Here is a 72,089-nt window from a genome sequence, read left to right on the forward strand (position 1 = left end):
AAAATTATAAATATTGCATTAGGATAAAAGATTATAATCTTCTCCGATAATTTTATAATATATTTATTCAAATGAAGAGAGAGAGAGAGAGAGAACTAGTTAATGCATGCTTTTAAAATTTAAAATATTAAATTGTTATATAATATTACATATAATATATATTTTATGTATATTTATAGTATATTAGTTCAGTTCGGTTAATTTGATTATTGAATGACCTGAATTGCCTGATAAATGAAAAAATTAAATATTTCAAGTCAAAATTGAATCAAAAAAACAATTACCTAATTTTTCAATTTGATTTAATTTTGCAATTTGATTCAATTTAATCCACTAATATTGAAAAAAAATTTAAATTACCAATATGTAAATTATTGTGAATCGGTATCACATTTTATCACCATGCAAAACTGGTTGGATGGCCCCACGCATGAAAATGAAAAATAAAGTTTCCACCCAATTATTATTTAATATTTTAATATAAAAATACAAAAAATGAAAAAACAATCTCAGTAGTATTATAAGAATTTGATACCTTGAAAATGAATACTTATTTTTATCATGAAAAAAATGACAATTTAAAAAAATATTACGTTCATAACATAAAACCGAAAAGAAATAATTGTTCTCAGAATTTTGCCATGAGAATCTCTATCCCTATCCTATTACGTGTTTAAGACGACAAAAATTTTTCATGTGACATTTTTTTTTTTAAAAAATCATTCTCCATTTAGGACAACACACAATTTTTAATTTAAATTATCCAATATCATACATTATGTACTTGTAGATATTTATAATATATTAATTCTATTTGATTAACTGTGTTTATTAAATGAATTGAACCCAAACTAAACCATTAACGGAAAAAATAAAACTCCAGACTAAAAACAAACCAAAAAATAATTGACCAATTTTTCAATTTAGTTTTACAATTTGATATGATTTTTTAAGGACTTCCATTCCTTTGCTTTTCTTTTTCCAGCCAACATGAGATGCAGAAACTAAACAAATCTTTAAGATCACAATTATTTCACAAAATAACTATTTATTTTTTATTATTAGTATATTGCTATCAAATTCTATTGTAACCAATCCATTCCTAAGAATACAAAATTCTAGTAGCCAGAATACAAAATTCTAGTAGCCAAACAAAGCAAAAGTTCATGCCTGCATGCCTTTTTTATCACAAAGCTTCATTTAAAATCCTCCAATGTGAGGACCAATCAGATGGATGTGAGGGGCTGAATTAAAATGCAAGAGTTCATTTCACTCTCCATGGTTTTCAAAACTCAGCCCCACTTACCTAGAGGATGTTCTAAATTTTTATAATGAATAAGAGTGCATACATATTTATATTGTATAAACAGTTCATACAACAGAGTAAATGCTAAAGCTAAAATAAGTAGATGCTTGCCAGTGGCCCAGCAGCTTGCAGCTTCTGCCCGAGTCAACCGCAAAAGACCTCGTAGCTCCTAAACCCAGTGCCAGGAATCTGCAGTTTTTCTGTGAGAAACAAAAATGTTTCTGCTCCACAACAGTTCCAAAACAGTATCGCAGCATGCTCATATGCATCAAAACCAGTTCCAGGAACAGAAACAATTGGACGGTGTTCTTCACAAGTTATCCTCGTGCAAGAAAAGAAACTTGCGATTGCAACCTACAATCCTTCCCCCAAAGTCCTAACAAAAAGAAAGGAAGCACAAGAGCGAACATATTGGAACAGATCTCACGAGGATTGACCTGAAGGCGGGGAAGAATACACCATTTCTACGTCGTTGCTAACTTGAAAGCATGAACTACAAGGGTTTTTCCCACTCCTGAGGACCAAATTGTAATTCTACAACCCACAGCAAAACACGCGGTAGGAGGATAATTTACAACACTAACAAGGATTTTAACATGGAGGGCCCTCTTAAAGGAGAAAGCTGAACTGGGTGAGAATAATTGGATAGGATGAGGAACGGCCACCTCTGAAAAGCCAAATAAAGTCATAATGCCTTGCCAATCACTATAAATAAAAACTAGTGAAGCCAAGGCATTTTAAGCAAAGAATGGGATTTCAATCTGATATCTAGGTTATGAAAATAAGGAATCCAATGAAGACTAGATTGTGAATGAGAAAAGCCTCGGTGTTCTTTGGTATCCACTCATGGTGCATATTTCTTGATGAGCTGCTCACACTCAGCTGCCCAGCATTGATAAATTCATCCTTGCCAGATGTTACAGAGACATTTACAGACGACGAACCTTAACAAGAGAAATTCAAGTAACTAAGATGTAATAGATGCCAGTCTATCCATGAAAAAGCAGAAGCCACATTTGTAGATTCAACTTACAGTCATAGTTGGCCCATCCAATTCGTTGACGAGCTAGATCATAAACAAAAATCTTATCTTTTAGAACAAGATCTGCAAACAGAAGAAACAATGAGTTGGTAAATCAAGGCCTTCTCAAATGTGAAGGCATGAGGTGAGGCAATGGAACCTTCATATCCTTGAATTATACACTTTCAGGAACAATAAGCACAAGGGGAGCATGACAGTCTTTCATATTTATCCACATCCAGAATGCAAATACTATTTGAAAGTTCAAGAAGAGACAATTCACAATCTTATGCATATGTGAAGACAAGTTTCTCTATCTGCCTTCATAAAGAAACCCTATTACCCAATAATCAAGGCAACGTCATGAAACCAAAATGCTGGTTTGAACCCAAAAGTCCAAAAAAGTGGAAGAATTTGGCTCTACTAAAGATATCCTAGTTCAAATTTACATCGAAGATATTATATTGGACTCTACTAACAAACTGTCGTGTAAAAACTTTTCTTTGCTTATGCAAGCAGAATTTGAGATGAGCCTCATAGGAGAACTCAATTATTTTCTTCAATTACAAATTTAAAAGTGTAAAAACGATACTTTCATATGCCAAAAAACTTGATATTCAGTATAGTATCTGTTTATGTGCCCGCTTTCATTTGAATCCCATCATATAATTGTAGCCAGAATTTTTAGATATTTACTGGGAACATCACATCCTAAATCTACACAATTTAATATTTTTTATTATTCCAACAGCAACTCCATAGGCTGCAAATTAGACAAAAAGAGTACCAGTGGTACTTGTCAATTTCTTGGACTATATTTAATCTCTTGGATTAGTAGAAAGCAAAATTCTATTGCCCTGTACACAAAGCAGAATTTGTGGTTGCGGGCAGTTGTTAAGCCCAAATAGTATTGTATAATAAATCAGTTGCATATAATAGTTTGAAATTTTACTCCTATTTTATGTGATAATAAAAGTGTTATTTGCTTGTCTAAAAACCTAGCAATAACTCATGCACTAAACACATTGAAATTAGATATTACTTTTTGTGTTAACATGTGGCTAATATACTTGACTATATGCATACCAAAAAACAAACTTGCTGTTATTTTTCCAAAACCTCTTCAAGAAAAGTTTTAATACATTAGGAGGTGAACTTGGTATGATAAAGTGTTGTTTCCTTCTAATATATAAAAATTTCTCTCACGATGTGGATGATTGAGATGATTTCTATATTGTGAAGAAAATTAGAAATTCCTGAAATTCCCCTAAACATTGGTAAGCATGCTCTACATTTTCAAAAATCATTTTTCTAAATTTCCCAAAATAAATTGTTTTTAATACTCTTAATTTTGGGAATGAAAAATCATTATTCAGTTAAATTTGATTTTCTAAATTTTTATCTCAAAATAAAATCCGGACCTGAATGTTGCTTACTTTTGAAATATGTTGAAATGTTAATTATGTATGCTTATTTAATTTTAATATATTTCATTTAGCTTGAGTTTTTATGATTTCCAAGACAGCATAGATATGTATCTTGGACTATCTTTTGTCAAATTTGCATGTTGTGTAGTTGCAGTAACATGATTTAGATTCAGTAAGATGAGTTATCTCATGCAGGGCTATAAGTACCAAATATTTTCTATATAAACTTATCTTATGACTCATCTACTGCATAAATATCTTACACTGAATATTTGATTTTTATTTCAATTCCAAGTGTAAACTTTATTAATTACTCAAATTTCAGCTTGCAAGATTAACTTAACATTTGAACATTTTCTAAATTCAACAAGATCTTGAAATAAATTTGATTTTTGGAAAATATCTCACATATATTTCTTAAGGGCTATTTACGACTAGCCGATTAAGAATTTTCTGTACTTTGGCTGATTTTTAAATTTGAATATGGCATCTTTTTAGATCTCTTTGATTTAAGATTGTCCTTTGCCACAATATTTCAAACTTGAGCTATGCTTAAATGGCAATCTTGTTCAATTTATTTCAGATGTTAATTGATTCTCAAAATTATACTTAAATCTTTGACCTTGGAATTGTCTTACATAAGAAGAAACAAAGACAAGAATGAACAACACAGCAAAGAGCAGTTGAAATTTTTGTTAGGAAACATCTTAAATGCTGAGTTTCTATTAGATTGTTCTTTTTTAGAGGCCTTTCGTGCTTAAGAAGTATGCAACTTGTGTGTTATTAAGAAGATATTTGGGCTTTAATATTATCTTCTCTCTTCATAGCTGAAAGTATATTACTCTCACTAGTCTACCAAGCTCATCTAAGAGCTCATCTTTTGGTTTTACTTAGTAAGTAAGCCCGAAATTTATATTTATTGATATTTATATTATTGTTATTTCTTACATCTAATAGAACGATTGGATCAAATGATCCGTGGACATTGTTGTCTGATTTGTACTTGACTTGCTTAAGCCATAGGTGGCTAGGATAGCCTGATTGGATTGTGCACAAAAAGGTATTTGTTGGCTTGCAGCCAAACGCTGATTCTGGACGAAGTTTGTATTTATGTAATTCGCATTATTTGTTGTAATAACATTTTAGTATACTGAAAATCAAGAATAGATTACTTAGTGGACGTAGGTCAGGTTGACCAAACTATAAGTCTTGGTCTTGTAATTGTGGTATCGCTTGAGTGATTATTTTTTTGCTTCTACACTTCACATTTCCTTAATAATTGTTTTGATTTAATTATAGAGAAATTTTTACACCCAATTCATCCCCCTCTTGGGTACCAATAACCAGACCAACATTTACAACTCTGAATAAGAATTTTTTTTAAATATATATAACATTATAACTACAGTTTTTGCATTTGTAGGTTTGATCCTTGCTTTTTCACCTTGCACCTGTTTTTTGCCGCGTGCCCTCAACTTTTTGTTTTCCCTTTGTGTATATTTCTCCTCTCCTCCTACCCTTGATGTCCGTGTCTCCTTCTTTGTCTCACGAAACCTTAACCTTAAACTAACCTCATTGTGGCATCGATCCAGCTTCAGTTCTTGAGACACTCGCATCTTCTCTGTTTCTCTGGTTCCCAGGAGATGGATCCAAAGTTCTGCAGAGACAAGCAAAAAATCGTAGGGATTGAGGCCATAAGGTGACCAACAACTCATCCAAAAGACAGTGACCCGCCTACAACATACATGAAGAAACCTCAAAGGCAACCTCAGGAAATCGAGCATCAAACTTCAAAGAACAGAGTCTCAGTACACTAGACGAGAATCACACGACTCTAGAGCCATCTGATGAACAGAACCCTGCTGCTCTCAAACCCCACCCTTCAGGTTCTCTGTCCACTTCTGCTTTATTTTCTAGTGATTCTGCAAGGCACCATTTCAATACTCAATTTTCTCACAGAGAGGTCTTGCATTCTCCAAATGTAGATTTTAGTTTCTTTGAATCCAAGGGATTTATTCTTAAGTCTGTTTTTTATCACCAAGGCTGAGCAAACCTGCATTTTTAGCCCAACATACTGTAATCTAGTTAAGCTCTTTTATGCAAATTTGATGGCTACTGGTTCTCATTCTAGCCCCTCCCTAAAAAGTGGTGCTGAAATTACTTCCCTAAATGCTTTAAGTGCACCCAAGAGAGAGAGGGAGAGAAAAAAAAAAGGCTTTGATGATTCCCATGCAAAACCCAAGAGGATCAATGACCATGCTCACTGATCTGTTGTTTGTTATATCTCTCCACCAATTTCGATTGAACAGTATTCCATACTTCATTTTATCTCACATGATTGGCATAACCAAGAGCTCCCTACAACTGCATTCTTTCTTCCTCATTTGTAACAGCCAGTGTTGACCAATCTGATGAGGACTCCTTTCCAACCCTAAAATCCTACACATATGATGCTTATTCCCTAGCAAATGAGATTCATCCAGACTGAAAAGGGTGGACAAAAAAAGAAAGATGAACTCACTCAGTGGGAGCCTTCTGCTTCTTTTCCCTCTATACCTCCCACTTCCAATCCTTCTAATCCAGGCTCATCCTTATTCCTCTTTGGCTATCCAACCCCATGTCTTCACATATATCGAACAATCAAAAAGACTGAATCTTTGCTCTTGATAAGATGCAAGATTTATTTTCCACTAGACTCAAAAGTGTTGAGTCCAAGCTTACAAACATCCAAAGAAATAGTTTGAGGATCATGCAGCAGCAAGAGTTTATCATTCAGCTTTTGAACACTTTTTTTTTTTTTTTTGTAGTAAACAACTTTGTGTTAACTTTTGACGCAGCTTTTGAACACTTTTTTTTTTTTTTTTTTGTATTATACAACTTTGTGTTTACTTTTATCACACTTTTTTGGTACCTCCCTCCTATACTTTTGCATGATGAGTGATGACAAAAGTGGGGAGAGGTTGCTTGTCAAGTTATTTGATGCTGCTCTTTAGTTGGTTGGTTGTGATGCTGTTTATAATGTTGTGACATTGGTTTAGGCTGGTTGTGAAATTTCATGATATATGTAGTAGTTTGTACTGTGGTTATAATGTTTGATTGTATATAATGTTTTATTGCTGGCTGTATGTACTGCCTTACTGCAGTATCTTTCGAGAAGTCCGATTAATTGCATCTCAGGTATCATCTCATGAAACAAGAGAATACTTTTTATTGATGGTATAAACTTAAGGGAGCTTTTCAATTTGTTAACTCTTTCCTAAAAAGTTTGTAGAACGTTTTGTCATCTCAAAAAGGAGTAGATTGTTGAAATCTAAGTTAATGGGTTCTTGGCCATTTAATTTCAACATATTTCATTTCACTTTGTTTTGATGTCCTCCAAAAACTTAATTCATATATCATCAGATTATCAATTAACAATTGTAAGAGTCGACTTTTCATACTGTTAACATTAGATGACTAGTCATATTCATCATAGGGCGATTTGTTCAAAACCTTATGCATAGCAGCATATTTACATACTATTATGAACTTACTATTGAATATTCTATTATGTGTCTTACAACTCCCCAATTGCAGGACTATCTTATACTCCCATGGATTATTTGTTCTTAGCTCCATTCCACGTTTGTAATTACTCAAATATTTTCTTGCAAATCATAATATTCAAATTTTCTTCATTTATTCTCTAAAATCCAGCACATCTTGATATTTAGTTATCTTATGGGCTGATTAGATTACTACTTAGAATATATCTTGTAAAATTATTCTAGTTGACCGAAATTTGAATTTGAGCTTTAGACCCTTCATCACAATTTTGAATCAAAGATAATATCTTACATGCTCTTTGTAAAAGTATTTGAAAACTCATAAGATTTTGGAAAGATAGTTTATTCACACCTATTAAGGCATGATCTTGTAAATCATTTTGATTTACAATTTTTACTCAAAATTCAAATACCTCACACACTCTCAGCTCACTCACCTAATGTTCACATTTGCTAATTTGCAACCTTATTGGAATGATAGCATTTATTGCTAATTGATCTTGAAATTTTGATGTGCCTATAATCTTTGACATTGTAGGGTGATTTGCGAGCAAAATAGCTGTGGAATCTGGAATCTCATCTATATAAATGATGAAAATTCTTTTTAAAGTGTACGGTGAAATAAAGAAAGAACACACAAGCCTACAAACTGAGAAATCCATCCACAAAAGAATGCCTGAACCATCATTAGACATAATATTAGATGCAAAGAGTATCTATTAGTGTGAAGATTCTTCTTTATTAGCTTATTGTATTTTTTCTCAATAGGTTTGAAAGCATTACACTTTTACTAACTAACTGAGTTCTTCTAGAATACATCTTTTGGATTAACTAAGTAACAAGCCTGAGACATGTTTTAATCTTTATAATATTATTCTTTCCTGGATCTTGTCGTAGGATTGGATAAAGAGATCAATGTACAGCTTTTCCAATTTCTTTTTGGCTTGTTAAGACGTGAGAGACCGTGAATTGTGATAGCCCCCATTCGGGTCATTTACTCGAAAGTTGAAGTGGCTTTGTGGCTGGATTTTGGCTTGTGTACCCGTGTGATTTGACAGGTTTGTTCATGTGCACCACGATTTGTTGTAAGTTTATGATATAGTGAAAGTACCCAAGAAGATTACTTAGGGAATGAACATAAGTCGGAATGAATTACTATGGTGTTCTCATGCCTATGTAATTGATTAATTATTCGGGTGATTTTATTTTAATTCTGCACTTAGTATTCATTTTTTAATTCCTCATTGTATATAATTTTTTGAACACCCAATTCACCCCCTCTTGGATGCAATACCTGGAACAACACATAAGATGCCAAATATGGTCAAGATGAACTGCATCAGAAGCAAATACTAAAAAGAAAAAACAAGAAAGTTTTTGAGGATTATATTGCTGGATAAGAACTTTCAAATCTTAACAAGAAAATTTCTAATAGATTCTTCTAGCTTGTGTACCTGTGTGATTTCACAAGTTTGTTCATGTGCGTCACGACTTACTGTAAGTTTATGATATAGTGCAAATTCCTGAGAAGGTTACTAAGGGAATGAACATAGGTCAGACTGAATTACTATGGTGTTCTTGTGCCTATGCAATTTATTAATTATTCGGGTGATTATTTTGCTTCTGCACTTTGTATTCATTTTTCAATTCCACGTAGTATAAAATTTTTTGAACGCTCATTCACCCTCTCTTGGGTGCAATACCCAGACCAACATCAAGGATACCAAATATGGTCAAGATTAACTTCATAAGAAGCAAATGCTAAAAAGTAAAAATGAGAATTTTTTTAAGGATCATATTGCTAGATAAAAATTTTCAAATCTTTACAAGAAAATTTGTAATATATTCTTCAGCTTGCCCTAACCTAAACTCCATCAATGCAAGATTTTCAAATAAGTAACAATAGTAAGCTCAGCATTAGGTGAAATTTTAATTGCTAATTTCAATTAAAATTAAAATGAAAACTCAAGTGAACCCATGCATAAAAGACCTGTATCTAGTGTTCTAAATTCATACATCAGATGCATAGCAACAAATGTACACAAGTATAAGAAAACATTGAATGAAGATCTATACACAAACTGAGGAAAAGCATACAGAATCCCAGATAGGCAGGCAGAGCATTTCAAATTTGCTCCAGACAAGAAATACAATTGAATTGATAAAGAAAGGAAACTAGCTGCATAATTCATGAAGAACAACTTGCTGCAATCCCCCTTCAAAACCATCATGTCACTATAGAAGCCTACATGCATGTATATATTATTATCCTTAAAATTCCATAAAAAGTTTAGACACCCAAGAATGCGGCTGGTACAGCTTGGTAAGACAGGGGATTGGAGCAAATTACTTCTATCTCCAAGTTTAAAGCAACTATTGCCTATTAAACAAAGACAATAGTATAGTGCCTGACCTCCAAGAATTGTTATTCCCTGATCCTGAGCTTTTTGAAATCCAATGCACCACATTGGAGCACCATCCTGTAACAAATATTCTTGCTTAGCTACTCTAGACTTCATAATTGTTTCTAGTTTATAACAATTCTGAGATCTGTGAAGTGATGTTGAGAGTTGATGGAATATAAGAATTTGATATGAAAGGCAAGTTAACTCACAACAAAACCCAGATGTGTAAGATACTCTTCTGGTTTTAGAACCATGGATGCACCACCCTCAAAGTTTAAACTAACTGGAGGAAATATCTCGGCTATGCTGAATACAGAACAGACATAAATCTCATTCAGATGTTAAAAACAAGCAAATACTAGTAGAGTTTTTTTTTCATTATAAATGACTACATAATAATAACTGGACGTGTGTGCATCTGTGTGTACATGTATTGAAAGGACCTCATAGAGACAAGATAACACTGGTTTCCCTTTGAATCGACAGGAGTCACAGATTGTGAAACAGCAGAAGTTATCTGCACATCCAGAAGCAAATCGACTTCAGAATACATTGATAGATATTTATGATATTTGATGAGAAAACCTCCATCTTCTTTAACTAGAGGAAGTTTTGACCATCAAATGATTCTGTCAATGCTCAATAACCACACAGCATTAAATAATAAAACAGGATAGATAAGTGTTGGATGAATTCCTCAAATTATGACAGCTCTGTCAAACAATAAATCAATTGTACAACAGCAAGTAGGAACCAAGCTAATCTTCCAATGTTTCCAATGGCAAAGTAGGGAGAGCCATAAGTAGCTTCCCTCACTCCCACCATTACCAGTAAATGCATGAAATTACTGTTTTACCCTAATGATTTTGGCCCACACTGAACTTGCATGCACACAATTATGATTTTTTCAAATAACAATTACGAATTGATTGTTAACAATTACCATTGCAATATCTTAGGCTGTGGTGGATAGTATTGGTTTGATGAGCTCGAATTGGGATCCATTAAGGGGAGTCCTGACCCCTTAGCCTCTTCCTAGGCTTCTCAAGCAACCAATTCTTAAGTCCCACTAGATGGGGTCAGCTTCATGAATCCTCTCCCACCATCCTGCATAGTCTAGGGCGATGGTAGTGCAACCAAAACCTTACTACCTCAGTCCATGTTATTCTAAGTCTACCCCTTCCCTTGTACAAATAGCATACACCTTGGAACCATCCATCACTAAAGGAAACAAAAAACAAAAAAAAACAAAACAAAACAAAACAAAACAAAAAAAATCTCAAACCAAAATCTTTATGCATACCTATTCTTCAACAAGAAGTTCTAAAACTAGTCATTATCCCATCGTATATATCCTCAATGGCATCTATATTCCCACTACAAACTCCCTTTATTTAGAACCCACCATAGAACTTCCAAAGTACCCTATCATAAGCATTCTCTAGGATAAAAATCATGTGCAAGTATCTCTTCTTTTTCCTACTTTTTTATTAATCCTTTTAATTTTTTTATAGAAAAAAAAATCATTAATAGGAAAAGAATTTACACGAGGGAGAATGAGACATCTCCCGAAAAAAGCCTGGAACAATCCAGGGGAAAAAAAACAGCTTATAAATAACAAAAAAGAAAAGATCAACAAGCCAATAGGTTCCTCCAATCTCTTTATAACTCCTGGAAACAAATTCCCCTAAAAAATCCCAAACCAATGTGCCACAATGAAGCCAGATACTGAGTTTTATCGCAAACCAGTGCTCACTTAAATTTCTTTCCAGTGAATATTCATGCATTACGCTCCAATCATAACCCCCATAAAACAGCAAGTAACCCACATTTCCATAGAACTGTCCTTTCCTTCCTACTTCCAAAGCCTGCAAAAGATATAACTAACAATTCTCCCACAGAAGAAGGGCAAACCCATCTTTCTCTTGAAATACCAAAAAGCTTATTCCAAATCCTCCAAGAAAATTCAGTGCAAAAGAAGATGAGAAGCTGTATCGGAATTTTTGCAACAGAACACACATACATCAAGAGAGAGAGAGAGCCTTCGAAGGTCTCAATTTTACTAAATAAACAAATAAATTTATATATATATATATATATAGATTCTAGAATTTTCATTCCTCTCACCCAATTCAATTTGGGTAATGGAAACAAGTTTCTGTTTTGGGAGAATGTTTGGGTGGGTGAGAGCACATTGGAGTTGATGCTGCCTCATTTGTTCAAGCTCCGCTTCTCTTCATAGTTCAAAATGCACCCATCAACTCTTTCTTTTCTTCTGTGAGGAATTATCTTTGTTGGGATTTCACTTTTTAGGAATCCCAATGAAAAAAGAGATTGATGAGAGCTCACCACCTTGTTTATAACACTAGATCCCTTTTGTCCTTTTCAATTTTTTTTTCTTTGTTTTTTTGGGGGCGGGGAGGGGGGGGGGTGAGAAGGTTAGGGAGAGTGATTCCTCAGATCTCTTCCAAATATTTTTCCCTTCACCCCTTAAAAACTCATTCACCTTTTTCTTTCACCACATCATTTGGCAGTCTAAGACTCCTTTTAAGATTCAGAATTTCATCTCAGATGGGACTCTCAACAAGATTAACACGCACACTCTGTTACAAGTTAGAGATCTGTCGAATATCTAGCAATCTTTGAAACACTCTTTTCACTTTTTTGGTTAAGCTTGGGCCAGCACCATGCAACCAAAATTGTAGATGATTTCTTACTTGTAAGGTTTTGGGGATTTTGGAAAGAGCAGGAATGGAGGCGCTTTATGGCGTTGCGCGATTTCGCTATTTTTTGGACCCTTTGCTATTTTCTTCTCAATACTTGGTCCATAATCCTTTGCCAAAGTTCCATTTTATGATCCATAAGTTTAATTCCACAATAATCATTATAATTGTGGTATCTCTTTTATTTTTATATGTCGGTATTGAAGTGCCTTCCCCCATTCATGTAGCATTTTCTTAGCTCTATTGTTCATCTTCTTTAATGCATACTTAACTTCATTGACTCTAAGTTTGAGAAAAAATCTCAAATTTTTAAGCCTTCTCTCTTACCTTGATGCCACTTCATTAGACCAACAATTTCTCTCATTGTAGGGGTGTACAATACCAAAAACCAGACCGAAACCGAACCGTTTTTCATTTTGGATCTAGTATGCAGTTTTTGGTTTCAGTTTCGGTTTAGAATTTTATAAAAATCAGTTTTCAGTTTTGGTTTCGGTTTTATTGTGAAACAGAACCAGAAAACGAACTTATATATATGCATGTTTTCTTTTAATATTTATGTTAAATTCATGTATTTGTAATTATTTTTCATTAATTAATTTTTCATTAAAACAAACAATGAAAATAGATTAAGTATTTATAAAGCAAGAAGGCTCTCCCCGTTTATCTTTTTTCCAATGTGGGACACTCAACTAGGAACAGGCTACAACCATTTGTAAGGCTGGGCTGGCATTGACAGTGGGTAATGGGTAGCTTGTCCCACATCGTATAGATGAGGAAATCTGAGTCCTCCCCACTCCTATAAAAAACCTTCCCAACTTCACATTCTCCATTGTTATGAGTTGGAGCCCAAACATACTGTGCAGAGAATGGGCTGGGTCTAGGTTTTATTGCCTTGGGCCTTGGGCCTTGGGCCGGCTTAGTTGCTTAGCTCAAGTTTAAAAATAATTTGTTTTTTGTTAACCATTAATTTTATTTAAAAAAATCAAAGGGAACCGAACTGAAATGGTTTAACCGTGGTTTAGACTTTTGTTGAACTATTGATTGTCCATTCAGTGTCAGTTTGAAGATTTAGAAAACCGATGATATCAGTTCGGTTTTTGGTTTTGGTCAAAACCGAACTAAATAAAACCGATTACACCCCAATCTCATTGAAAATGACAACACAAACATGTTAGCCTCTCCTTTATAAACACCCCCAATCATGCTTTAGTCGGGGCCTCTTGACACACACAAAATCCCCTCAAACATTGGAAACCCTCCCGCTCAAGGATTCCCTCAAGCCATCGAATGCTTTCACCTACCAACCCTCGTACTTGAGCCTCCTAAGGATTGTCTAGTACACCTTACAACCCTCCTAGAGCAACAATTACTGGTGTACAAAACAGGTTCTTCTCCCTTCAAGGACCACACCACCCACCCCACCCCCCCCCCCCCCCCCCCCCCCCCGGTAATACCAAATAAAGACTTTTGGATTAAATACAATAATAAATTTCTTATCAAGCATAAAGTTAATAAGGAAAGAGAACAATGCCACAAATGCATCTTCCTATACAAGGAATCTTTAATTAAGAATACAAAAAACCATGTCACAAAAGTTATTAAGCTTATTAAGGGCATTAAGGAAGCCATTAACCATTTATCACTAGGGACAAATGTGTATGTTGTAATGACCTATGTCATGGGTGTTTTGGTAAACAATTGTATGCTTTTGAATCTCATCATGGCTCATAAGCCCCAAGTCCAACACAACCATGCCTTTGGTGGAATCAAGGTCAAGCTATGGCCCAAGAAGCAAAACAATCATTGCAGCAGCCAACAAATCACATAAGGCCATTGATAGGATTGTCTATTTGGGGTACCTCCTCACACACACAGAGTTTTAAGGGTTGATATACATTCTTGACCCACAACCTAACAACTTAAGCTTTTTGGTTAAGTGGTAAATCTAACATCGTATCAAAACCATGGCAACCAAGGGGTCATGGATTCTAGTTTTGTACTCTTGTTCCTCATGTCTGTAGTTTGGTTGTTAAAAAAAAAAAATTATTCTATTACATGCATTGGTCTTATTTATCTTTTGTTCATCTCTCCACGTGCGCCTGGGTGAGGTCCAGGAAGCTTGATATGCGTTGCTAGGTGAAGTCATAATTTGATTAGGAGCATCACCATATTGGTTGCCCTGCCCTTTTTTACCCAATCAAAAACAAAAAAAAAAGGAATTATGAAAATTTTCCCTTTTATCCCAAGTCAAATCCAAATTATTTTATTTTACACTTTTTGGCTAGTACAAAAGCTAGTTATGGAGAAAATAGAAGAAAGAAGGCCAACCCTAGCTTACCGAACGCACCTTTGACACTAATGTTACATTCGATTTGCGGATGTGTAGGAATGGAATAGCCATTGTAAGACGATATTGGTGGAACTAAATGAGGATCCTTTTGCATAGAGTAAGCGGAGATTGGCAAAGGAGTTAGTTATTAGAGTTAGTTCTAACATTTTATTTTCACAAGGGCGTAAGTTAGGGGTCGTGGTGCTTTTTTAGTTTAGTTTAAATATTAGGCATCTTTACCTTCCTTAACTGTGTTGGATGGTCAATTTAGGACATGAGGGTTGCCTCGCTTGGAGAGTGTGTAGTAGGATCCTTTTGATTGTCAATCCTTTATGGTCCCACTCAATCCTCTAGTCGAACTTCATTTTTTGAATAGTCTATCCTTTTTGGTCTTTACAATCCTCATTGGGAAATAAGGTAGATTTCAATGTAATCAGGAATTCTAGGGATAAACTGGGGGTTTTAGGGTGACTAGTAGTAAGGATTTTGATTTTTCATTCAAGATAGTGGGTTAAGGGATATTCCCTTGACCAATACACATTTCACCTAGGTGGCTTCAAGATATAGGCAGGCTTCTTCTCATATTGACACATTTTTGTTTAGTGATGTTTGGGAAGATGCTTTTTTGGATGTAGTGCAGGAAGCTTTAGTTAGGCCTATTTTTTATCATTGCCTAGTGCTTTTAGTTTCTAATCATGTTTACTGGGGCCAAACCCCATTCAAATTTGAGAACATGTGAACAATACATCCTTCTTTTAGAGTGTATCAAGAAGGCTGTAGTGAAAGCTTTATTTAAGGCTAGGAAGGCTTCAAATTTATGAAAAATAGGAAGGTAATGAAAAGCAATCTAAAAGTGTGGAACAAAGCAGTTTTTGGTAACATTCAAGAGCGAAAAACTAAAACTCTAGCTGAGATGGAAAGTTTGGAAAGATTGGATGAGTGTGGACTGTTTGATGAAGAGGATAGGGATAGAAGGGCCATTTTCTTAGCAAAGATTTGGAGGTGACTATTTTGAGGGAGGATACTAGTTTGCATAAAAAAATGAGGATTAATTGGGTTAGGAAGGGGGATTTTAATTCTGGGTTGTTTCATAAGGTGGCAAATGGGAGACGTAGGAAAAGATTTATTAAAAGTTGGAGTTTGAATGGGTAGATTTGTCCCATTGGGTGGTCGGTGGGTGGGTGGGGAAGGAGGTGGATACAGCTCCGTGATGAGAGGCCTTTTTGACATCGAGGAAGCGAAGGGTGTTTGAGATGGAAAAGAATAAAATTCCAGTACCTGAAGGTTTTACAATTGCTTTTTTTCTAGAGTAGTTGGGAGGTGTTCAAGAGGATATAACAAGGTTTTTTTAATGAGTTCCATTGCAATGGGGTGTAGGCAGCAGCGTGAACTCTACTTTTATCCACGGTCTTAAATCTCCATGAAATTGTTGAAATTTCCATCAAAATTTCCGCTTTTTGTCACCCTCAAAATCGAAATCACAATCAATTTCCATCTTGCATAATTTCCATTGAAATTTCAATGAATCATCCAAAATTTATTGAAATCTTGAAATTTTAGCATTGAAATTTTTGAAATAGAATGAAATTTACTTAGAATTCAAATGTGAAGTTTAGAGGCAAAGTGAAATTTTTCTCTTAATTTTTTTCTTATTTAAAAAAAAAAGAAAGAAAGAAAGATAGATAGAGTCTTAGTGTTAGATATATGTAATGGACAAAAAAGGATAAAATAAACCAGTGTAAGTGAACAAGATGGTGGAACTTAAAAGCAAAAAATATAATAAAATTTAAAGATAAAAGGATCAAAGATGGGGATTGGACCATAGAGGATGGGATGGATACAAATAATCTTTGGAATAGATTAGCTAACTCTATTAAAAAGATAGCAAAAGAGATGTTAGGTGAATCAAGAGGAAGATTCTCGAATAGCAAAGAGAGTTGGTGGTGGGATAAAGATGTACAAAAAATCATAAAGACAAAAAGAATTTGATATAAAACATGGCAAAACTGTAGAAACAGAGATAACTTTGAAAAATATAAGGAGGCAAGAAAAGATGCAAAAAAGGTCGTTAGTGAAGCTAAATATAGATAATTTAATAGTTTGTATAATAGATTAGGTACAAAAGATGGGATAAGAGATATATTCAAACCTGCTAGAGCTAGAGAAAGGAAGAGCAAGGACTTAGGAAATGTAAAATGTATAAAAAGTGAGGATGATATTGTCTTGGTTAAGGACGAAGACATTAAAGAAAGATGGCGAAGTTACTTTGGTAAGTTGTTTAATGAAAACCAAATAGAAAGCTTAAACTTAGAATTGTCAAACAAGGAAAAGACTAAAAATATAAGATTTATTCGCAAAATTAGAGTTAACGAAGTCAAGTTTGCACTAAAAAAGATGAAAAATGGGAAAGTTATGGGATCAGATAACATCCCAATTGAAGTTTGGAAGTGCTTAGGTGATAATGGAATTATTTGATTAACTAATTTATTTTATACAATTGTAAAAACTAAGAAAATGTCAGATGAATAGAGGAAAAGCACTTTAATACCTATATACAAAAATAAAGGAGATGATCAAAATTGTAATAACTATCGTGGAATTAAACTTATGAGTCATATGATAAAACTATGGGAAAGGATAGTTGAACAAAGATTAAGGTTAGAAACGAAGATCTCAGAAAATCAATTTGGTTTTATGCCTGGGAGATCTACCACAAAAGCTATTTTATCTTTTAAGAAGATTAATGGAAAAGTTTAGGGAAAAGAAGAGGGACTTGCATATGATAATTATTGACCTTGAGAAAGCATATGATAGGATACCTAGGGAAGTTCTATGGTGGGTTTTAGAAAAAAAGGGTGTATGTAGTAAGTATACCGATGTCATTAAGAATATGTACGATGGAGTAATGACTAGTGTAAGGACTACAGATGAAGAAACTAGAGAATTTCCAATCACCATAGGTGTACACCAAGGATCTGCTTTGAGTCCTTATCTTTTTGCTTTAGTGATGGACCAATTGACTAAGAGTATTCAAAAGGAGGTTCTATGGTGTATGTTGTTTGTAGATGATATTATTTTAATTGACGAAACTAGGGACGGAGTAGAGGCTGAGTTAGAATTATGGAGAGAAGTTTTAGAATCTAGAGGCTTTAGGATAAGTAGAAATAAAACAGAATATATGAAATGTAATTTTAGTAAAGATAGGAGGAATATTGGAAACAAAGTTAAACTTGATGATGAAGAAATAAATAGCACTTGTAGATTTCGATACCTTAGATCTATTATGCAAGCTGAAGGTTAAATTGAAGATGATGTAATGCATAGAGTTAAAGCAAATTGGGTAAAATGGAGAAGTGCTTCAAGTGTGCTATGTGATCACAGAATACCCTTAAAATTGAAAAGGAAGTTTTATAGGACAACTATAAGACCAGCTATGCTATATGGATCAAAATGTTGGGCGACGAAGAAACATAATATCCAAAAAGTAAAAGTTTCCGAGAAGAGAATGCTTAGATGGATGAGTGGTATAACAGTGAAAGATAAATTAAGGAATGAATATATTCATGGTAAGTTAGGTGTAGCTCCTATAAAAGATAAGATAAGGGAGGGACGACTCAGATGATATAGACACTTGCAACGTAGGCCACATAATGCACCTGTGAGGAAGAGTGACTTAGTTACTGTGGAGGGTAGTAGAAGGGGTAGGGGTAGACCTAAAATAACTTGGTAGGAGATAGTGAGTAAGGATTTAATATCTTTGAATCTATCAAAAGAAATGGTCCATGATTGCATAAATTGGCGGAAAAGAATTCACATAGCCAACCCCACTTAATGGGACTAAGGCTTGGTTTTGTTGTTGTTGTGTTGTTTTTTAATTGAAACAAAAAATTATAACAAGGGCCTTTGAATTACATGAAAAGTTAAAACTTTCAACATTTTATGCCAACCATCATGTCTAAATTATACTTATTTTTTATAATAAATAATATTTAATTGATTTATGAATTTCATCTATATTAATCGAATAAATTTAATACACATATTATATTACAACTATTGCATCTCATACACAACATAGACGTATTTAGTTTGTAATATATTAGTCCAAAAATTTTACTATATTTATTAACCATTTCTAAAGTTTCATTAAAGAATTTCATGCTTTACTACTAATGTCCATCATTTTTTCAAATCGAATATGAAATTGACATCAAAATCAAAATTTCTATCAAAGTTTCCATACTTTTGGAGGTTCAAAATTTTAGTCGAAATCGAAATTAAAGACATTGCTTTTATCACCCTCATTGCGGAGAAATATTAGACCAATTAGTTTGCTCACTAGTCCCTATAAGATGTTAACAAAGGTTTTGAAACTTTGTCAAAGGTAATTAAGATAGGTTTTGGCCTTTTGGGGATACAATGACTTTGGCTCAGTGTGCTATTGTTAACGGATAGACAGAATTTAGATGCAGTATTGATAACCAATGAGGTGTTTGAAAATGTGATGAGGAGGGCAGGGGTTTTATTTGAGTTTCAAAAAAACTTTCAATATCTACATTGGGGGTTTTTTTGGAGAAGGGGTTGGTTAAGATGGGTTTTGGGATAGTTTTGAGTAAATGGATTAAAGGATATTTATCCTCAACCAAAATGGCCGTAATTATGAATGGACAGTCTAGGGAATGGTTTAGAACTTCCAGGGGGTTGAGGCAATGGGATCCCCTTTCTCCTTTCTTTGTTTGCCTTGGTGATTGATGGGTTAACTAGAATAATCACTCATGTTCAGGATTTGGGAATGATTAGAGGTCTTAACGTAAGAAGGGAGGAAATGGAGGTGTCTCACCTTCAGTTTGCAGATGATACCATTTTTTTTTTCCATAAGGGTACTGCTGCGAAATTTCAAGAAGTCCTTGGTCCAAGAATTTTCGAAAAGATTTTGCATTGAATGTCAACATGGCAAAGAGAGGGGTGGCTGGTAATAATATGGATCATGATATTTGGATGGTTTCAAAGCTCTAGCTGATTGTGAGACTGGCTTGGCCTTTGTTGTACTTAGTTCTTCCTATAGAGGGTAACCTTACCTCAATTGCTTTTTGGGATCCGTGGTCAAGAGTGGGGAGGAGATTGGAGGGGTGGAAGAGGCTAATTTTGTTCATAGGGGTTGATGTTACTCTAGTTAGAGCTACCTTTTTTAATATCCCCATTTATTTATTTATTTATTTATTTTTCTCTCTTTTTAGATATCTTTTGAGCGTGTCTGTTTTGGAAAGGTTGATGAGAAAATTCTTATGGTCTGGCACTCGAGATAATAAGGGCATCACCTTGTTAGTGGGATGTGGTTAGGAGATCTAATTCTAAAGGCGATTGGGCCATGGTAATGTGGCTTCTAAGAAAATTTCTTTAGTCAGGAAATGGCTATGGGGATTCCCCTTAGAGACAAATTTCCCTTGGCACAAGGTCATTAGAAATAAAAACATTGGAATGGCTGGGGATACCAGAGGGAGGCAAGTGTTTCTTATGTAAGTCCTTGGAGGTTCCAACCCTAAGCTGTCCAATTGTTCTTTCCTCTCACTTGCTTCAAAAATGGGTAATGATAATTGAGCCACTTTTGTGAGAATCTTTGGGTGAGGTAGGTTACTTGGAGGCATAGTTTTAAAACTCAGTGCATGACCATACATTATATAACAGAATGGATGGCTTTCGAGACTGTTATAGGGCGATATCTCAGAGGGCAACCAATTCACAACCATAACACCCCATTACAGTATCATAATGGCCATTATAATGTGAGTGACTAAAATAGGTTTTTGAGCATGGTTTCAAATAGTGTGACAGTTAACGGCATTATGTGGCAGTTTTATGGGTTCACAATACTGTTATACACCAATAAATTCGTGGGAAGGAGGAAATTCACAGTTGTAGTGGCCATAACAAGCGCTATAACCAATAGATATCCACTACAGGACTGTTATAGCAGAAAAATATAATTACTAGTAACTTTTACTTTTCTTCTCATTTTTTTTTTTTTTTTTCCCTTTCACAAGTAATTCTCAATAAGCTCTATGAAGAGAGTGGGAGAAGATCATAATGAGGGTAATAATGACACAAAAATTATTTCTCTTATATTAATGTTGACAAGAGATGCATCAATTAACAATTTGATATGAACACCGTTTAGGACAACATTAGTCATTTCATATTTGTTTTCTATATTTTTAAACTTCAACCTTCTTTTCTTTCTAGTGTTTGAATTAATTAATTTATTTAATGATATTTTATCATTATACATTATTATTTTAAAGCTTAGGTTCTATCTATACAATATAAATTGTTTGTCTAAAATTTATTATATTTTTAACAAATAAATAATAGAACTTGTTTAATTCACTGTAATAGATCAACGGAGTTTATAATTACTTTGTTTTATTACTACTTTGTTTTATTACTTAGTTAATCACACATATGATTGATGAAAAAAGTGAAAATTCTATATATATTTTGTGAATAGAGGTTTAATACGGATATAAAATTTATTGTCCTTACTAAACAACGTTGGTAAGTTGAACTAAAGGATCCATCTCTTTGAGAAGGGCTAAGAGCTTAAAACATGCAATTCAACCAATATAAACAAATTGTGTGGGCTTGAAAAAATTTCACAGCCATTACACCCGCTTCTCATTATGTAACATCCCTCCCGCTACCCACTACACTAGTTACTCGTTAGCATTACGCTACGCTACTCACTTCCACTATTTAAAGACATGTTTTTGAGACCCTTTTTTTTTGGCATTTTCTTCTCCTTTCCCTTTATCGAAGCTTAGTTTAAGATGGTTTACTTTAGTTAATAATTTAAAATTTTAAAATTAAAAAAAAATATATATTTTTGGGTTTATTTTCTTCGGCATTTAGTATGCATTCACTTAACAACTAGCATTCAAATGCACCCAACTTTTTCTCATTAAATTACATATGTTCATATTCTTACTTCTTTTAATTTTATTTTTGTTTTGTGTTTTTTCATACACCTAAGTTGGAGAGAAATATACATCATATTGCTATGCATTTTTGTCCTTCTTTAACATATGAACATTCTATATCTTATGTTTGGATAATTAAAAATTCCATTAAAGATTAACAAAGCACAGAAGATGGTATTCTATATTTTATTTTCTTTATATTTATGACTTCTTAGTTTAAACTTCCCTAATAATCAATAAAGTAGTGAGAAGTAGCAAATGCATGAAGTAGCAAATGCATGCTTCTTCTCACCAATTGCAACTCAAGCAACCAAGATGACATCCAATACTTCTAGTATATGTTACATTTAAATTGATTAAAATTTACAAAAAAATTCATTTAAAAACACTAGTTTATAGTATTTTGGGATCAAACCATGTGAATCTATATGTTTTTAACTAGTTTACTAGTACGAAAAATGAAATCAGGGATGCAGGATGCCATGTCCATTACCCGTACTGTAACATCCGGATAGCTGCATCTGTTACACCGCAATCATTACTGTTACGCAGACTGTTACCCCTATTTAAAATAATGCTTGTAGACCTTGGATCCTTTCTTTTTCAAATTATCCTTCTTACATAATGCCCCAATCTCTTCTTTTATTCTTTGCAAGGGGCACCCTCACTTCGGCTTTCCACTTTCTTTGGAGTCTTACGCATGGAGAAATTGATGAGCTAATCATTTTGCTAAATGTTTTGAATATTTTGTTCCTCAGGGTGATTCTCTGGTCTAGTTAGGGTATTCTTCAGATCCTTTTTTTTACTAAATCCTTCTTTCTTTATTTATTAAATCCTTCAAACCCATCTTTTTTTTCCTTGGAATAAAGTCATTGGAAGCCTAATGTTCCTTTTAAGATCATGGCATTTCTATGGACTTTGACTCTTACTAGGCTTAAAACAAATGACTTGTTGCAGGTAAGGAGGCCCTATAAGGCTCTTAGTTCACATATTGGTGTGCAGTGAAACCAATGCGCCTCACTTTATAAATTGTCGATGACATGACAGCTATGTTCTACCATGTTCTCTACTTCTGGGGAAACATGGTAGCCTTGCTAAGTGTGGGTGAGTTCTTGTTGGTGCAGTATGGGGGTAATGAAAAGAGTGAAAAGGGGTGATCTTAAGGAAATGCACAGTATGCTATTCCTTGGACTTTTTTGGCCAAGAGAAAGGCGAGAATTTTCAACCCTAAAACTACTTTATTTGTATCTTTGGAATAGAGTAGTTTTTCATCACTTTTTTTTGGGTCTGACCTATAACGATACAGGATGGCAGCAATTTTGTATTGTTTACAGCTGAGTACTGGAGGATGGCTTGTCCTCGAAAGCTTGAATAATTGCTTATTTTTTAAATGAATGAATCTTTCTTATGAAAAAGTTTGTACAGGGGTATGATAGTTTATAAAGAAGCAGTGACCTTTAAGGCAAATGGCCATACAAGAGTAACCGTAATTCCAACCGACGTGAAATAGGCAAGGAATTGGAACTACAATATCTCACCACGGGGATGTCTATTTCTCATCTACATTATGCTAGTCGGAATCACACCAACTTTCGTATGGCCATTTTCCTTAAAATGACAATACTTCTTTACCCTATATAAGGGCTATTCCATTCTCTAAACCAAACATAGCATAAATTTCCTCCCAAAAAATTGAAAATCGATAAAAACTTTTGAACAAAAAAAATTGTAATAAGAAAGAAAAACAGACATAATAACAACAACAATGACAACAACTGACTTACAGAAGTAACAAATGGATCATAAGCTTCTTCCGCAAGGTACGCCAAAGTTGTCCCAGAATCAACAATGGTTCCACGATTGCTTGAGGTTGCAAACACTGCCGGATCAATTGGCAATGATTGCCCATTGACAGCAATGCTCTGCAGATTCAAATTGTAATGAGGCCTGAAAATTTTGAGAGAAAAAGCAGAAAAAGTTGCAGCAAAATCAGCACTCACATTCTTCAAATAGTTACATCCGTCCAAGCATAAAACCAACAAGAGTTAGCCAGAGAACAATATGAATCCTGAACTAGAAAAACTGTAGAAGATATCAGACTATGGAAGTATGCATGTGCATGACAAATACTTCCACAAAACAATGACTCAGCTCGCATAGCAGACAGAAGTCTTGTAATGAGTAACTTGAGCAAGAATAAAAGTAGAAAGCGAAGTGCAAAGAGATGGTTAACAGAGAAATATGGAACTGCGAGCATAAATTAAATGGGAATATTAACCTGGTTCAAGTTTAAAAATGTTTCTAGGAAAGTTCCTAATGACCTCATTGGCTAGCCAAGACCATCAGTTACAAATTAGGACAATTTTCAGATCTTGGAAGGAAACTGTCTCAACAATAAGGATGACAAATTCTGTTCAACAATATAGACTGCTTAGTAAATTTCAACCACATTTATACACTACAATCCACCCATGGCCTTTGAATGTAGCAAGTGATAACTAAGCCATTTGATTGATCTGATTAACCCCTTAATGCACCAGTTCAATGAAAGGATTTCCAAATCAAGAGACTGGAGCTCTTTTTTGCATGTCTAAAAATCCTCTCAACCCCTCTTATTCAGTCATTGACCAATCCATTGTCAAATGAATTTCAAAGACGATCAACAAACCTCCACAACCTCATCTTCCCTCATATACTCCCTACAGACCTTCTCTTCTGACCATGATTCGAAATCGCGGTCACGGGTAACGTCGCGAAACGGTCGCGGGTTGCGGGAGACGCGGGTGTTACGTAACGGGAAGCGGGCGTAACGGTCATGAATTTTTTTCACGCATGCACAACCATGCGAAAATTAAAAAATAAGCATGAAATCCATTAATACATGATTTTTAATGAATTTTGAAGGCTTTCATTCAACCTACAAATGCTTTTTAATAGGCATTATGATTTTTATATTAATTTTAGTGCGCTGTTTACAAAAAAAAGCATATTTTTTTATAGTTTACATTACTTTAATGAGTAAAAAGATGTAGAAATGTAAGAATCAATTAATTTAAGTCATAAAGTTACTAAAAATGAATCAATACTCAATAGACTTAATACTCAATATACACATTACACATACATGAATTTAAAAAGTGATTAATATCAAATATCAATAAATAGTTGAAAATACATGAATACAATATTACAAATTTATAACATAACACATGTCACCACCAAAGAGAATGACGTGGAGGGTCTTCATAATTTGCATCTGTATCTTGAGATTGGGATGGGAAATTATCTCCCCATCCTTGTGGAAATACATAGTTGAATGAACCCAAGTTTGCGTCATTTTGTTGTTGCTCTTGAAAATGTACTGGTGATGAAAATTCTCCTGAATAATGTCTATAAGTTGGGGCAGGGGCTGGCTCTGGGTAGTATGTAGAAGAAGACTCACTAGATCCTGAGATTCCTGATCCACTGGGATAAAAATGTGAGTCACGAGATGCATAATGTGGATATGCTGGATGAGATCCATATGATTGTGATGATGAACCATCTAAACCAAAGTCGCCAAAACTACGAACCACACCATATGAATCTTCAGTAGAATCGCTAGGGTCACCACGAGCACTCCTCCTTCTCCTGGGTTGTAAAGATTGGTTCCCTGGAGGAATACCCATGTCATAATTTTCAGGTATGTCATGTAGTCCATAAGGATCAAAAGGATATATATCCTTTCCAAATGATGTCCCTGTATCATATCCATAATTATATTCTACACCGCTGCCTCCACCACCACCACTGCCACCCCCCCCAACCCCAGCTCCAGCACCACTATTACCATCATCATCACTTGGTGGGCTCAAACCAAGATTGTCATCACTTCGTGTACGTTCAGGGCTTGAACCTGAATCATCATGCGCGTTTATTGGTGGTTGATCACCTCCTTCTGTAGTACCACCAATCTCTTCATTTAACCAATTTGAATTGTCCTGACCGTCGAGTAGTGGTGTCTCTCTCTCCTCTAACCATTGACTTAAAGGATCATCTTCTTCGAAAATGTAGTCCAAATTGATAGGATTGAAACCCTCTTCAATTTCTCGTTGGCTTCTTCTCATTGTACGTCTTAACTTTAACCTCATGTTGTAATGTACGAAAACAAGTTTTTGTAGTCTCATGTACTTTAATCTATTTCTTGTTTTCGTATGGATGAGGCTAAAGGTGCTCCAATTACGCTCACAGTTCGAAGCTGATGTGGTCTGGCTAAGAACTCTAATTGCTATTCTTTGGAGCTCAGGAGCACACAAGCCATAATGAATCCACCATTCAGCTGCATGAATAATTAAAAAGAGTTTTATGTTAGTATAGCGTATTTCAAAAGTCAAATTTGAACACAAAGAAAGAAAATAGAGTAATTCTCCATTATTTAGCTATATAGCCATATTTACCAGGATTTGTTTGTTTCACTGCCCTTTGAGCCAACGGGGTTCCAAAAGTCTCATGTCTATCTCGATATAGCAACAACTAAAAAAGGATGATTGTGAAATATAATTAATTAATTAGATGTATTAATAATTATTCTTGAAAGTATTACAGAATACTAGAACAATTCAGTATTCAATTTAATGGAACCAATACTTACTTGATTAATAGCCCGAATTTGAGTATCTATATCAGGTACCAACTTGGTTATCACTTTTTTAACTACATCCATGACTTCTCTAGCAACTTCAGGAGAGGGTGGGGCACCATAAAGAAATTGTGGGTTCAAAAAATACCCGAAAATTAAATTTAGAAACATATTAATCAATAGTTTTCTAATGCAACTATGCATAATTTAAAAGTTAAAATAATAAGAAATTGTATTTGATTTACACTTACCAGCAGCGTGCAAATCTTGGTGCAACTGAAAATTTCACCGATTGTCAATAATTTTCCAATAGTCTTTGTAAAACCGGCAATCTTTTTGAATGGCCAACTTCGCCCTATCAATTGCCTCGTATATGAAGCCCATGGTTGGTTTTTCATCACCATCAACCAATTTAAGAACTTTCACCAAGGGTTCTTACACTTTAATTATATCAAAGGCCTTTTGCCAAAACTCTTTGCCTAAGATAATTTTCTTTGAATCATATGCTGGGCCTGATTTTGCCATTCCAAACCTTGAGTTTTTCCAAGCATCAGATGTAAACATTTCCCTTAGTGCTTGTTTATGCCTGACAATAGTCTCCAAAGCAATGAAATTTGTGGCAAATCGAGTGATGGCAGGGCGAAGTAACTCTCTATTATTTGTGAATTTCTTCATGAAATTCACTGTCCATGTGTGGTTGTAAATAAATGAGGTTATTGTTCTTGCATCTTCTAAGACCTTCTTCACGTTACTTTTCTTACCAACATCTTCAAGAATAAGGTCTATGCAATGAGCTGCACATGCTGTCCAATAGAGATTGGGCCTCTTCTGCATTAATAATTTTCCTCCTGCCTTCATTGCAGCTTCATTATCAGTCACTACTTGGACAACATTCTCCTCTCCAATTTCTTCAACCACCTCATCCATTAATCTGAAATGAAATTATAGATTCAATAATTACTACTATTTAATTAAAAACATGCAAGTTCATAATACTATTTGCATATACAATTAAAATTAGAAAATTACCTGAAATAATATTCAGTTGTTCTGCTTAGCACATCAGAGGCATCAACTGATTTATGAAACACGGTGCCTCTATCGCAATAAACTAAAAATTTTATAATGTATTTTCTAGTTGGTCCTAACCAACCATCACACATAAGTGTTACACCTCTTTCCTTCCAAATTCCAGCAAAAGAAGCTATATAATTTTTCATTTCTTGATACTCTTGCTCCAAATAAATTTCAGATATCTCATAGGGTGATGGACCCTTCACCCCCTTTCCAACCTCTACAGCAATATCAAGCATAGGCTACATAAATGGAGAGTCAGCTACATTCGCTGGAATCCGATTATAAATTAGGAATTTTCCAACCGCTTTTCCTAATTTACTTCTTAAACCTTTCAGTAACTTTGTGTTGAGTTTTGATTGTTTCGCACTCTTGCTTTTTTCTAAAATAGGATCCATTGCCTTTAGTCTAGCTTCAGGGGCATCAGGATTGATCCATTGTCGTCCACTACCTCCAGCTTCTCGACCACTATAAGATCGAGCTCCTGCTCTATTGAAACCCCTGGTAGCACCACTGCCAGAGCCACCTCCCTCTTCATAAATATTACCCCTTCCAGTTGTTCTTGCTCGAAATCTTTGTCTCTCTTCCCATTGTTGTTGTGATCGCATGCTTTCTTGTCGAGCAAATCTCATACTTTCTTCTTCCAAGTCTTCTTCATTGCTCAAATTCTCAAAATCTCCTCTAATTTGGGCTTCTGCTTCTTCTTGCCTTTTTTGTTTATCTCTTTTCTTCTCAGCATACTGTTGTAGATGTTTCATCATTTGTTCTCTTACTTGTGTGGTCACATTTGAGCATCCAGCTACTTGACCCTTTTTATGTGCCAAGTGTTGTTTCAAGCGTGTAATGCCCCCTTTGATTATCTTCCCACATAACTTACACATAATAACATGTCTATTACCGTCTACCGCAGTACCAAAATGCCATCCAATATCCTCACTAGGTAAGTTTTCATTTCCTCTATCACGTGACATATTGATAGACTTAATTTGATGATCTATACACAAAATATAAAGAAAATACAAAGTTACAACCTTCCTACAATGACAGGAATAATATAATTAGTAATTTAGTAAATATTAAATAATAAGTACTAAATAGTCTTAATTTTAAATACTTATTACGTAAAAATAAGTATAATATTTGATTAAAAATAATAAGTAATGTTTATTTTTTTTATATTTAAATAAACAAAATTATAAAATATTAGATATTTTATTACAAAAAAAATATATTCCTTTATCTTTAAAAAGATATTTTCATTATTTTTTATAGCTTGATTTTATTTTCATTTATAACTATAAGAAATTAACAGGTGAAAAAGATTTTTGCTCTACTTTCATATACATCATAGCATCACAAATAGAGATCCATACATTACAAATTGACTATTTAATTTTTTAAGCATTTTCTCAGTATATGGATTAAAATTAAATTTTTCTACAAATTCCAGTAGTAATTAGTAAAAATCAAATTTATTAATGTATTAACTATTAGGTTAATTTTTTTTTTATTAAGTTATTAATTTTTACTTTATTTGATAACTAAAAACAAAAAATAGATGTAAACATTTATTTTACCTAATTTTAAATTTAAGGTCAAAATGATGTTTTAAAACTTAAAAAATATTAATAAACAGGGTCAACCTACTCAAGAAATGGCAAGTAGATACACATGTAACATAAAATGGGTGACAGATGTTATTTAATTTTTTTTTCTTTTATAATATGAATATTATTTAATATTTTTTCAATAGATGGGAGTGAATATGATATCTTCTTTATCAAAATGACCACTTTGTCCAGCTGACATAAATAGTATGTTAGCCAATTGGTGCCATGAATTAATTTTATTTCTATAAGTTTGGCAAATCCTAAGACTAAATATTATAATAATTGTGCAGAGTATTCCTTGGAATTCTTTAAGAATGGTGAAAAATAGAGCTCAATTAAGCCTAGATAATATAAAATGCCATCACATGGATGTCTTGTGTACATACATTATTTTAATGCTTTGTTTAGATGGTGAATGCAGTAGTGGATTATTGATATTCAAATATTATTATAAAAAAGGCTTCAATTATTATTGGTAAATATTAATTATTTACTAACCTTAAAAAATATTAATTATAAAATATTAATAATTGCTTGCTATGTCATGGAATTAATTTTCATAATTATCTTTCAAAAAATATAATACAATTAAAATATTTATAAATTAAGAAAATTTTATTTTACATAATTATTAATGATTTCTAATTTTTTACTCTATTAAATTACTTTTTTTTAATTCAATTTAACAAACCTATTTTACCACAAAATATAATTTAAAAAAATAAACAGAATGAAAAGGGCTGTGGTACAATAAAATATAATTTAAAAAACAAAAAAAACATAATGAAAAGTGTTGTGGGTGTTAGCGTGTCTCATACGCTGAGGCCTGGTAGTCGAGTCAGACCGAGAGAGGGGAGGGATTCGAGGGAACTCGGAGGAGCCTCGAAGAGTCGAAGGAGCGAAGCACAAAGCAGCGATGACTCCAAGCTCCGAGCCTCCGAAGCTGAAATCGAGAGGCTGGCTAGTGGCGACTGCGACGATTGGCGGAGGAAGGTGCCGACTGCGACGACTGGCGGAGCTGCTGCAGACCTTTCGCCGTCGCCGGTGACTTGCCAAGTTGCTGGAAGCCTGGAACTGCAAGTCTGCAATTCTAAGTCCTGGAAGGCTGCGAAGTCTGCAATTCTGAGTAGATCTGCTCGATAGCCTCAGTGTGCTCACTCTCAGGCTTTGAAGCCTTCTTATTGCCGAAGGCCAACAAATTTTCAAGGTCAGTTTGTAACTTTCCATTTTACCCTTTGAATGGCAGATGGGTGTGAGGACTGGGGAGAGGGGGAAAGCAGCGCTGCTGCCTGCTGCCCTTCAGCGAATCTGCGACCTGTCGGCCATGTAACGGTCCGTAACGGACGTTACGATGTGTAACGTTGGAGTATCGACCGTTACGTGCTGTTACGCCTCCGTAATGACCGTTACGGCTGTGAATTTTTTCCGAACCGCATTATCGGCCCGTATCGGTTTCGGGCCCTCCGATTTCCGTTACGTATCGGCCGTTACGCTACGTAACGGCCGTTATTTAAAACCATGCTTCTGACCACCCATCACCATCTCCTCCCACAGTTGATTGATAGGCTCCACTTCTAAAGCAAAGATAATTGACAACTACAACAACAACCTCAACATCTGTTCTCCCAACATCTGCGGCTTCCCACCACCAAATTTGTTGAAGTACCACAGCAGCCATTGCAGCAACTGTGGCAAGACAATGTAACATCATCAGCTACCAGTTGAAATAGACAACCTCCAGACAACACATCCTCTTGCCATATATAGCATTCTTTATTTTTTTTTTATTTTTTTTTTATTTTTTGAATTCTTCAGCTGTAATCTAGTGTTCACCAGATCTATTGTGAGCCAGATATGTTATTGTGTTGTTTTTATTTTTTATAATTTTCTGTTTTCAAAATTAATCTCTACTTTTTAATTTGGGATGCAAGTGAACCAGATAGGCTGTTGATCAAATGTTTTTCTTCCCTATTTTGTTCTTTCGCAAATTGATTTCAATTCAAATTGAGATGGAATTGATTTGTAATTATAATGTTTTTTTGTTGTAATTATCAATATTTTGGCACTTCTTTGAAGCTAATTTCTATTTTTGTAAAATTTGGGATGCAATTGATCTGTAACTGCAATGCTTTTCTTAGCATGATTTGTAATATTTTAGTGCTTTTTTTTGTTGGTATAAACTTTTTTTGTGTGATTTAGATGATTTGATCTATAAATTTTTTTTACGTAATTTTGATGATTTGATCAATTTAATTTGGATAATTTTCTCCTATGGGATAGCCCAACAGATAAAGCTTGAGGCTGCCATTTTAGAGGTATCAGGATCAAACCTTGAGAGGAGATGAGAAAGGAGATGGGATGGGAAATGGACAACCTTTCTTAGAGCACAAGTCTAATGGGAATCCATAACAAAAAAGGATAATTCTCTATCTGTTGTAGTATTTTTTGATTTTGTAAATTTTAAGTTTCTCAAAGAAGATGCACATGCAAATGTTTACCAAACAATTTAGTTTTCACGTTGTCAATAATTCAAGCTCTGTATTTGGTCTATCATAACTTGATTCACATGTCAAAACTTTATACTTAATTTTACCAAACAGCACCTCAAAAGGAAACAAGTATTTATTCTACCAATTAAGAGCGTGTTTGGTTCACGCCATCTTTCTATGTTCTCGAGAATGTGATGCCCATGGCATCTCATTCCAAGGTTTAATCGGGCACCAGAATCTAAAGTGGTGGGAATCTTAACATTCCTGGGAATGACGAATTCCCAAAAACATGGGCATCCCATTCCCAAGCTCCCGAGTAAGTTTCACATGAATCCCATTCCCATGATGGAGAACCACCAATGGAGAAATTTAGATGTTTATATTGTAGTTAGGTTTTTTATTTTAGTTTGGGAAATTTTCTGGTTATTCTAGAAATTTAATTATTTTGGAGTTATTTGTGTATCTTAAGTACTTTGGGCTTATTTTGTTACATCTTGTTTTAGTTGGGGGTTCATTTTTGTAAGTAGTAATGTTAATTAGTTGTAATTTCTTGTTAATTATTTATTTTGTGTAATTTCATGTTTTAGTTGGGGTTCATTTTGTAATTAGTAATGTTAATTAGTTGTAATTTCTTTTTTAATTAGTTGTAATGTAATTTTGTAATTTCTTGTTTTAGTTAGGGTTGTTTTGTAAGTGCGGAGGTGGTTCTCGAGTAGGGAGGAGAGCTTTGTTGTACACAAATAATGGATGTTCTAGAAAGGACCCAGAGAGGAGAGCCAAATTTTTCCCACGAAGCTCAAACCTGGATTCTGGCAAGTGAAGGTATTCTGATGGCTATAGGGATTCCCTGAATTAGTGGGGATCCAAAGTGGTGAGGGAGAGAGAGAGAGAGAGCTAGCCGGTTCCAATGTCGAAATAATCAAGGGGTATTTATAAAGGAGAGGCAAAATGTTGTAAGGTGTCATGTCTCATTTAATGAATAAGATGGAGTTTTTTTAGCAAATCAGAAAATGAAGCATGGTTAAGATAAAAGAGAATAAAAGAGAACACATGTCACAAATGACACAAAACGCTTGAGCAACTTAAGGCTAAGGGGTTGGAACCACCTTAGTCAGCCTCGACTTGAGTCCACTAAGCCAAAACTCTACAGAACACCCCAAGATTAGGATTGATAGAGACCCCAGTCACCTCACGACATTCTCTATGGCCAATAATTAACATGTACATGCGAGTTTGACAATGATTAAGTCAAAAATCTATGGCAAAGTGATAATTTTATGCATTTACATTTAGCCCCCAGCACAGGAGTTTATTCAGCTACTCTGAAAAAATTCCTGTGTATCTAAATTTGTTAAATGTGACCATATAAATGATGCAAAGTAAAAGTTTTTAAGTAAAACAGAGTAAATTTTGAATTTTCAAAAGTAAGAGTTGATCACAAAGATAAGGTAAAAACCCTACTCCAAGTAGGAGTATAAATCTCCACTCAAGTACTTAATGGACTACAATAACCATAAATCTCCACCCAAGTCCTTAATGGACTACAATAACTACTCCCAAAATAACAAGGAAAAAAAATCCTAATTGTCTTAGGAGTCTTAACAGAAGAGGCTCCCATCTTTTGCTTCTAGGAATTTCAACTAAAAAAAGTTAAGAACTCAGAAAAGTCAAGAGAAAGGAGCAACTAACGTAGCGGAGATTGATTTGCCTTTAACTCCAAACCAAGGTAAGAAAGAAGAAGAATTTACTTTAAAAAAAGATTCTTTAGGAGTTGAGTCTCATGGGAGATTTTGAGTCTTGTGGGAATTTTCTGCGCATAAAGAGGTTGAAAGTACCACGGGAATTGTGCATGTGCGAGGTCTGCAAGTTCAGCAAGAATCATGCGCACGCAAAGGGGTCTGCGAGTCCCACGGGCATTGCGCACTTGTAGGGAGGCTACAAATCCCATGGGAATTGTGTGGATGCATGGGGGTTTGCAACTCCCACAAGAATTGAAGCAAGCGAGGAGGCTGCGCATCTCAGGGAAATTTTGTGCGTGCAAAGGGTCTACCAGTTCCACGGGAATTGCGCTACACAATTCTTGGGAATTACATGCATGTAGAGGGTCTACGTGTCCCACAGGAATTGCGAGCACTAGGGGAGGAGGCCTGTCTCACAAGAATTGAATGAATGCAGGGGATTTGCAAGTCCCATGGGAATTGTGCCACACAGGGAGGTTGCTAGTCCCGCAAGAATTGTGTGCGAGCAAAGGTCAGCAAGTAGCGCAGAAATTGCAACCTGCGAGAGGATCTGCAAGTCCCACGGGAATTGCGTGCACACAGGGAGCAAGGGGAGACTACAAGTCACATGGGAAATATGCGCACATGGGGGTTCTGCGAGTCTCAAAAGAATCATGTGCACGAGGAAAGGCTGCGACTCCCTCTAGAATTGCTCACATGAGGAGGTGGAGGGTTTGCAAAAAAAAGCATACGCAAGGAAACTACAAATCTCACGGGGATTGTGGGTGCACGGGGGGACCTTTAAGTGCTGCAGAAATCGCAAGTGCATGAGAAAGCTACACATTTCACGAGAATTGCACACATGCAAGGGGTCTGCGAGTCCCACAGGTATTGTGTGCACGTGGGGAGGCTGTGAGTCCTGTAAGAAATGCAAGCAAGCAGGAAGACCACATGTCTCTCACGAAAGTTGCCACTAGACACAGATTTTTTTTTTTTAAATCTGTACTACAAATTTTTTTTTCCCAGCTAGATCTCTCTGCTTCCACCACAAACTTCCATTCACCCTCACCCCACGCCACCCCAACCCCCCTTTTTTTATGCAAGAAACCCTTTGATGCTTGATGTAAACTTTAAAAAATATAACATAAAAATATAAAATAAGTATGGTAAAATGTAAAGCGCTTCCCTAAGTATCAGAGTATCTGCTTCTTGTTCAATTGTTTGTATTAAATATTTCTTCTCCATTCATTTCTTTTCTATTATCCGCAGCATTCATGGGTAGGACTCCTCTGAAAGTTACCATGCAATAATTTGGAAGAATCAACAAGAATGGTTATGCATATGAGAGAGACCTCAAAAAGGAAATTCTAGCCCACAGAAATCACATCCTTAGCATGAAGTTTTCCATGCAAGGAAGGTTTCACATTCAAGAAACCGCAACATGAGTCTGCAAATGTAGATGTAACAAAGATGATGCTTATGCCAGAGATCTTTAGAGAGAAGTTGGTCAAGCCTCCCTCAATGTTAGTTAGAATTATAGTAGCAAAGATAACCATAAAAATGGAGGAAATGAAGATGAAGAAGATGACAATAAGAACATGTGTCTACATGACTCCTCTCCCATGGGTAAATTTTATTCCTCAGCTCAGCAAACCCCATTGCAACTTGGCCATGCTACTCAATTTCCTAACTCTCAATTACTTGGCCAATTTCTTGATACATCTTAATATCATTTGGATGGACTTGAAGCTCCTTGGCCCCTGTGAACTCTCCCACTTGCACCGTTCTTCCCCTAATTTTAGGAGTAACAAATTTACGTGGTCCTGGGAATTTATTAGTGCCTTGGGAGGATCCGATATATGAGGAGTTTCATAACTTGAGTACATGGTAGCAAATGAATTAGAACATCCTTTTAACCTTGTAGGCGAATTTTGGGCAGGTGACATATGAAGTGGAGAAAAATGTTGTCTTGTGCTCTTGGATGTCGCTAGGCAAGTATTCTACATGTCATGCAGTCTTTGGAGTTCTATGCTTCAATAGGATATTGAGTTTTGGATGATAGAACTTTGTAGATGCATCGGGTGTAAACTAGACATGTCTAATTCTTACTTGAAGCAAGCTACTAATGCTGTCAATCCTTGAGCAAACTTGGGTAGGCTAGGGAGATTGAACTTCGGCCCAAGCCTTAGGGAGATACAATCTCCACCCAACGCATGGAAGATTAGGTCTCAACCTAGTTATGAAAAATATATCCATCGAATTATGGAGTATTTTTTGTTACTTTAAGATAAGGAGAGCAAACTTCGACTGATGCCAAGGATATGACCAAGCTCCAGGGAGACATTCTCTCAGCCCTACATTTGGATTATTCGCAAGGTTGATAGAATCAAGTAAGTGGGATGGTTGGAGGGGTCTGTAGGATCAAATCGTAGAATCAGATCGAAAATCATAAGATTTTACTTTCAATGCAAAATAAATATTAAAAAATCGTATTGTGGAACTTTATGACAAGTCTTAAGACTAAAAACTTGATTAGTAACTTAGTAAGTACAAGAAGTTAAAAATACAATAAAAAGTTCAAACAATAAAAATAAGAAAAAGACGACGAGCAAGAAAAGGAGAAAAACAGTGCTCACTGTTGAGTAATTTCAAGAAGAAGAGCTGTTTCGAAGCATACTTCTGCAGCTCTGCTGGGCCTGCTGGCTTGGCTATTATCTTGGCTGCTGCTGATCAAACAACAAAAACTCTGTGTTGAAGAGGATTGAGTTCATGTTGAACACCCAGAACTTTGGCTGTCGAACACCAAAGAATTGCTGATCGAACAGCAAGACTGCTGGCTGCTGCTAATTGAACACCACTCACCAGATAGAGGGCTCTCTAGTTGTCGAAAAAGAGAGAAATTCAGGTGTTGGGTTGCTGAACTTCAATGAGGAGTATCGGACTGAGGTGTCGAACTCCAGGGAAGTCAGGTGCAGATTCTGCTGAATCTGTTCATCGATGGGAGGCTGGGAGCTTTTGCCCCAGTTTTTGAAGACTTTGGACCAAACATAAACCTTTTGGGGCCTTTGGGCCAATAAAAACATGTATTGGGCCATATTATTGAAGCCCAAAAAGGGGGGGGGGGGGGGGAGGAGACCAATCCAGATAACAAAGTAGGATTCATAGCATTCTACTTACAATTTAGGATTCCGATTCTACAATTCTACCAATTCTTTTACGAGTCTCCCATGATTCTACTTGATTCTGATTTTTGCTGCAACTTGGATTGTTGGGGTGGATCTGGATCGTAGAATTGTACAATTCTACGATCCAGATCACGAGTTTAATAACCATGAATTTCTTTATCACAAAGTTCAGATTTTTTGATGAGGATCTCTATACCACTCTCAAAGATATATTGTACTTCTTACAAACATATGTAGACTATGGAGATCCAACTTCGATTAGGTACTGGGCAGATACAATCTCCAAACAATATACGGGAGGTTACGTCTCGACCTAGCTATGAAAAACATATATATATATATATATATATATATTGTCAACATTAAAGTGATCATGTGACTTTCTAATAGGCAAAGCACCCTTCTACCCAATGCTAGGGAGATAGGATCTCGACCTAAAACCAAAGAGAGATCCTCTTGACCTACATTTGGAGTATTTGTCATGTGATAGATTTGTTGAGGAGGGGGATCCTTGTATCATTATTAGGGAGGATATCTCTCAATCTAGAGTTGAGGAGATAGAATCTCCACCCAACTCTACAGATATGATTTCTCAAGCCAGAGTTAAGGAGAGAGGCCCTTGACCCAACTTCAATGAGTCATCCTTTGAACCTCATGGTGTAAGCATTATACCAATGCACCCTCTTGTAGTCGCTAAAGAACCATGATTTCTCAACCCAAAGTTAGCGAGAGAGGCTCTCGACCCAACTTTGATGAGTCATCCTTTGAGCCTTATGGTGTAAGCATTATACAAATGCACCGTCTTGTAGTCGCTGAAGAACCATCAAAGTACATATCCCACTCTTAGCTCTCATTTGAAATGAGTAAGAATTCTTCATGGAATACTCCAAGGATGGTATATGATATAACCCCCTCACATTGACATGAAATTTGAGCCAAAAGGTCTACAAGAGCTTGAGATCGGGTAGCTTTTTAGGGGAGTGTTGGTGCTATCATATTGTTCAAGTAATAGAAACCATTTGGCTATTGTTTTGAAAAGAATAGGCTTAGTAAGGAGATACTTTATTGGATCATATTTCATCACTAGGAGTAGCTCTGAACTAGAAGATAGTGTCAAAGCTTCTAAGTGGCAAACACGAGCCACAAGCAATGCATTTCTATTGCTAAGTAATCAACTTCACTCCCATGTATGTATCTACTTAAATAATAAATTAGGCATTCTTACTCACCCACTTCTTGTGCCAGTAAAGCTCCCACGGGAATTTTTGTAGAAGTTAGATACAATCTCATAAGAAGGTCTTCGATCGCATAGGCATCATAGTCCGCGCAACTTGGATTCAATTTTCTCCATAGTTGTCTAGGCGCAAGGTGCACCGAGGCACAAATGGTACTTGGAGACAAGGCGTGAGGCGTAGGCGTAGGTGCACGCCTCACAAAGGTGAGGTGCACAATTATTAAAATTGTGTACAATACCTATTTGGCGGGTAATAGATATATGAACACATCAATAGTAATATTAGAATTTAAAATGCCAAAATATTCAATACCAAAATTGGAAATGTAATGAAATTCCAGGCCAAAGGCCCAAGAGCATCAACATAGTTCAATATCAAAAGAAAAGAGTACAACAAAAGATTTCAAAGTCTAAAATCTAAAAATCTTCCTCAGTCATCAATCCTCGCTCATCGGTAAAAACTAAATTACAAAACAGCAGCTAAATTCAGTAAAAATGTTATATATTAATTATAAACTTGTATTAAATTACATAATTAATTACATATTATATAATATTAACTTAGTGGCTTAATGCAAGTTAATATTGTAGAAGAAGAAGAAGAAGAACTAAAAAAGAAGAAGAAGCAGAAAAAGAATTGAAGAAGAAGAAGAACTGAAAAAGAAGAAGAAGAAGACGACGACTTACTAGTCAAAACTTCGAAGCAACCTGACAACTCACAAAGGCTCGAACCTCGAAGACAAAGGGCTCCTGCTGGTTCGAAGGCTCGAAGACAAAAGGCTCGTGCTGCTAGTTCGAAGGGTTAAAGACGAACGGCTCCTGCTGGTTTCATGCTCCTTTGAAGGGTCGAAGACGAAGGGCTCCTGCTGGTTTCATTCTAGTTTGAAGGGTTGAAGATGAATCCTGCTGGTTCGAGTCGAAGGCTCAAAGACAAAGGTCTAGGGCTAGTTCGAGTCAAAGACTGGATTGCTGGAAGAGGGGTTAGGGCTGGTTCTGGCTATGTTTTTTTTTCTTAACAGGTTCAAAATTTTCAAGGCGCGACTCATTGCACTCGGAGCATCAATGCACTTCAATGTGGCCACCTGCAACTCTTGAAGGTCGCCTCGCCTCAAGAGGAATGAAGCGCCAGCCTCGTCACCCCACTACGTCTCATGCGTAGGCGCACCTCAAGCACGCTTTTGACTACTATGATTTTCTTTACATCCTTTAGAGCCATCTTAATTTGATCATATTCACAAAAATCATCCATAAAGGAGAACATCTCATACCCCACTATTGCATTTACTACGATATCAGTATTAGGAAATGAAGAAATCATCCTTAGGACAAGTCTTGTTGATTTCTTTAAAACCCAAACATACTCGAATTTGACTATTTCCCAGTATATCTATCATTGCGAGGTGTCTTATTAAATTTTCTTCACTACTTTGGATGACATTCATACTAGGACCTTTCCAGGAATTGTCATTCCTTTGATCTTGAATGGAGTTATTAGTCCGTCAAGCAACTTCTACTAGGGTAGCTATCAAGTTCTCCAAATGAACTTGATTTTTCAATAAGCATGTCCTAGATGCAAACTTTCACAAGCTCTTGTTCCTTGATATCATCTTAGATGTACAGAACAGGCTCCCAAAATCATTCCACATAGTCCATCAAATCTCTTTGGACTTATGATGCTCCCTCCCAAGCTCCACCAAAGACACCTTCTCATGAGTGGAAAAAGAATTTTTCATAAAAAAACGATAGCACATCTAACCCCAAATTTCCACCGACATAACACGTGAATGTCTTTTCAATCAAGGATTTGGAGAATTCCTTTAACTTAAGGTCATCAACCAAACTATAGAAGTTGCATGTCTCCACAAACTTCATCAGATGCACCTTTGGTGTTGCCAAACTTGTCATTGAAGAGTTTGGATTTAGGACTGGCATAGTCCTTGGGGTGGCAGCTTAGAGATAATTCGATCTATAAAAGGAAGACTAAAGTCCATCCCCGAGATATGAGACTTCTTTTGATTCTTCTCCAAAAAATTGTCCAGATCCTTAGTGATGTAGGCAAAATTGGACAAGATGGATGTTAAAGGAGGCATCATGTTTGGTGGGACATGATCCTCCATGTTGAACTTATAAAAGAGGTGTAGTAGTTGCAGGAGATATAATAGGGATTGTCCCCCTAAGAAGTGGTATCTGAGAAACCACTACACGGTTTGAGGTTGAAGGATCTCTCTGAGTTGGTGGCGTGTCTTTATCATGTCCCCTAGAACTAGGAGGATCAGTAGAGTCATTGTTCACACAAGGTGAATTAGCAAGAGGGCTCCAAGCAATCCCAAGAGGAGAGAGAGAGAGAGAGAGAGAGCTTGCCAATTCTAGTGTCAAAAAATCCCCTTGAAGAATAATCAGGGGGCATTTATAAAGGAGAGGCAAAATGTCGTAAGGTGTCATCTTCCAATGATAGATTAACATGTCATGTCTCATTTAATGAACAAGATGGATTTTTAGAGCAAATCAAATAATGACGCAAGATGCTAGAGAATAAAAGGGAACATGTGTCAAAAATGACACAAAAAGCTTGAGCAACTTATGAAAAGGCCGAGGCGTTGGAACCCCCTTATCGAACCCTAATTCAAACCTACCAAGCGAAAACTCTATAGAACATCCCAAGACCAAGATTGGTAAAGACCCCGCCATGTGTCGATATTGACCTCTTGCAAAAATGCAAACACATTATAATTAATATTTAATTTAATTAATATGTACATGCGAGTTTGACATTGATCAACACAACAATCTAGGGCAAGGTGGTAATTTTACGCAATTTTAAGTATTTATAGTAAGTCTTCTTCTTCTTGTGTGCATTCTCCCTATCCTTTCCCTCTCCTTGTTCTCCTTCTACTTCTTCCTCATATCTTCTTCTTCTTTCTTCTCCTTTTGTTCTTTTTTGTTCTGTTTTTTTTTTTTTTTTTTTTGTTGCTGGCTCCTTTCATCTTCTTCCTTCCTTCTACCTTGTTAATTCTTCTTCTTCCCCACCTTTGCATTTTCTCTTCCCAGTTCTCTTTCTATGTCTGTTTCTACTTGTCCTGCATCAATTTGTTGCTTGTCCAACATCACATGGGAATCCTACTTTTGGGACTAAATAACTTGGAACAAAGAAATTTTAAACCTATAAAGTGCTGTTAGGACTAGATCTATTAGGATAATATTATTTTATACAGTCATCTTTACTTGAGGCAATCATGGAAGTATGAAAATTCATAAGAGTATAGTTAAGGAGTTCAAACAGCTGGTGGACAACTCCAAAGCACACTAAATAAGACGAAAAAACATCATAAATTAAGAGTGCATTTTAAATCAATTTATTCCACCCGAACTTATTGTTGAACCATCAAAATTAAGAGTCAACAATGTAACATGTTAAATAATTCTATTGCATCTTAAACCCATTGTTGAACCATTGTAAAACTGGGACAAGAATAAAATGAAAGAGCCATTATATGATCAATAACATGGTATGGCCAAATTAAGACAGTAATAAATAATTAGATGGTAATGCTCCAAGTATGGAAGATCAAAACCTATGCATCTAGTATAATCATAATTATGAGAAAAGATCGCAGCCAAAAAAAGATACTGAGTTTTTGATAAAGGAAAGAGGGCATACTGTGATGGGACAAGTGGAGTATAGACAATTCCCGGGTCCAAAATCTCACCAAGGACCAATATCCCCCCACCATTTCCCTCCCCTCTCAAACAATGGGAGAACACTTTCGGTGTTATCCCTAACCTTGATAACTGTGATATAACAGAAAGATCCTGCTGTCCAAACCCAAAAATCCCATCAATTGCTCGATCCGTCTTAGTTAAGTCCCCAGACTGAGAGGTACTACACCTGTTTTTAACACCATCCAAGATAATGAGCTCCATCCAATAAAACCGAAATAAATATTGCAGTGGGATTACCAACAACCAGTATAAAATAAACAGAACAGATAAAAAAGGAAGTGAAAGAAGCACAACTTAAAAGATACAGCATAAGGGCAGGCACAAGGAATATTTCATCAAAACTTGTACCCTCCTTCTTATTGTACTTTGCATAGTTACAAAAATCATTCACTAATAACCCAGACACATCCACATCAATAGCTGCTTTATTTTAAGAATGATGTTCAAGTCCCTACATCACTCAACTATCATGTTGGTTACATAATTACATCACTTAAAAGATCATGGTATAAGCTATAATTATGCAATGGTGCATTAGCTATTTAGAATAAATTTTGCACTTTAATATTGCAATGAAGTCCATGATACTGTTGGGCTGGATCCTAGATATGATTACCATGTAGCAGTTATTGTTGAGGTCCTGAGGAGCAATTTATTGATGAGCTTATTTTGCTGTGCTTCTTCTCTTTACTCTTATTCTAATCTCCTCAATTTTTTTTTTATAATTGCATTTTCAGGTTCATATTCTCCCCAATCAAAACTTCAGACTTCCTGAAATATTTTGCTTTTCTAGGTACAATTGAAAAGAAAAGAAAAGAAAAAAATACACACATGGACATATTTTAGGGAGTGAACCAAACATCAATTATACAGGTACATGTATTCTATAATCCCATATCAGATAACAGATATTCACATGGCATTCTGTATAAGTCATAAATTCATAATAGCTCACCCAAAGACAACGGATGCCGAGGAGTTAGCAACTAAAGACTCCCCCAGAACTGTGTCAAAATAGAACATATCAGATGCATAATAACCCGAAGTTCCACTTCCATCTCCATACTGGAACGAGTAAGTGCACTGATTACTCTCAGGAGAGCATTCAGCTGCTGTGGTTTGGGCAACGGAGGAGCACAGTGGGTGTGAACAGGGCACGACAGAAGCAGTTGATGAGCTAGCAGCATCAAAAAAATTGAGATCAATCTGTGCACATAAAAACAGTATAGGTAAAGTGTCAATCTTACACGACTACTTAATTTTGGAAACTCAATGCATTGAAAGAATAGTTATAGCATAATAAAGTGCAACTTTACTCCAAGTTCACTGGATTGGGGGCAGTTAGTGCAAGAACTGCATGTAATCCATAAGATGTCACTTCCAGTATCAATCTGCACATTGAATACTCTTGGAGGAGAACCCAGTTTGACTTTTGTAAAATAAAGCCTAAAATAGTAATCCACAGATGAAGAATAGTTAATGCCCATGTATTTAACATAGAATCACCACCCAATATAGTCAGTTCACAAAGAATGAGCATCAAATGAAGAATAGTTAATGTCCATGCATGTGGCATAGAATCACCACCCAATATGATCATTTCATCAAGAATGAGTATCAGCCTAAAAAAGAAAAAAAAAATCTGAAGAAGACCAACATCGGCAAAAAAAAAAATATATATATATATATATATATATCGAATTAATTAACCCAGATGAATAAATTTACAAGTGACGAGCCTAGAGGAGGAAAAAAAAAAAAAAAGCAAAACCCCAATGCTTTTAATTCTAAAATTAAAGCATATCTAAGAGACCAATAAACGTTGAAAGCCATCAATTTCATGACGCAATAAACCCCCAATAAATTTTTAAAAAAAAAAGAATTCTTTAACCGTCAACGGGTCAAAAGTACTTGGAAAAAATAGAATAAAGAAATTAATTTATCCAAAATATACTACGAAATATAATGTCGAATACAACACAATAGCTCCCATAAATTTAAAAACGTGAAACAAATTCACAAACTCCAGCCACTGAAAAGCTAAAGATTGGGGAAAAGAACCAGAGCTTAAAGTAAAATTACCCGACGACGTACGGATCGGAGGAACCAGCAACGAAGAAATTTACGACACCGCCGACACCTTGCAACAGTCGGGCGTGCCTGAGCCGGTCTCGAGCTTTAAGGAACTCGAGCTCGACCCGCTGGTTCGCCGGGAAAGCCCTCTCCAAGGTTAGGAAGCTCGCTGGAAATTTGCCGTAGACCACCGACACCGGCGGCAGAACGGCGGCAAGGGCCAGGATCAGGTGTTTGAGGGAAAGCAAGGACAGCATTTTTGTGTTCCAGAGCTCAGAGAGAGAGAGAGAGAGAGAGAGAGCTTAAACAATAAGCATAGTATGGGGAAGATCGAAGTGCTTGCTTTGCATTATTTAGAGAGAGGAGAGAGGAGAGAGAGTAGACAGAGAAAGATGGTTTCCTTCTCCCACAGAGAGAGAGAGAGAGAGAGAGAGAGAGAGAGAGAGAGAGAGCGACTTCTCCCTCAGAGAGAGAGAGAGAGCGAGAGAGTAGCCTCACACGACAGAACAGCTGATTAGAGAAGTTTCAAATGGCGATTTGATAAGAAAGCTTTTGGCGACGATTTGGGCACTCCGGAAAATAGAAAGGGCACGCTGGCTTTTCAGCGAACTTTGGTGGTTGCAAAAATGCAGAAGGCACTCCACCCCTCCAATTTTCTTTTTCACTTTTAGTTTTAAAATACAAGTGTGTTATTATTTTAACTATTATTTATTTTACATATATAAATTAAAATAAAAATATTAACTTCTCCTTTAAATTTAAATTTATGTGAATTTGAAATGTATATATTATAAATTGTATGAATATTGTCCAAACCGATATCCAAAATTGCTCTTAAACAGAGCGTCAAGATTTTGCAAATTTCAAAATGGTACGAACCTATGTTGAAGTTTTAAGAATTTTTCAATAACTTTTCCTAAAGTTGAGAAAAAGATACAAAACTTAAGGCATTAAAATTTTCACAAACCTTCGATTGGTTGCCAAAAAGATGCAAGCATTCTCTTAATTCGATAAAAAAAAAAAAAAAAAACCAAGAGAGGATAGATGTCCAAAAAATCAAATGTCGGATAAAGTTTGTAAATTATTGAAATCTCAAGGAAATCTAATAGGATTCTTAAAACCTCAACGGAAATTATTATCTGTTTTGCCAAAATTTTAGATGAGGTAAATATCTTTTGGCCTAATTATAGGAAATTATAAAAGTATATGATGAGCTTTTGAAAATGTGAAAAAAATTGTTGCTAACTAAAAAACTCTCTTCGTAGTATTAGACACTAATCGAGGACATGAACTACATATGTACACAGCCATATTTTATACTTTTCAAGTTTTGACTTATGATTGTAACATTACTACGGTTTGTTTGATTCACAAGAAATGAATGGAATGGATTTAGTCCTTATTGTTAACTCCTAGGTGTCACGATCTGATTTTGATGATAACAAACCACCTTAGATCTAATTTTTAAAGCTTAAGTGTGATAAAAGTGATTTGATACGAGCTTGAATAAAGTCAAAGGACTCAAATTTTGCTAAAGCTTGAAAAAATTTCAATACTTCTCTTCTATTTAATTGTAATCCTTTAGCATTTTTAATTGTGTGTGACTTACGAATTTGATTAAGTTTTGGCACAAAACTAAGTAATCTAATAAAAATATAGAGAAAGAAGACCAAACTAGGCTGCAAAGCTTAGGGCAATCAACCAACTCTCTGGGGAACGTCAATTGGGCCCAGGCAGAAGCCTAGGGCAGTCAACCAATCTTTAAGGGGTGGTTGATCAAGGTCCAAACAAAAGCCTAAGGGGGTCGACTAGCCCCTATTGGTAGTTTAGCGACCCTTAATAACACTCGACCAACTTGAAGACTTCCTGATCCAACGACTATTTCTTTACTATAACATCTAAAAAGCGGTCGACCAGTCCATGGAGGCGGTTGACCATAGACTGGTCGACCGCTCAGTGGAGGCGATCGACTAGCCTAATTAGAAATAATGTCTAATCACAATAAAATAACTAGATTTTGTGTCTTAGTATATATATGGCCCTTAGAGTAATTGAACAATAACAGAAGTTATCTCTCTCTCTCTCTCTCTCTCTCTCTCTCTCTCTCTCTCTCTCATATTTTCAAAAGCAGAAGTTCTCCTCTCTCTAAATTTTTTCTTGTTTTAGATTAACACTCTCTTGTGTCTTAATTCATTCATTGTCTAGAGAGCTTGTTGTTGTGAGCTTGTATTAGCAAATCCTTCCTTTTGATGAGCTTCTCTCAAATTTAATCTTTCTTTGTTGTAGTGGAGTCCCTACCTCAAGTGAAAGCAAGGTGTTGTAAAGTTTGCATTCATAATAGAACGTCAAGGCGGGTTGAATCTCGTGAGAGTGGACGTAAGCTTAAGGAAGTTGAACCACTACAAAAGAGTTAACTTTCTCTTTCCCTATCTCTTTAATTTTTATTTGTATTGATTTTTGTGCCTTAATCACGTGCATACTAAATTTAGTTAAATGTTAATAACCCGATTCACCCCCTCTTGTGTGTTGCCTTTGGGGCTTCATTGATAATTTTAATTATTTTTTATATAATTTTTAATTTCATTACACTCCCAATTTGTTCCATTTTGATGTACTAAACATAAGGTTATAACCTTTGCTTAGTGGATAAAATGAGGAGTTTTTTATGATAATATGTTCTTAAAAATTTTTTTAAATATCAAAATGGAAAACTTCTAAAACAAATTATAGATGTAGGTCAACTCACATTTTTAAATGTGGACAACAAGTTATCTACAAGATCAACCCTGCAATGCCCAAAGCAAAGACCTTAGGAGTTGCTTTTGTTGATTGGTGAGGTGTAATTGATACTAAATCGGGCAATGATTTTGAGTTTCTTTGAGAATTTTGAAGGTGGCTCATTGTACATCTTGATAGGGAGGTAGGTAATGCAAAAATTGTAGAGGAAGAGCTTGAAGTTGGCAAGCCACGTGACAAAGAAATAGGTGGTGTCGCCAAGATGGATGAAGGAGAGATTTAATGGAAGAAAAAGGATCAATACAAGCATATACGATCCCACACCATGATGAACTTCATCATCTTAGTACCTTCCATGTTTGATTTTTGATCTCTAGATACCTTTTAATTTTGATTATTGGATTTTGATCTTCTCCTCTTTGCCTCTGCTGCTTCAAATTAAACTCCAATCAGATCTCCTATGCCTTTTACTCTACTCTTCTTCCTTCTCTTCTATCAGATGTGGATAAAATGATCAACAAATACCCATTTTATAGGTGGCTCAAAGCAACGAGGGTTGGGACTTGAACCAATTGGATATAAGGTAATGGAGGTAGTATCATAAATGTTATCAATGCTCATAGGAATGGGAGAATAAGGCTTTGGAGGAAGAGACCTAGTGTTGTCAGCAGCTACGGGACATGACATTGTGAGGCCTAACCATTGAAGCTCTTGTATGGGTAGCTAGCTATCTACATCTTTAAAATGTGGTTTGGCATACATATGTGATATGTTTTAAAAGTTTCTTATTTTTTAGGTATTTTTAATTTTCAAAAAACCTAATTTTGTAGAGAATCCAAAAGATGAGAGGTTATAAAGATGAGATGCGATTTTTGGTGTGATCCCAAAAGGGGAGTGAATTGGATATTTAAAAATTTTCTAGGTCAAGTGGACTATTACAATAGTATATCACAACCTAGGGTCAAACTAAACAAATTTTAATCTAACAGATGCATGGACGTTTAAATAAATTATACAAGTATCACCGTTACCCAATAAACTACAATATAATATCCAAGCACTCAAGCAATAATATCAAGAGATAAATGTAAATATGCAAGTTCGGAATGTAAAAAGGATAGGGAGAGAGCAACGCAAGATGTTATTGAGGTTCAGCCAACAGTGCCTACGTCCCTGCTTCAAGCTAACCAGTTTGAGGATTCGACTAATGCTCACTTATCAATGGAGCATCACCGGTTACAATCTCCTCTCCTTACTAGGCGAGGAATACCCCAACTCACATTCACAGGGTTGAGCCCAACCTACAACTACACCTTACAGTATGGTGCTCCTAGTTCTCCTAATCGGGTTTGAACCAATCCGATGCACATTACAGGCCAGTGCAATCCTCTTCCGACCACACGTCAGGAATACAACAATAATAAAAATTTGCATACAAAGAGTTGTTTCTACAATAAACATATGATACACAACAATAAGCACAAACGCACTCTTGTATGATAAGGATTAATGCTCAGTAGAATTTATGTGAAATATCTCTTAAGAGAGTATTTATCAAATAATGTGAGAGATAGTGATCTTTGATTTAAAAGAAATTTATGTTAAGAGCTCTTCCAAGATGTAAAGCTTAAACAATAATTTCTCAAAAAATATTTTCAAAATGAAGTATAGGAGATGTTGGATATAGCTCACAAAAATATTTTTAGCAATAAGCACAAAATGAGCCTTTGAGTCTTGCAATGAAAAATGCACAAAGACTCACAAGCTATGAAGAGTTTTCTCAATCAAATATTTATCAATAAAATATAATGGGAAGAACTCATAGGTAGCTCTCAAAAATATTTTCAAAAACAAATGAATATGTGAGAGTATAAGCTTAGAATGATATATGAATAAGCCCACAACAATCAAACACTCTTTAAGTTGCAATTAGTTTGCAAATGAAGAGTTTGAAAATGATGCTCTCTTCTTAGAATGATTTTTGCAAGAAAGAGTAAAAGAGAGTATAATATGCTTGAATATGAAAAACGTAAGCAATAAAATCACAACAAATTTCAGAGGGAATTTTTGCTAATCAAGTTACTAATTATGCTTAAAAATTGGCTATTTATAGATTTCCCAAAATTTTTTACCATTGGGGACATGGTGGGAATTTTTGTAATTTTTTAATGAAAAAATTAATCTGGATTAGTGCAATAAAAATTTGGGAACCCAAGAGGTTCGGTCAACTCACAGCTTCGCAGGTCGACTCAACCGTTGAAATTTAAAGCAGTCTTGCGAGGTTCGGTTGACCGAGCACAAGACATGTAGAGACCAAAAGAATTATAACAATTAAATAATGGAAGGAAAGGAAATTTTAAAAGGGGCTCATAGCAAGTCCTCGTCGATGAACGCTTCAGTAACTTGTTGGAATCGTTGATGTGGACACGTGTCTCGTCAATGAGGAATTACCAAGAGGGCCATATCAGGGCCTGAAATTAGTCGACGAAGGTTAAGAGTTCGTCGACGAACCCTCTTCTTGACCTCGTCAACGAAGTGGCTTATTGGGATCGTCGACGGGGACATGTGTCTCGTCGATGAGGAATTACTGAGAGGGCTAATTTGGGGCTTGAAATTAGTTGATGAAGGTTATAAGTTCATTGACGAACTCCCTTCTTGACCTCGCCGACGAAGTAATGTATCTCATCGACGAAGGTCAGTGTATAAGTATGTCAAAATTTGATTTCAGTGTAGGAAATTTCGCATGTAGCCCTTTCTTTCTCTAGATTTTCGTCGCCTCTACCCCCTCTCTAAGTTTCTGACTCAGATTTTCGCCGGTTCGACGATCTAAAGCTATCATGCTACTTTTGGGAAGATTCTCTTCATATCTGCTGGGGTGGATCGTTGGTTAGGCTAACTTGGGAACCATCCCAAAATTTGGGTAAGTTAGTTAATTTTAGTATTATTGGATATTTGGTGTTTCTGGACTGAGGAGAATATGTTAGGAAAGGAAATACTAAAGTTTTGTTGGGAAAAATGTTAATTTCAGGGTGTTATGCTGGGAACACTGCAGGTGTAAGAATTGAGGGTTTTGTGAGCTTCTTAGTAAGTCAGGTAAGGGGATAAACTAACTCATAAATTTTTCATGAAATTATTTATTAATTTACAGCATTAAATTTCAAGAAAGTATGTATATTATATAATTATGTTTGGAAAATATTGATATGTATAGGAATATGATTTAAACATGTTTAATAAAAAATTATGACTTTTGGAACAGATTTTACAATCAGGAGATTACCCTATTTTTGTGTGGCATGAGTTTAATTTCCACATAATATGTATATCAGAATGGAATGTTTTTCCCAGATCAAGCATGATATGATAGTTTTCATGGCAATCATAAAACAGTACAAGAATCATGATTTTACATGTTAAACAGTACAAAAAAATTATATTCAGTATATCATGTTATGTATGCAGGTGCAGATGCCGAGTTTCATGCTATGTATGTCGGTGCAGATGCCAAGTTTCATGTTATGTTATGCTGGCGCAGATGCCGAGGTTCATGTTGGCGCAAATGCCATAATCAAATATGATCAGACAAAATATATGAAATATTTACATGACAATTATTATTATAAAATACGAAACAGCTATGTTCAGTATATGGAACTCATTATATGTTATCAGAACCCGGATGACATAAGTTTAGTATAATTTCAGAAGCACGGTACCGTAGTTATATGTTCAGAATTATGATAGTGCTACCACACGACCAGTAGTGTGGGAGATGGCAATTGATATGGCATCAGTGTAGAGTGGAGTAGTCCCCTTAGCAGTCTCAAGACCAGGTAGGGGTTGGCCCATCGTACTTACAAACTTATGATTGATCTAGCATGGTCGGCCAACCATTGCTAGGTCCCGCCTTCGGGCTGCACAACTTAGTTATGTGGAGGTAAGACATGACACCAGCTAGCTATCCATCCTGGGTGTATTTCAGTATTGTACAGTTATATAAGATGATTTTCGTGTATAGCAATCTAGTATGCTTTATTATGATATGACAAATTATGTTTTTACTCAGTTTTGCTACAGACATATTTTTATTAAATATGCTATTTATGCCGTTTATATGTGTAATACAAAAAATGCTCATAACGTCACACACTGATATTAGTTTATTTCCTTTACTGAAAGGTGTCTCACTTCAGCTATATAAACATTTCAGAAAATCCAGATAGAGGAGTAGATAGAGTTTCGCGACAGTAGAAACCGGTGGGGATACCTTGTCAGAAGGGTGAGTTGTTGAATTAGTGGGTCAAGTTTATTTTTGGGTTGAGACCCTAGAGTACTTTTGGCCTTTTGTGGATGTTTGTGTATATAACAGGTTTAGTATAACTCTAGTATTGTGGTTGGTTGGATGATATGTATGTGATTGCGTTTCCTGCTGCATAGGTATCAGAGTGGTGTTTTGGGTATATCCATGGTACCCATGGCTCTAGGTTATTTATGTTATTCAGTTGAACAAAATGTCAAATTTATTATGTTAAATGAATTATGGAAAAAAAAAAATGTATGGTAAATTAGGCAGGTAGTTACAAGACCGGTCAGCTGGCCTCTCAGTAATTTTCAAATTTATTCAAGGCTCGATCGGTTGCATATAGAGTCGGTCGGCTGAGCTAGAGGCGAAATCCTAACTTACGTAGGTTCATTCGGGCGGGGTATGTTTAGGTCATTAAGACCAGTCGGCCTAGTACGCTAAAACGGGTCGTGTTTAACAGTCAGACTGTAGAGACCCGAAAAATATAATAATAAAAGGAATTGGGAAAATAGGATTTTTGGCTAGGGGATGAGAAAATCGGCGACTGTTTTCTGGAGTAATAAAAAAACCATCGATGGTTATAGGGTTTTATCGCGGGCTAGTAACAGGTAAAATGGTAAATTAGGCTGGTTAAAGAGAAAATCGGCGACGCTTTTATGAGAGCTAGAGAAAACCGTCGACGGTTTTGTCTAGCAATGTTGAGATTATAAAATCCTATGAGCTTCATTGTTTGTAAAAAAGTTATTTCCTCTCCCTCTCTCTCTCTAAGCCCACGAACATCCTCCCCCTTCTCTCTATAATTCCATTTCGAATTAAGCCCGAATCGACGATCAGAAATCACCATGACGATTAGGGGTCGATTCTCTACAAGTTTATCGGAGCAGAATTTTGGTTTGAGGAGTTCAGGCACCATCCCAAAACTAAGGTAAGGATGTAGTTTGTGTGATGCCCCGATTTTTCATACAACTTTTTTTTTATATAAACAATATTAAACAATCATACATCGGCCACGTCAAAACCTTTGATACCACTAACATGACCCGACCCGCATTGGGCACCAGGTAAATAGGTATTTCATTTATATTAACCTAACAACGGAAGTCATAAAATACAAACTATCCAAAATACAATACCCAGAGTATCATTATACATAAACATATACATTTCTATCATATCCAAAACAACACAACCCTAGGGGAATTACATCTCCCTTGTAACGCCCCGAACCCTTAAAATCGGGTCCGGTGCGTTATACTTGATAAAATCCCTGATAATTCATAATCCATAATATATGCAGCGGAAATATAACCATAATCTCCATATAACATAATACCAGAGTTTACTAATTCTAACTACCAACCATAATAAATTAATCATCCACCAGTATTCAAATAAATACATGTCTCCAAAACATTATCCACTAATACCAGTAAGTTTCACAACTATCCTTTCATAACTGACTTAAAACATAAAGACATAAAACATAAAATATACATATCAGAATTAACATATAAATATACCCTTTTTCTTATATCTTCCAAAAATGTTATAAAATCTCGAGCTCTCAAAGCTCGATCTTGAGAAATCCTGAAAAAAAAATGTATTCATATTCGGGTGAGACACATCTCAATAAGGGAAGAAACAATATATTAAACTCAACTTGTGGCCATCATGAGATTATACATATCATTTTATAATATTTGCAAATCATTAACATAATACTGAAAGTCATTTTCTGATCTTAAACAAACACATGCAAATATTTAACCCATGAGATTACCCGAGAATAGGGGTGATTACCCGCCCATACAAATAGCAACCCTCTGCTCTGACACATTTAGCAACCCGAAGGTCGCGATTTTAGCATACTAGGGCACTCACCTTACTCAGTAAGCCCTCAGGCGAAAGGTATGCCTCGCCCAATCGTAACATGTTCTATATACATACACACTTCTAATATCATAATACATCATTCTTTTATGTCATTATACATTCATGCACATTCATTCCTGTTCATAACTTAACTTTGCATTTCGTTTCACTTTAAGTGACTCTTTCCCATTTACATCATTTACCTTTGTCATTTTATTTCATTGTCATTTCATTTCATTACTTCGTACTACAGTTGGTCTTTAGCCATCATCAGTTAGTCTACGTAGAAACGTGCTAGATCTGCTAACACAGCTACTTTTAGCTGTCATCAGTTAGTCTACATAGAAGTGTGCTAGATCTGCTAACATGGCTATCTTTCAGCTGTCTTACATTTACATGATTGCATTTAACATATACAAACAAAATTGTCCATATCATATTTTATTTTAATTGCTTTACTTACTTAGCCTGCATCTCATACATTTAACATATATTTGCACAGATTCTCATGCCACACAATTTAACAATAAAATTCATACACTGCCTGCAAAATAAGTCAACAAACATTTAATGTTTATATACTGAAAATACCTTTCATTTCTTACTTAATTATCCTGAAAATATTTCTCACTTTCATTAGTTCATTTTCGCATATACATATCTAATAAACAGCCCTAAACTCGAAAAAAAAATATAATTTAAACAGTTGGCATTTTACCCATACTGAAACATATACACGAACATATAACACAATTTATTTTTTCATTAAATTCATAAAAATTCTGATTTAATATATATTTTTCCCTTTACCTGGTTTCTTGAACTACGCCAACAAGGACTTCGAAAAATACTTGCGGCGCTCACCCGAACCCTGAATAAAAAATTCCTAACTCCAATAAATTATTCCTGAATAAAATATTATTTAAATATTTCCTAGGGTTATAATTCCTAAATAAATAAATATACCTTTAAATTTAGCCAAATTGCCAAATTCCTCAAATCCTACTCTCGCTTTGGAGTAGGGCCTAGGAAACCCCAATTGAAAATTTATCTACGTCAAAATGACGACAACGACGACTAGGACCCCATGGTGGTGTCTGATCGTCAATTCAATAACAGATTTAACCAGAAATTGAGAAATTGGGAAAAAATTACCTTTCCCTAATAACAGTACTTAAGTCGTTCCCACGACAAATCTGCTCCAGTGGAAATGTCGGTGGCGGAGTTACGAATCCAACGGCACCTTCCGTTTTCCGATTGGCGCTCGTTAGGCAGATGAAATTGAGGAGAAAAAGAGAAGTAGAAACGGAGACGGTGGCTCGCAGAGAGAAGCTGGAGAAATGCAGAGAGAGAAGAAGACAGAAGCTGCTGGACTTCAGGCTTCTTTAATCTTCTTTTATCCTTTTTTATTTTTAACCTAATTAACATAACTTTTATATATATATATATATATATATATATATATATATTATTTTTACTTTTAATTTATATATATATAGCTTATACTTTAACTTATATATATATATACATATATATATATATATATGTTAAGCTTACATATATATCTTTATTCCATTTTTTTTACTATTTATTTATTTATTTAATAACATTTAATTAATTCATTAATTAATTAATAATTATTTTTGTCATACTATTTATTTTTATTTGTTTATTTAATACATTAATTTAATAGTGTTTAACCAATTAATTAATTACTTTTATTTTTATTTTATTTTTTAATTTAATTTTTTTTCTCGGGTTATTACATCCCTAGTCCAACACTCACCCTATATATCAGGGTATCTGCTCCACACTATCTCGGAGCCCTATCACCTGGTATGTAGAGACTCGAACCTGTAAATAAGGAAAATAAATAAGAAAAGGGTAAAAAGGAAATTTTAGTAGGGTTCGTTGATGAAGCTAGTATATTTGTCGACAAAGTCCCTTCAATTCTTTGTCGCCAAAATTTATAGCATCGTTAACGAAGAAATACCGAGCGAACCAAAAAAATATCCGGATGGGGTTTGTCGACGAAGGAAGAGCTTCATCCACGAACTGAGCAGTTGGTTCGTCGACGAAGGCGCCACTTCGTCGATGAATTTAACTCAGTCAAAGGCTCCATAAATATCATTTTTGGTTACTTAAGGGGTAAGAAAACCCAAAAGCTCTCTCTCTCTCTCTCTCTCTCTCTAAAACCAGCGAGTTCTCTCTCTCTCTCTCTCTCTATGATCCTTCACCGTTCGTCGTCTATTTCTATGATCAAAAGTTTCTGCGTGGATCAGGGGAGGAAACTCTATAGTTATAGTGGATTAGATCACCGTTTTGAAGATTTTCTAAATTTTCCTTAAAATCGAGCTAAGGATTTGAATTCTTTTTCGTTTCGGTAGATTTGTAGTAGATTGAATAATATTGAAGTATTGTTCTTCGATTTTTAGGTTTTGAGGATCCTGTGTCGTAGTTTTGGATCAATAAGCTCGTGTTTCAGTTTTCGGGAAAAAGGTAAGGGGATTTGTTTACATCAGTAGTTTTAGAAAAAGAAACCACAGAATATGTAGCCTATGTTTATGTGTACTTATTGACTACTTATTTGCAAAGTTTTACCGAGTATAAATGCCAATTCTTACGATTTTCATAATTCTACGGTTTTGGTAAAAATGAGGTTTTTGGCATATGATCTCCAAGTTTCTTAAACTACTTTATTTGCATTAAAACTAAAATAGGAGATGCTTGAAACTCTTAAATAGCATCTGAAATGATATTTTACGAACCATCTTATATGAAATGTATAGTTAATCAAATAAGTGTGACATATGATATGAATTGATTCTATATTGATGTAAGATGTATGTATATGAACTATGGGGACTAAAGTCCCAAGTGATTATAAGAAAATACAGAAAACAGGTACCGGTTAGATACTGTGCCAAGTATAAGAAAATGGTAAAATCGGAGAGGTTACGAGCCGATTTTTATCACAGTATGAATGAAAGTATACATGAATGAGATTGTGAAAATACTGGAATTGCACATGTTATTATGTTTTAATGTAAATTGTATATATGATATTGGGACCGCAACTTGTCCCAATAGTATATGAAGCCTTAAAAAGCTTATATTATGTAGGCTCGGTACCATTGCCAAAACAGAGGTACAGTGCAACCACACGTAGTTATTGTTTAGTGTGGGTACCTAGTAGTAGGCTTGGTAAGAAGGGCTACTAGTCAGAATGGATCAGGGTGGTGATGGTCAAGTTGGACTACAATATGTTATAATGCCTAACGATGCCTGCACGAACAGGGCTTGATCAGTGCTTTCTTATCGCACAACCTTTGCCACGGGGATTTACTGACATAGTTATGATAGTTTCGAGCTGGATGGTGTTCTAAGTATGCATATACATGATTTAAAGGCTTTTTTAGGTAGAGTCACAGGTCTGAGTACCGGGTGGAGGGATCGTACAGTGTATGGGCATGTACCTTATCCTAACCTCGGGAACTCTCACTTGTAACGATGTTGGGTTTTATATTATCAGTGAGTTATATATGTACTATATATACATTACAGTATTGAGAATGTGCAATCTATGTAACCGTTTTCAAACAAGAATATAACTGTACAGTCACACACTGATGTAATATCTTTCTCTTTACTGAGAAGTGTCTCACCCCAATCTTACAACCTTTCTTTCAGGAGTTATAGGAAATCGGTCCTAGTCTTCTAAAAAGACTTTGGAGCGTAGCGTCTAGTTAGCTGACATAAGTTTTGTATGAGTTCTAAGTTGTTTAGCCAGGATGGGTTTTCTTTTTGGGAATGTAATAAAATTTATGTTTTACGTACGATTGAATATATGTAAGGAACATTTAGATACTCTGGTATGTCTAATAGAATCCATAGGAATGTTTATATTTTCCGCAATATATGTGAGTACAAATCATTATGAAATACCTGTATGTCCCTATTTAGAACGGGTAGTTATGTCTGTTATCAAGATTTGTACAGGATATGTATGTATAGTAGCACTCTGGGGCCGTATTAAGGGTTAGGGCGTTACATGGTATGTCTCCGTTCCCTGAAAAGTTTAGATAATTTGGGTGAGACACATTTCAGTAAGACGGAATAAATTATTTATAGTGTGTGGTAATATGAGTTCAGTCATATCAAAATCCTCATTAAAATGATTTTTATCAGAGAAAATATACAAATTCATTCTCACACTCGTATAGATACACAACACAAACTTTTAAAAGCTTTATTTCCATTTCTCAGAAACCATTTCCACATAATTCATGTTTGCTAGCTAAGTTCTCGAGGATAGGGTAAATTACACGCCCATACTTACAGTTCCCCTCAGCTCTGACATCGTTTGCAACCTTACCCGTTTACTCGGGTTCAGTTGCAACTAATAATTATCAAGGCACTCACTTTACTCAGTAACCCCATAGGCAGAGAGTTTCAATTCGCCTCATTTATTTATATTACATTTCCATTTTCATTGCATTTCCATTTTCATCTAGCTCATGAGTGTCCCTGATAACCAATATACTCGTGTCTGTAACTTATGGCTGCCCTGAAGATATTCACTACACCATGCTCCCCCCATGGTTAGGGTTGTGTGGCCCGAAGGCTGGATCTAACAGCGATTGGCCGACTCGGTTAGATCAAAATATCATATCACATATCCCGTATCTATAGTACAATTGGCCAGCCTATAGCCCTGATCCGGGCTCAGGGGGCACAACAACTCTACTATACAACTCAGTCAACTGTCACTCCACATGCTCCACGAGTTTGTGTAGTTGCACTAACACCACTAGCAACGGTATCGTGCTCAATATCACAACCCATCATTAGGGTTTCCATATCCATCCATTAGGGTTATCATTACCATATACCCGCAATTATTATGCAGTATTGACATTTCATCAATTGTATTTCCAATGATCTCATTGCAGCTTTCGTACTTTACAATATTCACATTTCCCAGTATACTCATTTCAATATTTACATTTCAATATTCATATTTCAACTCCCACATTTTAATGTTCATATTGTAGAATTTACATTGCAATATTAATACATTATCTCTTTTCACATTCACTTCATTTTCATGTTAGCATATAACTCATTTCACGTTTTTCAATACTTCTCAACATACTCAAATTAGTATTCATACTTTCCCATTTTCATAAAAATCATTTCTTTACACGTATTTATATATCATTTTCATCATTTCCAGAAAACATATTGATAGTTCTCATTTCATCATTTTCTCAGAAAATACTCATCATCAAATTTCACATTTTTCAATATACATCATAAGCTACACAATTTTCATCTAACAATTATAATATACTAATTTCACGGGAAAAAAATACCATAACTTCATTTTTCACATATTCATTTAATCAATAATATAAAAAATACTATTATAATTTATTCCCCTTACCTAGCTTACTGAGAGTCTCATTAAAACCTAGATCCTATGCCCCCAGCGCCCGAAACTCAAATCCTGTAATTCGCGTCTTCCCCAGATTAATTAACTTATTTCCTAAAATAATACTCATATAACCTTCCCTAGGCTCCATATACTCCAAATTAATATTTAAACTAATATTTAACACCCTTACCTGGTTTCCTAAACTATGCCTACAGGGTCCCGAAATTATACCCACGATGCTTACATGAGCCCTGAATTCAATAACACAAATTCAACCTCAGAATGCCCAATATTTTAGCATTTTTAAATCTACATTAATTAAATAATAATTACCCCCTTAATAACCCCTTTATCCTAATTTTGGGGTTATGCCTATGACGACCCCACAAGAAATCCGCTTCGCTAGACTTGTAAAGAGTCATCCCTAGATTCTCGTGGTGGTGTCTAATCGTCAATTAGGCTTAAGATTTATGAAAAATTGAGGTAAGATTGAAAATTTAGCTTACCCCAAGGAATATGCCTACGTTGCTTCTACGACAAATCCGCTCTGGTAAAAATGTCGGTGGCAGAGAATGGAGTACAGCGATATTTTTTTATTTTCGATCGGTGCCCTTTTGGCTAGAAAAATTGAAGAGAAAGAGAGAGGCAGAATGAAGGAGAGAGAGAGAGAGAGAGGTCGCTTGGAGGGGGGCCGCTGCCTGTTGAGTTTAGAAATCTTGAAGCTTCAAGTGATATACTTATGTTATATATATAATGTAAAATAATAACAATAATAAAAAATTTAATTAATAATAATTTATTTAATAAATAAAAAATTAAAATTAAAATATAATTATCTTTTCTTTTTTTAAAATTAAATTAATTAAAATTTTTTTAAATCACTCCACTAATCTTGTATAACCATTTTTTGGGTTATTACATTCTCCTCTCCTTATAAAATTTCGTCCTCGAAATTTGCTATTCATCATATTTTCATCCTTAAAGAAAAACATCCCAATTTTATTAATTACCGTCACTTATGGCGGAGGAACACCGTGGTTACAAAGAGGGTCATGGGAGATTACAACTATTCAAAATTCTTCCAAAGTCATTCATATCCCAACACTAAAAACTTTATCCATCCTACGCTACACTATACAAATCAAAATACAACATTATTATTCACTCTTATTATGACTGGCTTAACTTTAAACTCCACTGAATAAATATGGATATCTCTGGCGCATCTGATCCTCTAATTCCCAAGAAGCCTCCTCAACGACATGATTGTGCCATAAAACTTTTACCAGTGGAATCTTCTTCAAGTGTAGCACCTATTCCTTCCACTCTAAAATCTGCACTAACACCTCTTTATAAGCTAAGGTATCACCTAGCTCTAGTGCTTCATAGCTGATCACATAGGAGGGATCTGGGACATATTTCCTCAGTATAGAAACGTGGAATACGTCATGGATCCTAAATAGGATCCGTGGTAATGCCAACATATAGGCAACTTGACCCACTTATTCAAGAATCTCAAATGGTCAAATATACCAAGGGCTCAGTTTATCCTTCCTACTGAATCTCATGATTCCCTTTAATGGTGCCACTTTTAGAAAAACATGATCTCTCGTGTCAAACTCCAACTCTTGCTGGCTAGTATCCGTATAACTCTTCTGCCAGCTCTATGTTGCACTGATCCTGTCTCTGATGAGTCTGACTTTATCCTGACTTTGCTGTATCAGCTCTGGCCCCAAAATCTATCTCTCACCAATTTCCTCCTAGTATAACGGGAATCGGCACCTCCTGCCATATAATTCCTTATAAGGTGTCATCCCAATGCTAGTCTGATAGCTGTTGTTATACGCAAACTCAACCAGTGGCAAATACTGCATCCAACGACCTCCAAAGTCCTGCACACATGCTCGCAGCATATCCTCCAGAATCTGTATCATCCTCTCTATCTACCCATTCGCCTGAGGATGAAAAGTTGTGCTGAACAAAAATTGAGAACCCATGGCCCCTTGCAAACTCCTCCAAAAATGAGATGTGAACAGTGGGTCTTTGTATGAAACTATGGACACTGGGACACCATGGAGCCTAACTATCTCCTAGACATATAACTCAGCCAATCTGTCCATGGAGTAGTTAACTCTGACCGACAAAAATTGGGCAGTCTTCGTCGGTCGATCCACAACTACCCAAATAGTGTCATGACCATGCAATACCGGCAGTAATCATGTGATGAAATCCATCACTATATGTTTCCACTTCCACTCAGGAATGTGGAGTGACTACAATGATCCCGCTAGTCCCTAATGCTTAGCTTTCACCTGCTGGCATGTCAAACATTGATCCATATACTGGGCTATCTCTCTCTTCATATTGCTCTACCAAAAAGACTCTCAAAGATCCATGTACATTTTAGTGTTACCCGAATGTATAGTATACAGAGACCAATGTGCTTCCTCCAGAATAACCCTCTTGATCTCGGGGTCGGCAGGAACGCACAATTTGGTATGGAACCTTAAGGTTCCACCATATGAGATGCTGAACTCTATCTCCTAACCATCCTGTACCTTCTTCATAAGCTCTACTAGTTCTGCATCATTCCTCTGACCAGCTTTAATTCTCTTCTGTAGAGTTGGCTACAAAACAAGGTTAGCAATAAATGTCTAGTGATCACCCTCTACCAGCTCCACACCGAGCCTCTCTAGATCCATCTAGATTGGATGTTGAATCTCCACTGCAAATATAGATGAATCCACTAATTTCTGGCTCAAAGCATCAGCGACCACATTAGCCTTTTTCGGGTGGTAGCTGATAATGCAGTCGTAATCCTTTATCAGCTCTAGGCATCTCATTTGCCTCATGTTTAACTCCTTCTATGTGAAAAAGTATTTTAAACTTTTATGGTCAGTGAAAATATCACACCTACCCCATAAAGATAGTGTCTCCAAATCTTCAATGCATAGACAACTATTGCTAACTCCAGATCATGGGTAAGGTAGTTCTTCTCATATTCTTTCAACTATCATGAGGCATAGGCTATAACTCTTCCTCATTGCATCAACATGCATCTGAGCCCTTTATGGCACGTATCACTGTAAATTACGAATCTCTCTTCTCTTGAAGGAATCGTCAACATTGGCATAGTGATGAGCCGATGCTTTAACTCCTAGAAGCTCTGTTCACATTTGTCAGACCACTTAAACTTCACTCCCTTCCTGGTCAATGGGCCTGATAGTTTAGAGAAGCCCTCAACAAACCTGCAGTAGTACCCAACCAATCCTAGGAAACTCCTAATCTCATGCACATTCTTCGGTCGTGCTCAGTCTACTACCGCCTCAATCTTACTCGGATAACCAGAAATACCATGTACAGACCTGAAGAATTATACTATTTAAATAATAAAAGAGGGAGAAAAGGAAATTTAAAATGGGGTCACAGTAGGTCCTGCGTTCGTCGATGAAGCGGCTTATTGGGATTGTCGACTGGGACATGTGTCTCGTCAACGAGGAATTACCAAGAGAGCTATTTTAGGACCTGAAATTCTTCGATGAAGGTTATGAGTTCATTGACGAACTCCTTTCTTGACCTCGTCAATGAAGTCACGTGTCTCGTCGATGAAGGCATTGTGTAAGTGTGCCAAATTCGGATTTCAGCTCAAAAAACTTGCTTGTGGCTCTTTCTCTCTCTAAGAAACCGCCCCCTCTACCTTCTCTCTAACTTTATAGCACGGGTTTTTTCCACTTCGACGATCCGAAGTCTCCACGCTACTCTTGAGAAGATTCTCTTCATATTTGCTGGAGTAGATCGTTGGTTAGGCTAACTTGGGAACCATCCCAAAATTTGGGTAAGTTAGTTAATTTTAGTATTATTGGGTATTTGATTTTTCTGGACTGAGGAGAATATGTTAGGAGAGGAAATATGAAAGTTTTGTTGGGAAAAATGTCAATTTCATGGTGTTGTGCTTAGAACACTGCAAGAGTAGGATTGAATGTTTTGTGGGCTTCTCACTAAGCCAGGTAAGGGGATAAACTAAGTGTGAAATTTCCCATGAAATTATTTATTATTTTATAGCATTCAATTTCAGGAAAGTATGTATATTATATAATTATGTTTGGGAAATACTGTTATGAATAGGAATATGATTTAAACGTGTTTAACAATAAAATATGACTTTGGAACAGATTTTACATTCAGAAGGTTACCCTATTTTTGTGTGGCGTGAGCTTAATTTCCATATAATGTGTATATCAGAATAGAATGTTGTTCCCAGATCAAGCAGGATATGATAATTTTCATGGCAATTATAAAATAGTATAGGAATCATGATTTTACATATTTAAACAGTACAGAAAAATTATGTTCAGTATATTATGTTATGCCGGCGCAGATGCCGTGATTCTTGTTATGTTATGCTGGCGCAAATGCCATGTTTCATGTTATGTTATGCCAACGCAGATGCCAAGGTTCAAGTTGGCGCAGATGCCATAATCAAGTATGATCAGACAGAATTTATGAAATATGTACATGACAGTTATTATTATGAAATATGAAACAACTATGTTCAATATACAGAACTTATTATATGATATCATAACCCGGATGGCATGGTTTAGTTCAGTTTCAATAGCACGGTACCGTAGCTATATGTTTAGAATTATGATAGTGCTACCACACGACCAGTAGTGTGGGAGATGGCAATCGAATTGGCTTCAGTGTAGAGTGGAGTAGTCCCCCTGGCAGTCTTGGACCAGGTAGGGGTGGGCCCATCGTACTTATAGACTTATGATTAATCTAACATAGTCGGCGAGCCATTCCTAGGTTCTGCCTTTGGGCTATACAACCTAGTCATTTGGGGGTAAGACATGACGCCAGCTAGTTATCCATCTTGGGTGTATTTCAGTATTGTACAGTTATATAAGATGATTTTCATGTCAGTAATTTAGTACATTATATTATGTTATGAGGAATCATGTTTTTTTTTTTTTTTTTTCAGATATGATATTGACAGTTTTTACCAGATATAAATGTATGTACTAATATTATATATAACACAAAAACACTAATGTTGCCACACATTGATACTAGTTTATTTCCTTTACTAAAAGGTGTCTTACCCCACATATATGAACTTTTTAGGAAATCCAGGTAGAGGAGCTGACCAAGCTCCGTGACAGTAGAGACCGGTGGGGCTACCCTGTCGGAAAGGTGGGTTGTTGAGTCAGGGTTAGGTTTATGTTGACCTTATAGGTCAAGCCCGATTTTGATTATGACAAATACTCATTATATCTAATGGGTGTTTGAGGTTAGGTGCAAGAACTTAAATTGAAAGATCTTAATGCACATGGAAGAAAGTGAAGAATGAAGACCCAATTTTTATGTTGTAATATATTTCATTCATGTAAAGGGTCTGTAATAGTAATTAGGGCTTTTTATCTGTAATATTCACACACACATCACATGCATGGTCTAATAGGTAAGCTTAAACTGAAACATAAATGAAACAGGACCTAGAAAATACCCTATGACACTCACTCATGCATACACATGTTTGATTATTTGAAATAGGGTGATTGTTGGATGAAACAAGACCGAAATGCACAAAATGTGTACTTTCAGCCAATCGACCTATGTAGTTCATTCTGGCCCCTGTCGACCGAACCCAGTCCGGGTCAACAAATTGACCATAGCCTGGTCTATCGAACTTCTATAGTTCAATTGACCCTGGTCGACCAAACCTCCATGAAGTCTACTTTATTGACCTCCTGGTCGACCGAGTGATTTTTGTATTACACTAACCTGGTCGACCGAGTTCCCACGTGTGGGAACCCAATGGTCTGATCGACCGACCAATCTAGTTCAAATTAATCCTGGTCAACCGAACCTCGGAAATATTGAAAAATTGCCTTGGACATATATGTCCAATCGACCGAACGGGCAGTTCATTTTTGGCCCGATCGACCGAACCCCAAGAACTTGGGTCGACCAAACTTGTCCTGGTCGACCGGAGCTCTCGGGTTGGACTTATTTTTTACCGTGGTTAACTCACTAAAACAGGGTCAAAATAATTAAAAATCATTAAATCTTTTCTAAATATTCCAACCATGTCCCTAACGGTTATAATTCAGGGGAAGTTTATATATACCCCTTCATTTGGAATGATTAGCAACTTGATTAGCAAACTTGATTAAAAAATTCTCTCTCAAGCTCAAAATTCCTACTACTCATTTTTAGACTCCATTCATTCATACTTACCTTCTACTATTGCCTAAACTCTTCGTAAGTTGCTTTGAGTGATTATTAGGAAGGTTTGCTCTCCTTGTTTTTTTGGTTGATAAGATTTTCTTGAGAGCCAAACCTAAGTGTTCTTAGGGGACTTTATTAATAAGTCTCTCCTAAGAAGACTTGTATTAAACTTATGAGTATTGCATATTTGTTGCAATATCTTGGGAAGTTTGTATTTGTTTTTGGATTGCAAAAACTTTTTCAAAAATATTTTCAAATATCTCAGGTAATTTATCTTGACATACTTTGAAAATATATTTGTCTATGTGATATTAATCTTTGTTGCAATATTCATTAACTTACATATCACTTTTGCACACCAAGCATATACATTATTTGATATTTACGTGATTAAGATATTTTGCTGATTGGAATATTTGAGACTTGATTGACATTTTGTTTAAGCACGTTGATTGAATAGCTTGTGATACAAATATTATACTTGTTTGCACTCTCACACATTGACTACATTGATAGTAAATATATTTGAGAGTTGATATATTAAACCACACTGAGCTTACATATTAAATCATTTTGTGGTGTATGTGACTGAGCGTATCTGGGTACATATCTGCTTTACATGAAAGCACAATCACTATACCAATATTCTTTGATTATTAAATCTGAGTGTTTCCAGGTATGGCCTGAGGGGGCGGTAATCCAGCCCGGTAAGGATTGGTTGTAAAGGTTAAGGTCAGCCTTGTTCTAATTGACCTGGTTTGTTTAGGTGCCGCTCCACCTGTTTAAGTGAGCAAATATAGTGGTAATTCTTGTGCTTGTTAACCAATGCGGGGACGTAGGCAGTTGGCCGAACCTCGATAACATTTCTGCGTGTCACTCTTACTTTACTGCTTTCTCGTGCATGTTAACTTAATTAAATTGCTTTATTTGATTTCTGGTATATATTTACATTACCTGCACTAGATTGACCATAGGGTTGTGAATATACTGTTGCTAGGATATTTACCTCGGGATTAAATTTTAAAAATACCAATTCACCCCCCCTCTTGGGATCACGGTAAAGCTAACAGTTTATTTTTGGATTATGACCCTAGGGTACATTCGGTTTTTTTTTTTTTGTGGATGATTGTATATATAACAGGTTTAGTAGAACTTTGGTATTGTGGCTGGCTAGATGATATGCATGAGATTACGTTTCCTGCTGCATAGGTATCGAAATGATATTTTGGGTATATCCCTGGTACCTATGGGTCCAAGTTGTTTACGTTATTTAGTTGAATAGTATATCAGATTTATTATGTTAGATGTTATTATGAAATATATATATATATATATATATATTAAATTAGGCAGGGCGATACAGTTTGGTATCAGGGCCTAGGTTACTAGGTTCTGTAGACTCTAGTGTGCAACAGAAACAATACCAGAATATAGGAAGAGGATTTGAGGATTTGTTTTGTAGTTTAGAGGCAGGACTTCCATGGTGGTTTCTGTGCCTTTTCTAGGGTGACAATTTCAGGAAAGTCTTAGTAAACTATTGTCGGGTTGTGTTTCTAAAATGTGAGACTGAACCTTGAATCAGGATAGGGATGTCAAGATAGGGGGATGATATGAGATTTTAGTTAGACGTGTAAATTATAAGAATAGGGTCCCTGAGACATGTTTATTGTCTTTTCAGGATGGACCCTGGAGGAGGTAGTGCCCATGCGAGTGGTAGTGAGAGTGTAGGGCCCTTGAGTGTAGGCGGGGCTAATTCTAATGCGGTATTACGTAGTGTGGCTCAGCAGGTTATGGCTGAGATCGCTAGGAGCTCTAGAGAGTAGGGTGACCCATCTACAAGCCATAGGTGCACAATAGAGAAATTTACCAAGATGAATCCTCCAGCATTTTCATGAGGCGTTGATCCTGCAATTGCTGAAAATTGGATGTAGGAGATTAAGAAGGTTTTGGTAGTATTATAGTGCACGAAGGAACAGAGGGTCCTTTTCGCCACCTATAAACTAACAGGGGAGGCCAAGAGGTAGTGGACTGTTGCGAAACTTTTAGAGTGGCAGAGGACAGCGCCAATAGTTATGACATGGCACCGATTTAAAGAATTATTCTTTGATAGATATTTCTCAACCACTGGCAGGGAAGAAAAAGTAGAGGAGTACCTGAATTTGAAGCAGGGACAGCTGACGGTTCAGCAGTACATGGTGAGGTTTATCGAGTTGTCTCACTTCACCCCATATATTGTTCCTGATGAAGTAAAGAAAGTAAGACAATTTGAAAGGGGTTTGAGGCATGAGATCTATAGGCAAGTTATGGTGTTGAAAATACAGGACTTTACTGGGTTAGTTGATAAAGCAACTTTGGCTGAGGCCAGTGAGCGGTTGGGTGCAGAGGAATAGGGACAGAAGAAGAGGTACACACCTTTAGGCTTTTAGTAGGGCTTTGGTTATGGTCAATGGAAAAGAGGAAACTGCGGCAGGGGTCAGAGGTAGGAGACTAGGGGCTATGAGGTTCAGGGTACTCAGACCTACCCTGTATGTTAGATATATGGAAAAAGGCATTTGGGGGAGTGCAGAGCAGGGAGAGGTATATGTTACCATTATGGTGGATCAGGGCATCTAGCACGAGATTGTCCTGCACCTATTAGTACTGATCCTGCTCCTAGACAGTTCAGGGGAGGTTACCAAGCACCTCGTGGAGGTCAGCAGAGGAATGCAGCCCCAGCGAGAGTCTATGCTCTGACGCCAGGAGACGCTGAGACGGTCGCAGACATCATGACAGGTACCCTTACTGTTTTGTCATGTCATTCTATTGTTTTATTTGATTCGGGAGCTACTCATTATTTTGTGTCTGTGAATTTCATTAAAATTTTTGGAGGCGAGACTTAGTTATTAGATGTAGTAATGTTAGTAGCTTCACCGGTTGGTTCAATGGTAAAGTGTCGTACGGTACTCAGAGGTTATCCCGTAAAAATTTAGGGGAGAGTGCTACCTGCTGATCTAATCGTACTTGACATCTATGAGTTTGATGTAATACTAGGTTTGGATTGGCTAGCGTCTAACTATGCTAATATTGACTGCCATTTGAAAGAGGTAATTTTCAAACCACCAGGAAAGCAAGAATTCAGGTTTATGGGGTCGCAGGTGTGTTCCCCGCCTCGGTTAGTGTCAGCTATGCAAGTGAGAAGGCTACTCTTAGATGGTTGTTGGGGGTTTATGGATTTTGTAAAAGAGATTTCAAAAAATGAATTGAAGCTTGTTAATACGCCAGTGGTAAAGGTGTTCTCAGATGTCTTTCCAGACAAACTACCTAGTTTGCCTCTTGACCGTGAGGTAGATTTCCCTATTGATCTACTTCCTAGGATGACATTGATCTCTAAAGTTCCTTATAGAATGGCTCCATCAGAGTTAGCAGTGTTAAAGGATCAGTTGCAAGACTTACTGGATAAGGGTTTTATTCGGCCTAGTGTATCACTGTGGAGAGCTCCAGTGTTATTTGTAAAGAAGAAGGAAGGGTCTGTGAGGATGTGTATATATTATAGGGAAATTAATACGGTGACAATCAAGAACAGGTATCCTCTACCTCGCATATACTATCTATTTGATCAACTTCAGGGTATGCGGGTCTATTCCAAGATTGACCTCAGATTAGGTTACCATTAGGTGAAAGTAAAAGCAGATGATGTATTGAAGACAGCCTTCAGGACCAGGTATGGGCATTATGAATTCCTTGTTATGCCTTTTGGTTTGACGAATGCTCCTACAGTATTCATGGATTTGATGAATAAAATCTTTCATCAGTATTTAGACCGGTTTCTTGTGGTTTTCATTGATGGTATACTGATCTATTCGAGAAGTCTTGAGGAGCATGAGGCACACTTACGACTGGTACTTCAGATGCTCAGAGAAAAGAGATTGTATGTCAAGTTCAGTAAATATGAGTTTTGTTTAAAGAAAGTGACATTCCCGGGGCATGTTATTTCAGGGGATGGTATTTTAGTGGATCCCAGCAAGATTGAGACAGTGTTGAATTGGGAAAGGCTAAAGAATATTCAAGAAATTAGGAGTTTCTTGCGGCTGGCAGTTTATTATCGTTGGTTTGTTGAGGGATTCTCAGCATTATTAGGGCCTCTAACGTGTCTAACTAGGAAGAATGTCAAGTTTGAATGGGATGACAGCTGTGAACAAAGCTTTCATGAACTGAAGTAAAGGCTTGTCACTACACTAGTGTTGATCATTCCGTCAGGGGTGTTGGTTATGTAATTTACAGTGACGTATCTTTAAAAGCGCTCGACTTTGTATTGATGCAGTATGGTAGGGTTGCAGCTTATGCCTCCTGACAGTTGAAAGAGTATGAAAAGAACTACCCTACCCACGAGCTGAAATTGGTTGTAGTGATGCATTGCATTAAAGATTTGGAGGCATTACTTGTATGGTGAGAAATGCGACATTTTCTTCGATCACAAAAGTTTGAAATACTTTTTCACCCAAAACGAGCTGAATATGAGATAGAGGAGGTGGTTGGAACTTATTAAAGATTATGATTGCACTTTCAGTTACCACCCAGGGAAGGCAAATGTGGTAGCTGACGCTCTGAGCAGGAAATCAATGGGACTAGCAGTGGCAACTGTGGAGGTTCAGCATCTGATCCATATAGACCTAGAGAGACTCGGTATAAAGTTGGTAGAGAGTGACCCTCAGACAATTATTGTCAGTTTGGTAGTACAACCTACTCTACAGGAAAGGATTAAGATAGCTCAGAGATGACGCTGAATTAGCAGAGCTGATAGCTAAGGTGTAGGATGGACAAGGAGATGGATTCAGTATTTCTGATGACGGGGCTTTGAGGTTCTGTTCCAGGTTGTGCGTGCCTACAAATATGGACATCAGGAGGATGATCATAGAGGAAGCTCATAGGTCCTTGTACACGGTTCATCCAGGTAGTACTAAGATGTATAGGGATCTTCGAGAGTCTTACTGGTGGAGTGGCATGAAGAGGGAAATTGTTGAGTTTGTACAGGAGTGTTTGACGTACCAGCAGGTAAAAGCTAAGCACCAGAGGCCGACGAGCTAGTTGCAACCACTTTATATCCTAGAGTGGAAGTGGGATCATGTATCTGTGGACTTTGTGACGGGTTTACCACCGGCATCGCATGGTGAGAATGCTATTTGGGTTGTCGTTGATAGATTGATGAAGACCACTCACTTCATTCCTATTAAAGTCAACTACTCCATGGACATATTGGCAAAATTATATATTTAGGAGATTATACGATCACATGGTGTGCCAGTGTCTATAGTATCAGACCGAGACCCATGTTTCACGTCACAGTTTTGAAGGAGCTTTCAAGAGGCTCTGCGGTCTCAGTTATCTTTCAGCACGACGTTTCATCTTTAGATGGATGGCTAGACTGAGAGGGTGATTCAGTCATTAGAGGATATGCTGCGGGCGTAGGTACTGGATTTTGGGGGCAGTTGGACCCATTATATGACGCTGGTAGAGTTTGCATACAATAACAGCTATCAGGCCAGCATTGGCATGACACCTTATGAGGCACTCTATGGTAGAAGATGTCGATGTCCTCTGTACTGGGATGAGATTGGTGAAAGACGAGTTTTGGGACCAGAAATTGTGTAGCAGGCATACGATAAAGTTCGACTCATTAGCGACAAGATCATTGTAGCTCAGAGTCGGCAAAAAAGCTACTCCGATACACCCCGTCGAAAGTTGGAATTTGAAGTAGGAGACCATGTATTTTTGAAGATAGCGTCCTAAAAGGGAGTTATAAGGTTTGGGAGGAAGGGTAAGTTGAGCCCTAGGTACATTGGCCCTTTTGAGATTCTTGAAAAAGTAGGGTTAGTTGCCTATCGACTGGTTTTACCACCAGCATTATTTAGAATTCATGACGTATTTCATATTTTCTTGTTAAGGAAATACATCATAGATTCCTCCCATATCATTAGTTATGTCGAGTTAGCAGTCAGTGATACTTTGGTTTATGAAGAAACTCCAGTACAGATTCTAGACAGGAAGGAACATGAATTGCGCAGTAAGAGGATTCCACTAGTAAAAGTCCTATGGAAGAATCACGTAGTGGAAGAAGCTTCTTGGGAGCTCAACGAAGAGATACAACAGAAATTCCCGCATCTATTCAGTGGGAAATAATAGTAATCAAGTAGATATGTAATGTTTCTTCGCAGGTTAGTCAGTGCATGTAATAGTATTTTTGGTAATAGAAAGTATTTTGGTTGTGGGAGAATTTTATTTTTGTATATTTGTAATTTCCCAGAACCTTAAATGTAACCATGGTATTCCTCCGCCATAAGTGAGGGTAAGTAATAAAATAAGTAGCCAATTTTCTTTGAGGGATGGTGAATCGCTCAAATAGTAAATTTCGAGGACAAAATTTTTATAAGGAGGGGAGAATGTAGAGACCCGAAGAATTATACTATTTAAATAATAAAAGAGGGAGAAAATGAAATTTTATAGGGGGGTCATAGTAGGTCCTCGTTGACGAACGCGAAGCATTTGTTAACAAAGCGACTTATTGGGATCGTTAACTGGGACACGTGTCTCGTCGATGAGGAATTATCAAGAGAGCTATTTCAGGGCCTGAAATTCATCGACATAGGTTATGAGTTCATCAACGAACTCCCTTCTTGACCTAGTTGACGAAGTGACGTGTCTCGTTGACGAAGGTTAGTGTATAAGTATGCCAAATTCGGATTTCAACACCGAAAACTTGCATGCAGCTCTTTCTCTCTCTAAGAAACTGTCCCCTCTACCTTCTCTCTAACTTCCTAGCTCGGATTTTCACCGGTTTGACGATCTGAAGCCGCCACACTACTCCTGGGAAGATTCTCTTTATATCTGCTGGAGTAGATCGTTGGTTAGGCTAAATAGGGAACCATCCCAAAATTTGGGTAAGTTAGTTAATTTCAGTATTATTAGGTATTTGTTGTTTCTAGACTGAGGAGAATATGTTAGGAGAGGAAATACTGAAGTTTTTTTGGGAAAAATATTAATTTCTAGGTGTTGTGCTGGGAACACTGCAGGTGTATGATTGAGTGTTTTATGGGCTTCTCAATAAACCAGGCAAGGGGATAAACTAAGTCATAAATTTTTCATGAAATTATTTATTATTTTACAGCATTCAATTTCAGGAAAGTATGTATATTATATAATTATGTTTGGGAAATACTGTTATCGACAAGAATATGATTTAAACGTGTTTAACCAGAAAATATGACTTTGGAACACATTTTACATTCAGAAGGTTACCCTATTTCTGTGTGGCATGAGCTTAATTTCCATATAATGTGTATATCAGAATAGAATATTTTTCCGGATCAAATAGGATATGATAATTTTCATGGCAATTATAAAACAGTATAGGAATCATGATTTTACATATTTAAATAGTACAGAAAAATTATGTTCAATATATTATGTTATGCCGACGCAGATGTTGTGATTCATGTTATGTTATGCCGGCGCAGATGCCGTGTTTCATGATATGTTATGTCGATGCAGATGCCTAGGTTCTAGTTGGCGCTTATGCCATAATCAAGTATGATCAGATAGAATTTATGAAATATGTACATGATAGTTATTATTATGCAATATGAAACAACTATGTTTAGTATATAAAACTTATTATATGATATCAGAACCCAGACGACATGATTTGAGTTTCAGGAGCATGGTATTGTAGCTATATGTTTAGAATTATGATAATGCTACCACACGACCAGTAGTGTGGGAGATGACAGTCGATGTGACTTCAGTGTAGAGTGGAGTAGTCCCCCTAGCAGTCTTGGACCAGGTAAGGGTGGGCCCATCGTACTTATAGACTTATGATTAATCTAGCATACTCAGCCAGCCATTCCTAGGTCCCACCTTCGGGCTGCACGACCTAGTCATGTTGGGTAAGACATGATACCAGCTAGCTATCCATCCTGGCTGCATTTCAGTATTGTACAATTATATAAGATTATTTTCATGTTTGTAATTTAGTACGTTATATTATGTTATGAGGAATCATGTTTTTTTTTTTTCCAGACAT

At 36.1% G+C, this 72,089-nt stretch overlaps 1 protein-coding gene across 1 annotated transcript; it reads right to left on the reverse strand.

Moving 5' to 3' along the window:
- Positions 1-1,144: 1,144 nt before the first annotated feature.
- Positions 1,145-44,101, reverse strand: LOC131168543 (aspartic proteinase 36-like). Its single transcript, XM_058128049.1, has 10 exons — positions 43,461-44,101; positions 42,695-42,824; positions 42,334-42,584; positions 41,317-41,544; positions 23,515-23,677; positions 10,148-10,221; positions 9,914-10,010; positions 9,713-9,779; positions 2,340-2,411; positions 1,145-2,250 (listed from the first exon to the last, which is right to left on the reverse strand). Exons 1-10 carry the CDS (start codon positions 43,706-43,708, stop codon positions 2,075-2,077), a joined length of 1,506 nt encoding a protein of 501 aa, XP_057984032.1. The 5' UTR covers positions 43,709-44,101; the 3' UTR covers positions 1,145-2,074.
- Between the last annotated feature and the right edge of the window lie 27,988 nt (positions 44,102-72,089).

Source organism: Malania oleifera, chromosome 11 (assembly GCF_029873635.1).
Source record: "Malania oleifera isolate guangnan ecotype guangnan chromosome 11, ASM2987363v1, whole genome shotgun sequence".
NCBI lineage: Eukaryota > Viridiplantae > Streptophyta > Magnoliopsida > Santalales > Ximeniaceae > Malania > Malania oleifera.

What these genes read in the sequence shown, in the direction of transcription:
- LOC131168543 (XM_058128049.1), bottom strand. Translation starts at nt 43,708, where the DNA reads ATGCTGTCCTTGCTTTCCCTCAAACACCTGATCCTGGCCCTTGCCGCC. An exon ending in CCCAATCCAGTGAACTTGGA is followed by an intron (nt 42,585 to 42,694) that starts GTAAAGTTGCAC and finishes TTATGTGCACAG; the next exon opens with ATTGATCTCAATTTTTTTGA. An exon ending in ACTCCACTTGTCCCATCACA is followed by an intron (nt 23,678 to 41,316) that starts GTATGCCCTCTT and finishes CAAAATTTTCAG; the next exon opens with GCCTCATTACAATTTGAATC.